The sequence below is a fragment of the Lonchura striata genome, chromosome 1 (assembly GCF_050655825.1).
Source record: "Lonchura striata isolate lonStrDom1 chromosome 1, ASM5065582v1, whole genome shotgun sequence".
In the NCBI taxonomy this organism is placed as follows: domain Eukaryota; kingdom Metazoa; phylum Chordata; class Aves; order Passeriformes; family Estrildidae; genus Lonchura; species Lonchura striata.
The window spans coordinates 18,777,077-18,849,165 of NC_140703.1; the positions used below are offsets into that span (position 1 = coordinate 18,777,077).

The following is a 72,089-nucleotide window of genomic DNA, read 5'->3' on the forward strand; positions in this document are numbered from 1 at the left end:
CCCAGTCAGGCTCACCTCGGCTTCCACCAGAGTCAATTGTTGTGATCCCCCTGTCACACCAGCAATGGAAACAGGCTCTGCCCCCACATGTCCCGATGGTATCAGAGTACACTGTGCACCAGTATCAACTAAAGCATCATATTTTTGTGGCTCTGATGTGCCAGGCCATCGGATCCACACTGTCCAGAAGATCCGGTTTTCCCGTGCCTCTCCCTGGCTAGAGACAGGGCCCCTCTAACATTGGTTATTATTCCTTTCCTGGGCATATATACTGGAGGTCCCTTCAAGGGGGTCTGACAGATCGTACCCACAAGCTTGGTCACGGGAGGTTGAGGCTACCTTCACTTTGGTGGAACTCCCCCGGTTAGAGTTTCCCTCCTTGAGTTGACGGACCCGTGCTGCCAGGACAGAAGTGGGTTTCCCATCCCACCTCCCCATGTCTTCCCCATGGTCACGCAGGAAGAACCACAGATTAGCCCTTGGGGTGTACCCTCTCTCTCTAGCTGGGGATTGTTGGGTGCTGATTCTGGGGCCTGTGACTCTCACGGGTGCTGTATTAACCTTCCTTATCTCCTCCCTCATCTCCTCTTTAAACTCCTTAATCACAGCTGAGATATGAGCTTGCATTGGGCCATTAATCATACTCTCATAATTCCTAAGTTTGTTGGCAACAGAACCTATTGTCTCCCGGTGGGTGTCAGCATTGATCGTTGCAATGAAGGTGGCGTATTGAGATGGCCCAAGATTTGCCAGACTCCACAGCATTTGTCCCGTACACCTGACCTTGTCAGGGTCATTATTGTGTCGTCCATCCCTCCCAAAGAGTACCTCCAATACTGCCACTTCTCTCAGCTGTTGGATCCCTTCCTCGAGGGTCTTCCAGCGCATTCTATGATGGTGCTCTTGCATTCTCTCTCTGTGGATAAACCTCTCCCTGACACTCATTAAGAGCCGCTCCCAGAGAGAAAGGGACCCTGGTTCCCTTACAAAAACCTGATTTATACCCGAGTCCTGGGTCAAGGGTCCCAAGTTCCTTGCCTCACCACCGTCCAGCTGCACGCCTGTACCCATAAGATCCCAAACCCGGAGTAGCCAGGTAGCATAAGCCTCACGCCCTCGTCGCACAATGTCTTTATGCAGATTGCGAAGACTTTCGTACGTCAGGGACTCGGTGATGATAGCAATCTCTGGCTCCCCTGTGGGTTGTGAGGTTCCTCCATTCCTGTCCCTATCTGCAGGGTGCTCTGCTTTCACCTTAGACTTCCTTGTTTCTACCGGGGCCACTGCTGCTGACCGTGACTGCCCTTGTGGTTCAGCTGGAACCTGGACAGTTGTAACATTAGTGGGTTCCACAGCTGTACTATTAGACTGTCCCTCCTCAAGGCAAAGGGCCGGTTTCTCACCAGCTGGGGAAATGCACTCCTTCAGCATCTCTCGTATCTCCTTAACCAGAACCCTCACCCAATCTGGGTGGTTCATTTCTGAGGTGGGCTGTGGGGCAGGGTCAGGCTCTGGAGCAGCAGCATCTCGAGTCTGTGGTGTAGGTGTGAGGGTAGTTATCCAGGTTAACCTTCCCTTATCTCTGAATGCTAAATATAACAGGACTATCAGCAACACCACCCATTGTATGGTATCATTAGCACTTATAAAGGATCTTAACCCTTTGAGAACTGGTGGAGCAGACCCAAAAAGATGGTTAAAAGGTTGAGAGAAAGTTTGCCCAGGTGCTATTTCCTCGCAGTAGGTACCGTTATTAAAGTAACCCCAAAAACATACAGTTAACGTGTGATAGCTATGAATCCATGTACCTGCCTTCCAGAGGAAATTAAAGATCCATGAATTCCTCACCCAATTAACCCAGAAGCCAAACTTGATAACAGACACCGTAGCCTTAGTTATAGGACCCATTTTTAGATAAGGGTCTGCAAATGGGAAAAGTATAGCTACGATCACATGCCACCCAAACCAAGGTAAACTAGACCACATGGTGATGCTGAAGATGTTTTTACACACAACAAAACCAAATTACTTAAGAACTGTTAATCCTTTTTCCCTCTCAATGCCCTCGTGCCGCACGTTGGGCGCCAAATTCTGTCTTGGTTAGACAAGACAGGAGTCTGTGAAAGAGGGCAAAGCCTCCTGTACAATGGAGAACGGCAAACCCCCTCCCTCTGAATTACCAGGATCTTTAAATTAAAAGGCTCTCAGGCAAAGATATGGGAGTGGGAGTAACAATTCTTTACTAGGAGAAAACTGGACAACAATTTAAAAAAGGCAAATGCAATCGGTACAAACAAAACCAGTGAAAGAAAAAGTCTAGAACCTGAGGAATGCCAGTATCAGTTTTGCTGGGACAATTGCTTTCCCTTGCAATAGTTGATGAGTTGCAGCTGAAGTGGTGATCTTTAGAATGGTATAGTTTTCCTCTGAAGATCTGGTGGCAGTGGGGCCGGTCTTCCTCTGCGCCGGGGTTGCCTCCGAGCTCCGCCGCCGTCGGCTCAGCGCGCCGGCTGCTTCGCTGCGAGTGCCGCCGAAGAGAGAGCGAGAGAGAGAGCTGCTTTCCCCGGGAATCCCGCGCAGAGAGAGCGAGAGCTGCTTCTCTCGGAGTCCCGCGAAGAAGAGCGAGAGCTGCTTCCCCCCTCTGGGTGGGACCCCTCACGGTGTTACATTTTTTCAGCCCTTCATTGAATCAGTCAATGGTGTATAAACAAACCATTGCCTCTACAGGACAAACCATTGTCTCTGAGAGAGATAACAAAAACCTGTCCAACCGGTTCGCCTTCGACAGATGGCAAATGGAATACAAGCTTATCTTACAACCCAGGACAGGGATTAAATACAGGAGAGTCCTGAGGGATGGGACACCAAAACCACTCCTTTGCATTAAGGCAGCTTTATCCAGGCAATTCCTGGCATAGCTGGAAATCTTTAAATTCAGGTGAAACAATATAAGATTTCTCCAAAACTGCTGCCCCAGGTAATTTAAATCTTGTGCCCTGTTTCTTCCCAGTCTCTGCCTCTTTAGAAAAAATAGGCCAATTTCTACCATTTGCCTCTTGAAGGGCAGATTCTGTCAGTCTGGGCAGATTCTGGCCCATCAACTCCAAACCCATCTCTGCTTTCCAACCTGAACATTTCAGTGCTAAGCAGAGAAATCCTGGGGAGGGACCTGAGCACTTCTAATTCTGGGCTGAAATGTGAGGGGAAAAGAGTAAGGACCTCTTAGTTCTGGGAGAAGACGTGTATAATTCCATGTAATATGATAAAAATAACTTCAAAATGCTAAATGTGCTGATTTTTTATTCTTCCCCAAACCATTGATTCTTTCACAGCATAATTCCTAGGGGCAGAGTCCCATGTTTCTTAGAAAAGTGACAATTGTCCTTGTGTGCTTTCCACATCCATTACCTTTATTTTGTTTTCTTCAAAGTTCACTTAAAACACAGGCTGGAAAAATTCTCAAGCTGTTGTCTAGAGGGAGCTCTTGCCTTTGATTGGAAGCTGTTACATCATAAAAAGTATATAAAGTTGTTTGAAAACTGCATTATTCCTGGGTTTAGATGTTTAAATAGACTTGTGATTTAGAGGAAGGTTATAATAACTAGGTGTAATCAGATCTGATATTTCATGCATATATATGGATACAATGTATCCCTAATATACATACATACATACATATAGATATAAATATAAAACAGCTGAATTTATTTTGGAGTGTTGAAGGATTTTACATGTCTTGCAGTGAGCTCTCAGTTTCATGAAATCATAAAATTCTTCACTAAAGAACTGAGACATTTTGTCTAGGTTATCGTGAATTGAAATCAGTATTTTTCATATATATATATATATATATATATATATATATATATATATATATATATGTAAATGTTCTCAATTTTTGAAAGAAGTAGATGAACTGACAGATTTTTTGTTTTAGTTGAACTGAAGAAAACCTCAGTTGCCAAACTGAAATCTACCCATCAGCCTGGTCTGAATAAGATGATGTTTTTCAGATTCTAATAATGGCAATTACCAATTATCATTTGAAAACCTTCAGCTTACAAGTGGGTTTGAAGGAGAGTGGTCCTCTGCTGCCTCTGCTGCTGCTTCTGTGTCTGGACACACTGGGTCAAACTAGATTTCAAAATAATTGTGAGAATTTTCTATTTAGTTCTCATTATTTTTCCAAGTTTTGCTCACTTGTGTAAACCAGAAAAGTTCATCTTATCAACCTGAATTTAAGGAGGGCTTTCTTTAGTTTTCTTTCTTTCAAAAAAATGAAAAGCACCTGAGCTACAATATCATCCTTATCACATTCTCAGTATAATTTTCACCCTCATGTTTTAAAAATCAATTTTTTTTCCCACATTCCTGTTAAAACTTAGTAACAGTAAATGAAGAGCACAGCTCAGGCTGTACTGACAGCTGGTTGTGATGGATGTGAAAGTGTGGGGTAATGTGATGCTTGGCATATAAACCAAAGCTATCTTACAGCACCCGAGAATTTGGGGCTGCTTTGATAGAAAATATTTATGGTATTTTAGAAAAGCACACCATGAGGGACAACAGCACCTGATTTTGTGTGGGGATTAACTACTGGGAAGTGTGATCAAGTATAGGAAATCAGAATATATGAGATATATAGAAATATCAGAATATATATATCAGAATATAGGAGAATATAGAAAAGCAGAATATAGGCTCAAAGAGGAAACATGTGATATCTGTGAGACATTTCCCTCCAGGGCTCAGGGATCAGGGTGTACAGGCCCAGGTGGAACTGGGAGGGAACAACCTGGGCAGACATTTCTTTACTACTTTAATTTACTACTTTCGCAGCAGGTCTGGGCTGTGAAAGTCCCTGGAGAAGAGTGGGATACTGTGCATTCCCTAAATTCACTTTATGATGGTCACTTTGGAGCTGATGCTCTTTATGAGGATGTTCTTCCTCAGTTTGAAGTCAGCTCAAATGAGCATCCTCTCCCTCTCTTTGCTTGCTGTAGAATCATAGAATCATCCTAGGGATCATCCATGGCTCTAAAAAAATACATCAATGGAAAAACAGCTGGGAAAAGAAAGAGAACTGGTGTCCAGCAGTGCAATTCTGCACAACACAAGCCCACAGCTCCAGGCCCACAATGAGATTTTGAAGCCCAACAGAGAACTGTCATTGTCTCAACTCTTTTTTCCTCATTCAAGGATGTGATATTCAATGTCCTGTGAAAAAGATCAGTGCAGGATGCACTGGTAAAAAAAGTATGGGTCTAGTTTGTATTTTCTGCACTGTGTGTGATTGGTTCCCTAAATAGTTCTGTCATTCTCACTCTGTGTTACATACTGTGGCTTAATATTAATATTAATTTCTGACAGGTTGGTTGCTAAGTTTCACCCTCAAACACTGCTCATATTGCAGATAGTTGAATCTAGATATCAAAGTCTAGATCTGTTTTGGTGACTAAATCCTGAATTTTCATTTCTTTCCCAAGTAAAACACTTTTATATGAGGAATTTGTCATAAGATTCAGTTCCATCGAGTAGAGAAAATGTGGTAACAGTCATAAAACCTTGTTAAGTGCATAGCACTGACAGGCTTTTCCTAACTACACTTTTCCAGATCCCTACTCCTTCTATTTTTTTTCAAGATACAGCAAACATGTGCCAAGTTTATTAGACCCATATCTCCCAGATGCATTCATTAGCCAAGATCCTTCCTGTCTGGAAGGGTGTTCCCAGCAAGTGTAGTTTGGCTTGCAGTTGCTGTGACCTGATTCAGAACAGGAAACTTCCAACCATTATTCCCTTCTCTGACAGCAGCTGAACTGTTCTGGAACAGAGATGGTCATGAAGAAATTATTAATAACCTTTAATTATTTGCTTGTTTTAGGGTACTGAATTATTACTGTGGTTTCCCTAAGTCCAATTATTATTAAGAAGTTGAATAATTGTTGCAAGAGTCCATATTAGTATTTGATTTTAAATTTTGAAAGAAAGTATGCTTAGCTGTGAGTTAATGGCAATAGACATCTCTCACATGATTCATAAAATCAATACATGAGGCAAGGATGAGACAAACTTTCAATCACCACACTTTTATTTAGCAGTCAGAAGTATATGTCTCTTAAAAAAAAAATTAATACTTCAAACCTCTACTAGAAAATACTGTACAGAAAGAGTTCAGAAAAAGAGCCTTTGACAGTGGACTTGTAAATCTGACTATGATTTGATGGAAGAGAGAAATAAAATCTGTGTTTATGAACTCTGATAACATCACTTGCTCAGGATTAGGGCCAGTGATTCCAGCTGCACAAGTGGGCAGAGCCAACCTCCAAATTCCCAAACCTGCAGCACACAGAGGAACACAACAGGAGTTGTTTTGTAACTTTAGAATAAAAAAAAAAAAACAAAAAAAACCACCAAAAAAACCACACACACCACAAAAAAAAAAAAAACCTGAAGATGTAGGCCAAGTGAAATGCTCTTCATGATCTTTATAGTCTTGCTGGTAGATGCTGCAGTGCACAGGAAAATAGCACCTGACTGAAAGTTCTCACAGAACAGCCCCAGTACCCTACATCTTCCTTGTGAGAGGAAGAGAGGCAGGCACTGATCTCTGCTCTCTGGGACTGTGACAGGACCCAGGGAAGGGCTGGAGCTGTGCCAGGGCAGGTTTAGGTTGGAGATCAGGGAAAGGTTCTTCTTCCAGGGGTGCTGGGCACTGCCCAGGCTCCCCAGGGAATGGGCACAGCCCCAAGGCTGCCAGAGCTCCAGGAGCTCCCAGAGAGGGATTGTTGGGGTGTCTGTGCAGGCCCAGGGGTTGGATTCAACCATCCTGTAAGTTCTTCCAGCTCAGGATATTCTGTGTTTCTGTGGTCCCACTCATCCCAGAAACCTGGATGGTTTTACCGCAGGGAGCAGAGACCAGTTGTCACCTGAGCTGTGTTAGGTGCTGATCTCATCTCAGCCGCAGCTGTGAGGAGTTTTACATTCTTGTTAAAATTATTAAAGCCCATTTGTCAAGTGAGCAGAGTTCTGCACATGGCCATGCAGCAGTGCTGCTCATAATGCTGGGCCATTTTGGTGGTAATGTGTCCAAAGAAGAGCAATTCATCTTGATAAATTTTCAACATCACTTACCAAAACATTGCAGCAGCATGACACAACCCAAAGACCTCAGTGTGCTCAAATGGACACAGGTGCTAAAACTGGAATAACCCAAGCAGCAATTCAGACCCTGCAAATCCTGACAAATGTTCCTAGGTCAGGGATTTTCAATTAAAATTAAAGATTTTAAGCAGATCATTAAGTTTAGTTTCCAGGCCAGCACAGGATCTGAACTACTATGGGCCACGTATCAAAAAAAATAATTTACTCTTTTAAGGGATAATTGAAAAGTCAACATTGCACCAAGATATGTTGTAGCTCAGTCAACAGATATGTTGTTTTATTTTGGGTTTTTTTGCTATGCAGGAATATTTAGAGGTAATTAACACCACATTTGTTTTGGTGATTGCCCTGAAGGAAAATAAACACATCCCATTTCCTACTATAACTCACTTAATTTGCTGCTTTCCTCATCTACAAGGAACGTAAATAGAATAAGGAGTCCCTCTCTAGTTTTGGAGGCTGTGATGGGACATCCCAAGTGGGTTTACAGAGCTGACAGATCTCAGAGGAGCAGTTCTGTGAGCATAAAAAGCTCATCTTCACCAGCAGGAAGAGCTGTGAGATGGAATTCCAGCACCTTGATCATGTCTGTCATGTTTGGACTAGAGGAAAGACATAATTAAGGTTTGGTCTTCAGCTCTGTTCTTGTATCTAATCATCTTCTATGATGTTAAAACATATACATAAAAGTATAAACCTTCACTGGATTTTACACACACACTCATATGCAGAAAGAAATATATTAATTATATATGATAATCAATACAGAATTTAAAGACACAGAACACATCATTTCATTCTGCATTGGCCCTGTGTCCTTGTGTTTATTCTTTTGTTGCCTGGAGACAGCCAAGGCTGAATTAAATCTCCTTCCTCCCCCTCCAATGCTCACTTGAGTGAGGAGGTGGCCAGCAGGAATACTGGTTTTGCTATTTATGTCTCTAACTCAGAAGTTGTCCCAGTAAAAATAAAGATTCTTGGCATGGGACAAGAAAACACTGCACTCACAGAACTGGACAGTGCCACCCCTTCCCTCATTCCCATCAGGGGTCAATGAAATTCAAATAAATATTGTGACTCACTCCTTGCTCCGAGCTCCTTTATTCAGTAAATCATGGATTGATTTAGTGGGTGGTGTGGCAGAGAGGGCTGGAACACAGTGAAATGCATGTGCAGGTGCACAATGGGGCTGAGTTGACCCAAAGCTGATTTACTAACATCTTACCATTTAATGGCTTCACATTTTTCCCCCACAAGTGTGTGTTCTTATGTAAGCACATGTTTTTGACACTAGAAGGACCCTAGCCACTAAATTTTTATACATCCTCTGTGTATCCTTTTCACTTTAAAATCAGGATTTATGAGCTGAAAATGAATTGCATACTTCACCTGCACCATGCTTTTTATTTTAATTCATTCCCTACAACACCATTGCAGGGTCCTTTGCTTCATCTGGGTTTTTTGAGCATCATTATCATCAAATAGGAGTAGAAGAAAACTGTGTTTTGTGTTTCTATGAGTCTATTTCATTTCACTGGATAAGGAGAGTCTAAAAGATGAAGGAGTACATGCAATTCCATGCAGGAAACCCAGCATCCTGACAGGACACATCTCTGCAGGCTTGTCTGGTTTGTCTTCAGGCCCCTGCTCTGCTGATCCACTCTGAACTGACCAGAATTCAACCTTAGAAATATAGATGTCATTTGACAAAATGCAGCTGAAACCAACACATTCCAAAGCAGAAAGTCTAGTAGAAAATGTTGGTTCTCTAGGGCTGCTGAAGATTTAGGGTTCAGGTCTATGAAAATTTGAGTACAGATCCCTTAATAGATGTGACTCTGGTAGCCAAGGAATATTTCCTTTCCTTAATGAGTGTTTCAGTCTTCATCTTTTCACCTCATTGAGAAGTGGATTTAAGGATTGGGATGAGGACAGGATGATTTCTTTTTGGTTTATAACCATGTTATAAACTTCAATGACAAAAAAAACCAAAACATGCGATCAGTCAACATTGGGGCTGGAAAAGCTGAAAAACCCAAAAAACAGAGCAACCAAAGATTAACTCAGGTGAAACCCTCTATGAGCACTACCTGATGTTCTTCTAAAATGAAATTGTATTATTTTTCCTTTCTGCCCCCCTTCCACTGGGGTGCTGAGTGGGTTAAACCACACTATCACATCCTTGAGAAAATCAAACTCTGTGATACCAGCCTGGGGTTCTGAAGTGTGGGATGAAATCTCCACTGGCAAAGCAGCAGGCAGCTTTTAACTGGGCAAGTGAATCCCTTGTGGGAAGTCACAGGGATGTTTGGGGATCCATCCTATTTCCTCATGCCCAGTTTCTGGAGAGTGAGGTCTTGGCCCAGGCTGCTCCTCTGAGCTGCTGCAGTTGGGTGAGGACCAGCTGTACAAACAGCAGGAATGATGTCAGCTCCTGGCACACAGCAGCAAACACAGGCAAGAATCCTGGGTATGTAGGTACGCTCTGAGGCTTGACATTTTTATAAGGAAAGCCAATGCATGGGACATCCTAGAACCCTTCCTATTAAAAGGAACTCAGTAAGAAACGAAGCACAGTGATAGAAATGTTGGACTGGGCTTTAAAATGAGATTACCATAACACTTGATTAATGCTGCTTGAGTCATACTGCAATTGCAGTGCATATACAAACTGTTTTTAGATTTATTGTGCAGTAAAAAAGTCTCATTAGAGAGATGTGTGGATATTCAGTGCCGTGGCAAGTCTCCTTTTAGCTCCAGGCCAGCTTTAAAATACTGTTCTGTACTTTTTTGAAAAGTTGCAAATCCAAACACTTGCATCTGACAGGATTTAAGACAATTAGACATTAATAGTCAATTTAATATCCTTTTTTTCGGATTAAGGAAATAGCATTATAATCCTTTTAAAATTGGGAAAAGGGGAAAAAAGACTTTTACATTCCTGATTTTTATACCCATTCCTGTTCAAGTATGTTTGGGAAGTAGGGCTTTTTTTGTGTGTGGTTTTTTTTTTTTTGTGTTAATATATTTCAGTGCAAATTTGCTTTCGGATTTTTTTTTTTATTGGAAAGATGATGGGATATATATTCCTTCATCTTTGCTGGGAATAAAAAGGAGATGTTCTGTGTCAATATAGGCTCACGTTTGAATGTTTTACCCCAAACTTTGCCACAGGTCTGAGGCCAAACACAGGTCACATGCTAAACAAATTAATTGGAATTAACTGCTTGTAGTAAAACTGGTTCTTCCATGACCTGTCTTTTATAGACGTGTGCAGGTTTCTACATCTTTGAAGAAAATTTTGGTGGCAATTTATAATTTTTATACATTAGGGGAGAGGTCAGGCCATGTTTTTATTCCCACAGCATCTCTGCCATCCTCTCCAGTGTCAGGTCAATCCTCATCTTCATGAAATTCATGTGAGCTACACCGCCCCATGGTCCCTTTTGTAACAGAGACCTGTGATCACCATTTCCTATAAAGTTCTAAAGTCCCCTAATAACTCTTGAAATAGGCTTCTATGGAGGAAAAATAAATAAAACATTGTAAAAACAAAAATTGCTTTCAGTGACAGTGAGTTGTCTCTGCTGTGCTCATCTGCTGCCAGGAGCACTTTCCACTTAGTTTGTTTATGTTCTCCCTCTGGTTTTGTCTGTGGGGTTGATACACATGAAATATTTCCTGGCAAAAAAAAAAAACAAACAAACAAACAAACAAAAAAACCAAAGGAAAAAAAAAAAAAAAAAAAAAAAAAAAACACTTTAAAGCTTTTGTAGTAATAATATTTTTTTTTTCTTAGCAATAGGTTTAGAGGCTATTCTGCATTTAAATGCTAAATAAAACACTTTTCTATAAATGATATAAACTAAACCCTGAAGAGAATTTCTTTTCAAAGCAAAAAGTAAAATTAAATAAGAAACAAAATTACTTAAGAGAAAAAAAAATCTATCTTCCTTTTGTGCATCTTTCTTTCTGCTACACGTCACACTCCCCTCACTTACCATAAAATCTTTTACTTTGCTGTCTGTATGGATCATATTTCAATTTCCTCTGAAATCTCTGCTTTAGAGTTATATGACAAAATATATACCTACTAATGGCAAGGTTGTAACCCCAGTGTTCTTTTAGATTATTTTTATCAGAGCAACACTCTAGAACAAATAATCCATAAAATTTATTTGTACAGAAAATGTAATCCCTTATATCACTCCACCCTTAAACTCTATATTAAAATTATCTCTAATATAAAGTTCCAAAAGTAGTTGATTTCTAGAAAACAAAGTTTATGGGATACTTTGTTGAATACTTCCAGTAGCATTAAAGCCTGAATAAATTACATGTCTCAAAGATGCTCTGTATTTTGCTTAACTGACGTAGAATGCTTTAAAATGAGAGTAAAAAATTGGCAAAAGAACTGTGATTTTCTTTTTGATAGAAGAAATTACGACCACTATTATGAGAAACTGAAAGTGAAAACTTTACTTAATTTCATGTTTTTGAAAAGTAAATTATTCAGGAGTGCTAGAGGGCTGGTACAGATATTTAAATTTGGTGTTTAGTGTATAAAAGCAGGATTGCACAATATACAGCACTGTTCTACATGAGGGTTTTTTACCTTTAGTAAAGGAGATTTTTATTTCACTATTTAAATATTTCTGTGGTCGAATTTCTTAATAAGGATATTGAAGTGCTTCTTAAAAAGGAATAGAAAATAGTATTGTATAAATGGCAGTTTTAACCAAAATGAACAGTGAATTCCTGGCTGAGGTTTGTGAATTTTAGTGAACTTCCTGCCTACAATGAAGGCTCTAAATAGAGTTTCTTGTCTCTCCCAGTTTTGTGGAGGGAATTGGGAAAATTCTAGGCCAGGTGAAGTGATTGAAAATTCCTGGATATCCCACAGACTTTGTGACAGGTATCAGGTGTCACTTGCCATTCCTAAGCCCTTTAATGCCAAAAAAAAAAAAAAAAAAAAAAGGCACCAAGCATTCCTAATGCTGACAGACCCCTTGCTATCAAATCTGAGGAATGAGCTCCAGTGGCCTTTGCAATAAATCTGGGAATTTTCTCTCTCCATTCCAGTCCTCAGTGGCCTTGCCTTGGAATGGCCAGTGTAGGGTTTAATAGGAGCATCATGTGGTAGCATTTTCCAAGGAATTTCCCAGCCTGCCCTTTCCCATCCTGCCATGGAGCGGGGCACGGAGCAAAGAGCACTCTACAATTTCCTCTCAGCACATTTACAGCTGTTTTTTCAAGCTCAGCATGTGTGTTTTAGAGGCAGGAGAAGGCCAGGGCACTCCAGGATTGTTGTCTTAAATGAAATTCCAGTCAGTCCAAGGGCTGGCTCTCCAGGCAGCCGTTAACTTGCAGGTGTACTGGATAAAATGTGCAGCGTGGTTACACAAATGAAAATGCCCATGCAGCTCTGAAATGCTGCTTCATGTAAGGGGAGAAAAGAAGGATAGCTATGCACACTTATATGTATGTACACACATCAAATTAGAAGAGAAATGATGAGATTTTGGGCTGGTTTCAAACCTATTGTGCTTAAAATATGGGGTGTCAGGACACCTTTTTTAGGCAGCAGAATCTGACACTCATGGGAACTTTGCCTATAAAATCCCTGCAAAGTACCAGTTTTCTCTGCCCATTCATAACATCCACTGGAGGGCCATTAATTTAGTCCTGATTCATCTCCTGACTGTTTGTTTGCTATCCCTGGATTTTAATTCCTCTGAAATTAGGTTTGTTTCTGAGAGCAGAGTGAGAGCTCTTCAATCTATTTTGTGCAGCACATGAAGTGAGCCTGAGTGGCTGACAATGCCTACAAAACATCAGCTTTCAAAAGAATGAAGGGATCTGTGAAGAGCACAGAAGCTCTCACTTATTAGCAGTGTATTTCCCATTCCAGGCCAACATCAATAATCCCTGAGCTGGAGCTCAGCCCTGAGATCTCCTGCAGTTATATGCAACACAGCTGGCTCTCTGCTGAAGATAAGGGTGGTTTTGCTGAGGTAATACTCATTACAGGATGTCTTTCTCCTGTTTTTCTTTGCCATCTGGTTACAAATGGGTCTCTTTCCTCGATGCAGGCTTATTTCAGATATTTGCCAGAGGAATTCTCATTCTTTAGCTTATATCCATATGTTGTTGCTGCCTGCTGTCTGATTAAAAGCCATAAAACAAACAGTTTGCTTCAGTTTCCATAAAAGATGGGATGTCCATAATCAGCACAAGACTTGCAGGAATTTGAGAACAATTCCTTAAAAACTGAACATAAACATTGCTGATAGTAAGCACATTCCCCCATGATCTCATTCCACATGGTGATGAGACCTGGGATATTGTTTTTCATCCAGATGTATGTGATACCTTTAACTATAAGTGAAGCTGTCCTGACAAACTCACCATGAAATTAAAACTATCCCTATTTTTCAGTTCAAGGACCTGAGATAAATTCTGTGACCTGTGCAGTTCCAAGCAAGAGCCAAAATCTGAACCAGAAATTGAGTTTCAGTCAAGTGCCTTAGTCACAAGCACACCCCTAATCAGAACAGGCTGTTTTAAAGGGTATTTGTGTTTGTTTCTCTCCTTCCCATCAGTCTGCTTGTCATCAGAAATGAAGCAAAGGAAGAACTGAATGCAAAAAGGAAATATTGAGGTGGATTTCTTACAGCACATTCAGAGGTAAAATAGATGTAATTTACCTTATTAGAGGAATAAAATGGTTACATCAAAATGAACTTTTTTTTTTGTATACTCTTGCCAGTTTTCACATATTTTGGATGGAAAATGAGGTCCATACAAGGTGTTCTTCATTTCAGTTTTTAGTACCCACTTGCCTTTTCCAAACATAAGGAAAAATTTTACTTTCCCATCAGACTGTTAAGTTATCATACATGAGATCCATATTTACTTTACCAGCTACTATGGAACAAATGAAAATTCTCACTTTCTGTGGTAACTGACAGCAAAAGGTTTTGTGATGCTCTCTTTCTGTTTCCTACCCACACCAAATTTTGGGAGGACATATTTATCCACATTGTATTTTTCAAAACCTGCACAAAAGTCTAAATTTATAATTACCAACAAGCTGCTGGACTTAAAACTTTGAAGTAGGATGTTTACAATCCCTTGATAATATTTGTCAAGTTTAGCCAAATGGATTTTTTTCCTTTGGTTCAAGCTCTGAACTGATGAAACACTTTCATGGAACAGCATCTGAGATCAAGAGAGTTTCTGACCATTTCTTTAGATTTGAGTAGTTTAGATCCTTTCTCTGGGGCTTCAAACCATTCAAGGAATCCATCATGGGGAATCTTTGCAATGCCAACTCCTGGAGGTGAGGTCCTGAGTCCTTTTTTCCCCTTTACCACTCTCAGCTGTATTGTGCAGAAGTGCAGCCTGCTCCCTGCCCCACCAAATCCTCGGGCTGGGGAATGGTGACCCAGCTCAAACCCTGCATCTTGCTGTTCCTGCCTTTGTGACCTTGGGAAAGTGCTTCCCTTCTGCCCAAACTTCCCTTTTCCTCATGGAGGGATTTTGTTTTCAGCTTCTGGTGTGAGATTTATGACCTAAATACTAGGTCTGCATTTCTGCTGATTTATTTATGTTTTAACAGGAAATAGGGCCATCAATATTAGGATTCCCCTTTTACAGATCACTTGGCAAAATCCCAGAGTTTATATTTACTTATCAAAAGCATACCAGAGGTTGCCTGATGAGGCATAAACTTAATAAAGATCCCCCTGACCCAGCATCATTCCTGAGTGAAAAATCTTTGAAAAATATTGCTAGGTTTTGTCTCTTAGCTCTTCATCTTCTCTCCTCTGACTTCTGCTGCTCCTTTCTACCTGGTTGTGTCTAAACAATCACTGTAAGTAAATAGGCACAAGTTCAAATCTACCAGACAAAAGGAGTAGGTCAAAAGTTTCACATTTTTTTTTACACAGTGACAATGAGGAAGGGGAAAAAAAGAGACCTGGGATGCAAAAGAGATGGTAACCTTCCAACATCAGGATACAGAATTCTGATGCCGAAGCAATGATTTAGGAAGCAGACTATTGAAAATTCTTCTGGTGGTTGACATCTTGTGCACCTGGAGCTGTTAATATGAGACATTTTCCCACTGTGTTTTCCTTCCAGAACTAAATGGCTCAGCTGGTAACAAACATTTCTCACTGTATTGAGGGTAATTTCTAATGAAGAGCTTCCTGTTAGTCAGAGCAATTTTGGTTTCTGAATGTGTTTCTAGAACATGCTGGTCAGCTGTTTTGAAAACTTTAGTTATCTGGGTTACTGATCCTCCTATGTAGGTTTCTTTTCAAGAAACAGTGGAAAATATGTTTGTGCTTTTTATTTTCCCACAGTAAAACAGGTAATTTTGTAATTGGCAGATCCCATAGCCCTCTGCTTGTCAAGCATATTATTTGATCCATATTTTTGCATTCAAGTCTTCTGAGGCATTCAGAGAATCACAGAATTATCACAGAATGGATTTGTTTGGGAGGGACCTTAAAGCTCATCCAGTGCCACCCCTGCTACAGACAGGGACCCCTTCCACTAGCCCAGGTTGCTCCAAACCCCATCCAGGCTGTCCTTGGACACTTCCAGGAATCCAGGGGCAGCCACAGCTTCTCTGGGCAATTGATTTCAGCTTGAACTCAGCTCCTTTGAGACTGCCTTGCAAAATTATGCTGGACATTTGGTTCAGGGATAAAGGATGCTCCATCTTTGTCCTCTGCAATTCTGCACCATTTGCTTGTTCTAATCTTCTACCTGCTGGTGATCTCTAGTGTGAACGTATGGAATTTCAATGATCCAGATAGAAGGGTTGGAATGATTCAATCCTGCCAAGTGTGCACCTTGTTTTGCGAGTGATTTTCTTCTGACATTTTTGGAGTTGTTAAAAAATGCTCTGAAGCACCTGGAATGGATAAAAGGAGGTATTTAGAGCTCTTGTGTGAAGTAAATCAGCTCAGGCTGCTGAAGGTAGGACTATAAACTAGATAGATCAGGAAATCGATAAGAGCTAAGCAGCTTTGATGCAGATGATGCTTTGGTGCAGAGCCTGCCAAAGACTAGACTTTTCCTTAATATATTGTGTTTGAAATGTTATATCTGAATACACAGAATTGCAGAACATCCTGAGTTGGAAGGGACCCACAAGGATCATCCAGCTCCTGGCCCTGAACAGAAGAACATCCCAGCAATCCCACCCTGTGCCTGAGGGTGCTGTCCAAACAATAGTATGTTCAGTGATTTAGAAAAACACTAAAACTAAGGGAAATTGTGGGTTGAGAGTCTTGCCTTTGCTGTTTCTTAGAGAATTGCAATATTACAAGTTTTGGGTCACTGAGGGATGCAGATTTTTACCCTTTACTGTTCTTACCTTTCTGTTACATTTCACTTCCAAGGGATCTTTTTTTTGAACATGATGCAAAATGTATCAGGTGAGAGACAGAGAGTCATCTCCAATATTTCCACACAATGGGAAAATAATTTTCTATTTGTATCCAGGTATAATGTGGATTTCTCTCAGATGCCTTCATTGCATGCACTAAGAGGAAGACAGCAGACCAGCAGTGAAGGTGGTGTTTGTCCTATTTCCTCCACCTGTGCTGAGCAGCCACACTCTGTAGCACTGAACAAACCAGGAAGAAGATTGCTGTGAAAGTGGTGTAATCTTATATACACATCATTATGGGGTGAGTTAAGATACTGGACTTCAAATCACTTGACAGCCTAGGGGGAGAATAAACTCTCTTCTGGGCTAGCAGTTGCATGAAGGGCAGCCTTTTCCTGCAGGCTTTTGCCCCTGGAAGATTTATTCTCCATTTCCTTTTCATAAATCTCAGATGAACTTTCAAATCCAGGATAGTTTGAAGCCACTGAACTTTCCTAAGCCTTGCTCAAGCAACTGATTTGCATGGAACACAGAAGTCTGAGGCAAGAATGACTGCAGACTAGAGTGTACCACAGATCTATGCCAGAAGCTTTGAACTCAGGTACAAGTGAATCATTTCCAAGTACTCTGGCCCACACAATGGAATATTTCCTGTCTGGATGAATTAAACACTGCCTGGGTGGGCTTGTGAATGGTGAGAAAAAAAAAAAAAAAACCAAAAAAAAAACCACCAAAGATTAAAAAATCCCTGCTGCACTTAAGTGAGGGAAGCAACCCAAAGAAACCCTGAAATGCCAGGGCTGCTGCAAATGTTTTGGGTTTGTCCTGCCACAAGCTGACCAAAGTGTGCGTGAAAGGCAGCGTGGTTTGCTGTACAAAACACCCTCATTACACCCTTTGTTTGCAACAAATATATAAAAGCAATCATTTAAACTTATCCTCTCAGTGTCTAGATTGAAAAGAGGACAAATAAGTATGCAACTTTACAGCTTTTATTATTGAAGTACATAATCTGAACTTCTGCTATCCTTAGGTGAAGGCTGAGGAGGGGAACCAAAAAATTATGTCAGCTTCAAATCTTCCCATTTCTGAGCAGAGGGGGATTTCCACCTGGGGAGAGTTAGAAAGAAGTTTCCCTGGACTGGGTTCTTTGGGTTCCATCCCCTGTTTGGTTTGAGATGTTAGACCTCAAGCAGCCAGTGTTGATCAGGGCTGTAGAGCATCTTCAAGTTGTTTTGTCATACAGCCTGGGGAGAACTGTCTAAGAAGTGATTGGTGAATTTCTGGGAGTGTGGCTGCAGGAGGAAAAGTTTTATTTTCTATAAAGTGCAATGTGCCTTCTTTAGAGCTAAAAGTGAATTATTTCTCATGGCCCACTTTCAAAGTGTTTGCTGTGGTGAAAAGCTGAAGTTTCTCGTCTGTTGCCATCAGAGCAAAGATTTGTTTCCATTTAACACTGTGTAAGCAGCTGATGGGCACCCAGCACAGCCCAGAGCACTCAGAAATCTGCATGTCCTGCTCCACCACTTCCTGCAATAATTGTGCTGCCTTCCCAAAAGAACCAGGTTTATTTTGGATCACCTCCCCACAGTGGGGACCAGTCCCTCCAGTTGTTCATCCCTGAGAAAACAGGAACTAACAGAGGAGAGTCCCACTGCAGCCCCATTTCCAAGGGAGGAGGTGGAAGCCAATTTGTTGAATATCTGTGAACCAACCTTGGAGATGAGCTCATGGTGTCTGTGAGCAATGAGGCCTGTGGGCCCCAAGGCTCCAAGCCCTCATGTGATCCTTCTCCATTTGTTATTTTTTGAGCTAAAATTTAATGTAACTGAACAGTTTGATCCAAGATTAACACAAATCAATCCCTCATGTAACTCCATTAAATATACTGGAGTTGCACCAAGCATGACTTTGGCCCATTCAGTGTTTTCTCTGAAGATGTGAATCATCTATAACACAACTTCACTGATTTAACATTTTGGACAACAAACTGATACCAGCAATTCTACAAAACCTCAGACCCCATTTTTTTTCAAAACCATGTGAAAAGTCTTGTAATTGTGCTGAATGAAACATCAGAACTTGTATAGAAAACTCATAAATACCTCATTTTAAGGCATTTCTTTGCACTGGAGTTTCTGGCAGTGTTTTCCCTGTGAAATAAGGGGGCTGTTGTTCCTAAATCTTACTACTGTGATTTTGAATGGGATCTCTCAGGCCCTCTGTCTAAATAATTCTTTCTCTACTGTTTTGGTGCTGAATGGGATCTACCCTATGAGGAGGATGGTCTAGTCTGATTTCTCAGAAGAAAAATGATATCAGCATGTAAATTCTATTTTTTTTTTTTGTAGAAATTTGCAGCATTTTTTGTTCAAACACCTCAGCCATATCTTCTGAGTCTAAACAGATTTCCAGTTGTATTCTTAGAGCTATATCAAAATGGTTTAATTCAGCTTTCATTGACAGTGGCCTCAGGATCAAGTTAGTTTTCTGATTTATTCTGCAGTTTACCTCTTTATCTGGCCAAGATGGTGAATTTCAGTAATTTTCATTGTAGAATTAATATTTCTAAATACATACAACAGTATATTTGTAAAATCATAATTTACCAAAAGAACTTGAACTCTTCAAAAAATATATTAAAGATTTTTAGACTGAGTTCACTGATGCTGAGCATCTTTAGCAGAAAGAAATCTTTTATCTTGGTTATGGCAGTGAGGAGTGAGTGCCATAAAAGAATATGAAAAATGGAACATTTTTGTTTCTTTTAGGGCAAGATTTAATAGAAGCACCGAGAACCTGGGAAACAAATGTTTTAAGCCAAATAGATCTCCATAGCAAAATTATTTGAAGAATTGCATAATTTATTTGGAACAGCACCGGAAGTATTGGAAAATTTTTTATAGGAAGGAGGACAATTTATCCATGGAGCTCATGAAAAATTCCCCGTCCTTGGTGTCTCAAAAAGTGAGTCCTTTCTTTTTGACACAGCAATGAAAATCACAGCAAAGAGCTGGATAAAGTGTATTTTGTCATGATGAAGGGAAATTCATTAAGTCAGAGTTAATTTAAGGATCATTTCCTCCTCTAAGAATAGGCCCTGATCTAGAAGCAGCCTGACTCAATGTATGTCCCAAAATCTTCTTGCTAAAGGGGAAATCTTTGTTTCCTAGTGTTCACATATTTGGAAGTACTCTTGTGTACTTATCTTTGTTCCTGTAATGAAAGAGGAATTCATTCAGCACTTCTTACTCAAGCTTTCAGTGTCTCTTGTGAGTCACAGATAAAAATATTAAAGAGGATATTTAGGGGGAAAGGGGATTATTGAGAGTATTTGAGATATTCACCCTGAATTTAGGATGAATTATGATAAAGAAAGTGTATGTTGGATCCCACTGAGTCACTGGAGGAATTCCATTTAAAGAAAGATGAGTGACTATGTGTGCTGATGTGTTTCAGCAAAACAGAGGGAGGAAAAGCAGTACCTTTATCTCACAGAGTTAATAGGTGAGAATTTATATTTTCAGGTGAAATTTGCCCTTCGTACTGAGAGTATTTTTAATTTAAATACACAAAATAATTTCCATGACATAGTGCATAAGCTCACCACAGTATAATCACCATCATACACTTTAAAACTTACTTTTTTCCTGATTTGCACTAAAAATCTCTCAAAATTGGAAAGAGTAAAACTAATATGAGCCTATATTCTGATCAGTATCCTATGTGTAGGTTGTCTAATATTATACTCTTTAAGAAAATAACCATAAATAAACACAAGCTTTCCCTATGTTTTTGTTTTTTTTTTTTTTGAATATCCATTATGTGATTACATACATCAGGATTGCCATGTCCAAGACTCAGAATTCATTAATCACTAAAACCACAATTAACTGCCCCAGCATGTTTCACATTTCCTTCCTTTTTCTTTTTGAACTTCCAGTCTTGTTTCCCTTTCCTCAAAACCCCCCTTCCAGCAAAGTAAATGCAGGTTATGCATTTTAATAAATGCTGGGCTCCTCTATTTTCTCCTCCTTATTTGCTAAGCTGGCTACAAAGAAACGAGAAAGCTCCTGGAGCAGAAAACCTTGCTGTTCATACCCTGAGTTTTAGATCTGATTCTATAGTGTCTCACACAGCTGGGGAATAATCCAAAATATTCAGCAAAGGAACACTTAGATTAAAAAAAAAAAAGCAAAAAAAAATTAGTTTTTACTTACTTGAGAAGAAATGTTTAAAATGCCCTAACACCTGGGATATGTGAAAACAAGAGAATATGTGGTGGTATCATGACCATTGCCAAGAGCTTCCTCTAAATAGTGGAACAAGTGGAGCTTTTGCACAGTTTGAAAACTGGAGATGGTGAAAAGACTGTTATGGTATGAAGGTAAGGACCATTGATTGTGAAACACTAATGTCTAAAGTAATTTCCATATCTATTCAATTAAGGTAGTTTTTTTCCTAAAATCACAGTCAAAAAATCTCCTCAGTTTTAGCTGAAGGAGAATGAGAATTATTTAAATATTTGCAGTAAGGCAAAGTAGCTAAAATCTTGGGTGTTTCGTTGGGGTTTATTAGCCACAACTTCTTAATTCTGTGTATGACTTTCCCACTATTCCACCATAGGCCCACATCCATTTATTTCTCTAAATATTTGAGACACTGTAGTTTCCACAGTGTAATATCTTGAATTATATTTACTTAGCAAATAGAACAGAACTTCTGCCCCACTTTTTCCTGTTGTGCTGGAAGAACATGACATGGAAGATGTTGTTGGACCTCCTTAAAACAAGATTACAGGCACAGCTTTTGCTTCTAACAGTTTGCAGAAGTCTGGACCCAAACTGTCTGGGATGGAAATGTGATGGGAATTTTTGAACTCCAGTAATGCCTCAAACCCATCAAGATAGGTGGTAATGTACAACTGGGCTCCACTGAGAAATATCTCACAGCTTTCACTTGATTAATTGAAAACAATGGCCTTGAGGGGCTCATTATGATGAAATCCATCAGATGTTAAAGAATTTAGATCAGAAGGGAAGAGGGTGGTGGCTCCAGCCCTCAATGTGTCCCCAGTCCAACTGGTTTCATAACAGCTGCGAGTTAAATGTTATTCACACCGTTCAGGCCTCGAAGCACTCCTCAGATATGTCATCTTTTCCAGCCCTTAAAAACCACTTCTTCTGCCATTTGGTTCCTGATTTACACTGGAGACTATTTGACTCATCACTAAATTATCCTCAGGCTGTAATACTGAGGGGATTACAAAAAACTCTCTTTATAACTATTAATCCTATTGCATATTGTGTTTCTCTTTCTCAAACATATATTTTTTTTGTTAAAAACACACAGATCAGTAGAAAAATGTACATAGATGTCAAACCAGATGTATTCTGTTCCTGTGGACAGTCCATGGATCTTGTAAGTCACCATAAATGTAGTTAAATTATCTGAGTTAGAACTCATTCTTCTTTTACCAGATTTGGATCTGGCAGATCCATCTGGAATCCTAATCTTAAATTCCCCTGACACTGGAATTTGTAACCATTTAATTATAACACAATACCCATGAGTTTTTAATGTTCCTGGTGCACCTGCTTCTTTCTCACAGTTCTGCAACTGTGCTGAAGTTTGATAATTTTGTTTCAGTAAACCATATTGCTAAAGGAAACATGGTCTGGCCCCTCTGTGTAATTTGCTTTGATCATGTAGTGTCATTGATTTTGCCACTGGATTTTGTGTTATTCTGATACAACTGATGTAAAGAGGTAATATGATTAATTTATTTGAATCAGAATTGTTCATCCCTGGGGATGTTTCACTGAAGCCAACCTATTCTATTCTTAATAAAGAAAAACAGATCAGGATAATTGGATACAAAAAGTTCATGACCCTTCTACCTCTTTTTCTGTCTAATTTCAGAAGCTGAGTTCTGTCTTTTCCAATCCGTCCATGCAGCCAGCGTTGTGCTCAAAGCACAAACCAGCCCCTATTTTCTGTTTGCTTCACTAATAAGAGTCTGATTCAGAAAGCCTGGCTTTAATTTTCTGCATTAGACACTGATGAAGTGTCTACCAGCACTGTGTGCTTTTTTTCATGGGTACTTGATGCCCAGATTCTGCCTCTTCCCTGCTGCTCCATAGAGCAGGGATTTGCTGCTTGTCCCACTCTTGGAGCACATCTCCCATGAGGAAAAGCTGAGAGAACTGGGATTGTTCATCCTGGAGAGCAGGAACTTCAGGGTGACCTGATGGTGACCTTCCAGGACCTGAAGGGAACTACAAGAAAGACAGAGAGAGACACTTTACAAGGGCCTGGAGTGAAATGGCTTCCCATTGACAGAGGCTGGGTTTAGATTTTATATTAGGATGAAATTCTTCCCTGTGAGGATGGGGAGACCCTGGCACAGGTGCCCAGAGCAGCTGTGGCTGCCCCTGGATCCATGTGAGTGTCCACGGCCAGGTTGGATGAGGCTTGGAGCAGCCTGGGATAGTGGAAGGTGTGCATGCCATGGCAGGGGTGGAAAAAAATGGGTTTTAAGGTCCCTTCCAACCTAAACCATTCTGTCTATGAATCTGTGATGTGGCAGCCCTGGTTTATCTCAGACAGAGAGAGGATCCCAGAATCCTAGAATGGGTCAGTTGGGAAGAGCCCACAGCGGTTCACCTGATCCAAGCACCGATCAGGCAGGGTCATCCCAGAGTACAGGGCACAGGTTCTGGAATATCTATCTCCAGTGAGGGAGACTCTGCAAGTTGATCCATTTTCTTTAGGAGTTATCTTTTTAGTCTTTAAAAGTGTAAATTTTATAGCTTCAGCTTTGCAATCTGAAATGTTATAAATGACAGATCTTGTCTCAGTATAAATTCAGAATATTTGAAAACTTTTGAGCGTGCACATTCTGCAACAGCCAAAATGATTCACTGCTTCCTTCATCAAATGGATAATTTGTCTTAATACAGAAGATAAAGTTGGGGATGAAGTAATCCTCTATCTCTTGCATACTGATGAGATAGGTTTGGGTTTTTTGGGTACTTTATGGTGTTAGGTTGCAAATCAGAGGAACAATAACCAGCGGAAGTAACGTTGCCCTTTAATTGGGGGGTAAGTCATTCCAGTGATTCAATGGGAATCAGGCACTGGATGAATGACATTATTATCCACTGCTCCAGGGAGCAACTTCCAACGTGGAGACTGCACGGAGCTTTGGGAGGGCTGGGGTACAGCAGGATTCAGTGAGACAAAGCACACACTGTTGGGTCCAGCTGACATAATCTGTTCTCTCCAACAGTCATGGAATGTTCACCTCTTTGACTGGAGAAAAGAGCAATTTGTGATTATTAAGTGAGACATTCTGGAAGTGCTCTGCTCCAAAAGAGCAACAATAACTCATGGATTTATAAGAGCTACAGAATGGCCGTAGATGAGGTTGATTACCAAACAAGAGATTAAATCATGCCTGTCACAAAGCTCAATGTTGCCACATTTGTGCATTGATTAATGACATTTGGCAACTCTCCGAGTGGCCATTTGCCATTCATTCATGGGTGCCCTCTGGAGTACAATATGAGAGTGACCTGTTGGGAAAAGGAATTTTTTTTTGTCATCTGTGCATTGTTTCTACTGTGGTAACAGAGAAAAACTGGGTGTGGGTGAAGCTAAGACCTTCAGTTAGCTGAGTCTTAGTGGGTACAAATTGAGAAACTGAGGGAAAATCAGTTGCAATCAAGGCAGTAAAATTTAAATCATAGGTGACCCACTTGTTTCTTCCACAACACTTCAAAATATCATATGATTAAAAGTAATTTGGGCACTGATGATTTCTTTTGCTACAAATACATGAATTTTATGATGGAAAATTTGTCACAGCATTTTTTCTGGTGTATTTCAGCTTTTAATTTCAGTCTTTCCTTCAGAACCCCAGAAGTTCTCTGGAAGTTCATGAAGTACTCCATTTGTGGGAAAAGCTCATGCTGGAGAAGTTCATGGAGGACTCATAGCTTCTCTTCCTGCAGAAAATCTCACCTGTCATGTAGGTTTGCTGCCAGAGTTAAGTTCTCAAGAATTTAATCCATAAAATGTTGGGCAGGAAATAAAAAAAAGCAGGGAAAGAAAGAAAAAAAATCCCACAGCTTCACAAATGACTCACTCACAGCTGGCATTTCACTTGTTAATAATTTGCTGACAGGCCTATGTGATTGATAAGAGATATAAAGATATCCAGAATATCAATAACAGTTATATCTTACAAAATTTCAAAGCAGTCTTCACTGACTTATTCCGAGAAATGGGCCAAGCTTTATTTAATTCACTCTGATTCCTCTGGGATACGACTACCCACTGGTCTGAATTGTTTTACAAGATGTGGAAACAGAAATTATGGCAGCAGTGAAAATCTGAAATACCTTTTGAGCCAATTAAGCTAAGAAATATGCAGCTGAGATGAACATATTTCAAATTTTGTTAGTGTAAGAGTGTAACTTATATCCCCGCAAAGGGATGTAGTCCTAGGAATTTTTCAGCCATAGGATATCTGAGGGAAATATTGGCATTTAGGATGAGAGGGTTACCTGGACCTAAAGTGTCTTCTAACAGTGGAACCCCATTAATGAGAAGGCACCATTTCATGGCACCCTCTGATTTATCAGCACAACTGAAAAATCAAGTGTTGTGTCAAACATTTAAATCCAAATTAAAAAAAAGAACAGAAAGCATTTTCTTTCAAGTAGCAAGACTGTGCATGTAATCATGGTTGCATTATCAAATAAATATAGGTGTTAAAAACATAGCACTTGGGATAGCTGAGTCACATTTTCAAATTTGAAAAGCATGAAAAATGGCGAAAAATGTTGCTTGGTGTGAAGTACACCCTATCATGTATAAAGAAAATGTTTTCAATATTTTCAGGGAAAAAAAACCTCATTCCTGAAAAATCATGTTCCTCCAGGCTTTCAGAGGAACAGTCCTATGAGCTATTTTTAATTTGTAAAATTCCTCTAAGGTTGGCTGTGTTTTCTCTACAACCTGTTCTTAAGACTCTGCAGGGATTTTATGGCTTCTGCTGTTTGGAAATCTCTTTGGAATGTGCAATCTGAAGATACTCCTAGAACTCAGGAGACATATCCTGAATTACTGCCTTTGTTCTGGGTGTTGTTTAGGCAATCATCTAGAATTTTATCCAGTACCCTCTGCAGTCAACTCACAAACGAAGTAAGGATGAAGATAAACACCTTTTCCTCACAGTCTGTGTATGCAGCCTGCAAACCATGAGCCCAGAATTCCCATTTATCCTCTCATTATTTTAATGCACAAAATATGTTGTAGTGGGACACTGTGGCAGCAGGCTGTAGGAGATGCTACAGCAAAATAGGAAATATTAAAATATAAAAAATAGGAAATATTTTCTCTCATTAAAGTCAGATCCTGTTGCATCTATGGGAGCGTGCAGAGGTATGACATGAATGACATGAATCCTGCAAAATCCAGCTATTTTCATGGGATGTGGACACAGAAAAGAATTCCATCTTTTTGAAAGATAACTCCATTGAAGCATTTAAGATGTGCACCTCTCTGCTGAGTAGATTTTTGTTTTACATTTTCCAGGCCTGGCTGTATCCCAGTTAATTTATTTTCAACTGGTTTCAATTTCCAGGGGGAGGCAACTTCCTATGATACTTTTTGTCCAATAAAGGTGAAAATAATGTTCTCCAACCAGCACTGTTTAAACTGGCACGCACATGTGGCTAAACAGTTTATTTCAAGCAAAAATGCACACTGGCTGGAAATAGCATGAAAACTGATATTCCAAATGGGACAAAATGCTAAGTGTTCAATGAAATGTAAGTTTTACATTGTCTTGATTATCAAGAATCTTTTCCAGCTCAGATTTTTTGCCTAAGGGGGCAAATCTTCAAGCATGAATTAAGAATAGAAATATGAATTCTGAAAGAAGTGAAGGAGAATTTAAATCCATGCTCAAGGAATCAAGCAGGCTCCCTCCTCAAAGCAGGCCCTCACTTGAAATTAAAAACTCAATCTTCCTATCATCATAAGCCTAATAAAAGCGTATTTTTTTAGTTGGAGGACAAATCATATGCACCAAAACTCATTATTCTTACTCTTGTCCTGATTTAAATAATTTAATTCTGGCACTCTGGCAGTTTGCTTACATAGTGGTAGGTAAGAGAAGGGGGGAAAAAAGCTTTTCAGATATTGTACATGGTAGTTTAAACATAAAACACTCTTTAACTTTTCTCATGTTCTAGGGACAGCAAGGGCTGTTTGGCACAGCTGTGAGGAGATGGGCTGCACTTGTGGCAAATCACTGCAAATTTGCTCCTGCTGTGGAGTCTTTAAAAAGCACCTGAAGCATCTCGGGGCTGTTACAGGATGTCTTTGGTTTGGTCATCTGGAGGAGTCTCTTATCAGGTAGGAGAATGTCTCTTTGGAGACCTAAAATTCTTTTAAAGATTATTTCATCTTTTTTTTTTTTTTTTTTTTTTTTTTTTTTTTTTGTGTTAATGGTGGTTCTAGACTGCCTTTGTACTGAATAATTGTGTGAAATTTGGCCATTTTGTAGGATTTCAAGGTCTGGGGACCAGCACCCCTCAATGTTCAGTTATTGTGGCTTCAGAGGATCTGCAGGTTCTCTGGTCAGATGGATTCCCATGGCTTCTTCTAAATGGTGCATGAAAATACAGGGTATGTTCTTCCATTTAATCCTAATGTTTTTAAAGTAACATTTCAGCATTGCAATTTCTTCTCTGTGGTAGCAAATCTGTGTTTTGTTTTCAAAAAGAGGGAAGAGATCTACCCTCTGTTTTAAAACAGGGAAAGTCTAGAGATTTTCTTATCCCTCGTTGTTCCTCTCTGTCTCTTGGTTAGTTTTCTGACACAGTCCACAGGTTCTAGATCTCAGCAATGGCATTAAAATACAGCAATTTAAAATTTGGCTACAAAAAGGAAAAAAAAAAAAAAATCTGGTTTAATTGTAGTGAAATCTTGACCAGCTCTTTCCTTGTGCTTGTAATCAGTGTTGCATCGCTGTGCAAGATACCGATCCTTTTGACCTTTCTTCTTCTGAAGCAGAAAATATTAAGACCTTCCTTGCTTTTCCTGTTCCCATAATAGCTATGTTATTTAGTTGTATTATTTGGTTAGACTACACTATTCTGCACATTTGTATATTTCGTGTGGCGTCCCTGAATCGTCCATGACCAAGAAGTGTGAGGTCAGTTGTAAAAATATTTGGCTTGAACTGGGCTGGCAGTCACAGAAAACTTTGCCTGTGTTTTATTTACTCTTAAAGTAGTTTCTGTTTATTTCCTGTGCTTAATGGATACTGTACTTGATCTCCTTTTGATAACAACAAGCAACAGCCCTCTTTGCAATGATCTCATTTTCATTCAGCCATAGATTTAATTTTTTTTTTTCATTTTAAACAAAAACAGTGTTCTTAAGGTCAAATTGTACAGAGGTTTTCAAAATTCTACTCTGAAGGCTCCTTCTGTGTAGGTGAGAATCTACTTGTCAAGTGTGGAGCAGTGTTAGAATGCCCCACCCTGTCTATATTCTTATAAAAATTCATATTTACTGAGTGAGGGTATTGTACACACAGAACACTCAAATAATTTTTCCTGTAAAGGCAAAAATTGACATTATTTATTTAAGAAGAAAGGAAAAGTAGCATTGCACAGTTCTCGTTTTCACTAGTTCTGATGTGAGAAGTAACCCAGCATACAGCAGCGGCAGGATGTATTTGTTAATCTATTTAGCAAACTCTAGTATTGGGTGATTGAATTGAGTCTACCCAATTTTTACTGATATAGCCATGTTTCCCTGAGACAGTTCGAGCTTTAGGTGTTTCCAAGCATTTTCAGAGAGCTTGGGGCTGAAATAACTTCATATTTCACAGAAAAAGCAACAATTGGTAGTAGGGAAATCAATGAAAAAAATCCTGTAAGCTTCTCTGGAGACAGCATTTCAAACAGAAGAACTGTCTACAGTTACTTGTCCTTCCAGTTACTGACTGTATTCAGAGTTCCTGTCACTTTTGTTTGCAGAAATAACTCACAGAATCAATCTAGTTCCACAAAATTAATTTATGAGTTCATTCATTACATGGTTACTGTGTGGTGCAGGTGCTGTAGGCAGAAAAGCACTGTAGAAATTACAGTTCCATTGAACACTGTTAGCCTAGAAATATCAGGAAATCCCCCCTGTAAGAGTTCTGGAGTTTTGGCAGGGCCTGTCACCAGCCTCTGGGTACTGTTCCAGCTGTCTCTGAGAGGAATTTCTTTAAGAACTGCACAGAAAATGATATTTTCTGCTGTGAGCTTAGGAATGGGTGAGAAATGCAAGCAGAGAATGAGGAACTTTGACCCTCCTGTCTTTATTTCCATGGGATGGAGTTGAAGATTGGAAAGTGATTTGTGCAGAGAGGATACAGAGCACTAATTCTGTGGGCAATATTGGAGCTGTTCCATCCAGAAATTTTTTTTATCTGGAACCATTTACTCAAGTTAAAATCAAAATCAAGCGGAGTTTCTCAATGTTGATGGGGTTTTTTGCTCCTTTTGATCTGTCAGTGACATGCAAAACACCCTGTAAGGCTGATGTAATTCTTATGTAACTCACATGTGCAGCAGCATCTCCCACCCATTTTTAAATGAGCATCCTGTTGCTGTGGAATGCTCTAACACAGCATAAGGAGCTGTCATTAGAGCATATTTTCACACTTGGATGTGCAGAAACCCCTTCAGCAGAGAACGTGATCTTCTCAAAATGTTATCTTGCAAACAAAATTGAATCAAGGACAGATTTAGAAATCACGTCAAGAAACATTGGAGTCTCTCACCCAGTCCTTGGCAGCTAAATTAGGATGTTGTTAAAAACTGTGCAGAATATTGTGTATAAATCTGCTGATTGAGAAGCATGCCAGCTCCTCCGAAGTTAAGAATCACTGGAGAAGAATGTTCAGCATCCTTTACTGACGTGTGTGTATTTGTCTCTCATTGCCTCCTCAGATATCTGAATTGTGAACAGTTCTGGTTTCCAACCCCTGTTTAGGAACCAGTTTTCTGCCATTTCTCTGGCAGAGAATTTTGTAGCTAAACTGAGATCACTGGCAAAGTAGAAAGGAATGAATTATTTAAAAACTTGGCCTCTACCTTTAACTAAACACAGCCTCATAAATGTGTGATCGGGTGTCCTTCTGGTAGGACATAGAGGGGCGTTTTTAATACATCCTCCTGCAAGCTATTTCTATATAACTGCAGATCCTTTCCTGTGGAGGCTGTAGCATCAGTTGTTCTATCAGAAGCTTCTTGTGGCAGCTGCAACAAAATATGGAAAGTCTTGCAGGAACATCTGCTGCTTTTGTCTTTTTTTTTTTTTTTTCCAAGATGAATGTATACTTCAGCAAAATATAAGTATAGCATGCAGGAACTGGAATGGGATTTAGGGAAATATTTAAGAATGCTCATATCTGGTGTTGTGTTTCAGGCCTAGCACAAATTTTCTTTTAAAATGTTTATGGGATTGCTGTTGATATCAGATGACCTGGTAAATATAACTTGTAGTCTTAATATTTAGGAAGGCACTGAAAGAAATAATTAAAGGAAACAGGACTGTAAATATGTCAGCCCAAAGCTGAAAGACTTTAAAGTCTCACCCACAAGAAGATGAATTGATGCTAAATCTCAAAATGACATTGTTCTGTCTTGTGGCAAAAAAGTACAGAATGTAAAATGTTCAAAGCATCCTGGAAATGTGTGCTGTAAGAATTGCAGTACATGCTTAAAGACAAGCAGCTGGTGGCACTTTCCCTGATTCACACTGAGGTTATCATTACTTTTAGAACACCTTGGTCAATTACTGGTGTTCTGCAACAAGCAATGCTTCCAGTACCATTTTTACCATATTTTAAAGAGAGGGTCTCAAGAAGAACTGAGATCCAGAATGGTTGGAGGATGGAGTAGAACTTGGAGTAGAACTTAGGTTGAGTTAAAATTTTTTGGGTGAAGCTAACAGGAGAATTTTAAAATATGGAGGTTTTATTTCCCTATTTGTTCATTGACTAGTGCAGTGAAAATGAACAAAAATGAGTGTGTACTATTGGTGCTCAGGAGCATGATCCAAGCCTTTCTGAGCAGTTGTTGAAGGAGAAGAGAGGGCACAAATGGCTGAATTTGGAAACAATGATCCATTCTCTATTTTTCCCAAGGAGACAAGCATCCTCTCCAATGCAGTGGGAGTGCACTGTGCCTATGCTCTCACCCAGACTAAGGAGTGAAGTTGTAGGCTTCCTTTTCCTTAAACAGATGTGAAGGCAAGTGGAGGAAGTGCTGAGAAAAATAGTTATGAGCAAGATAATGGCTTAGCCTGTCCTGTAGGCTTTGCTCCACCTCTAGTCCTTGTGATGAATTTGTTGAGGAGTTGCAATGTCCAGTCAAATTTAGACTCTGAGCCACAGCATGGGATCATGTGGACAGACATCCCAGAACTGATGGGTAGCACAGGAATTTGTTGTCTTCCCATATTTTTCCTACTTTTTTGTGGGTAACAAGAAGCTCATGTATGCTTTTATGTACTCTGAGAACACTCCTGTGTCACAGGCTGTGTTTATTTATTCATTCTTCATTTACCATCTTTGCTCAAATGGAAATAAATCCAGCATGTGCTAGTATGTGAGGAGAATATTTCTTTTATATAGAAGTATTTGGAACAGTTTGTAGGCACTCATTCTGGGCCCTGTGAGCTGATCCATTTGTACACAATTCCTCTGTATTTAGCTTGGACGCAGCATGGGTGTGAAACATCCTGCAGGCTGCACACAGCCCTGACATCAACCAATATTTAATTTTGGGGCAGATGCAGCATTGCTGGGTCTCCTCTGGAGCCAGGGCAGGTTGCCTGCAATTCATTGTAGGACTGGACATGATTTAGGCTCATCTCAGGGCAGCACTAGTGAGGATCTGAATGTTCCATCCCCTCCCCTGATCTGGCAGGAACAGCTCTGCAGCCGTTATCTAATCTAATAATAATTTTATCTAATCCCAGCCATGACATGTGCTGTGCTAGGCAATAGTGAATCCCTCTTCATTCCTGCATTATTGTCAGCACAGGGGATACGAAATGGGAAGGAATCACTTCTGGTACCAGCTGTGAAAATATGGCAGGACTGAAACTAAAGGAGCAGATTTTTTGGATGCACGTCTTAGTGTATGTGAGGTATTGCTGTGGCAATCAACCTCCAGGTTGGTGGATTTTTTTTTTAATATATGAGCAGATTGTGCAATGTCCAGTAAAAGTCAGACTGAATCACAGCATGGGACCAAGTGGAAAGACATCCTAGAACTGATGGCAAGCAGTGTAATTTCTGTAGGAAGCAATATAACTTGTAAGGACTCTAGTAACTGCATAGAGCTGTCCTGGACAAGTTGTATCAATATTACCTTAAACTCTCACTTTTTGTCCTGAGCACCTTCACCACATTCCTTTGCCTCTGATATCCTGCACAGAGGCTCTGGGTTTGCCAGTGTGGAAAGATAAAAGATAAGTTGGTTTGGTTTAAATTTCTAAGGGCAGAATAATTGATGTAAATGGTAAAAATCTCTGAGAAGATGCTTCAGAAGTCTACAGCCATATCACATCTGATGGAGGAAGCACTGAAGAGAACATGCAGCTCTGAGAAGATAAGTCAGTTTGTTGTGAAATGCATTTCTAATTAGCTAGCTAAAACAGCAAGAAATAAATTAGTTTAAGCAGTTCTGATTATATTGGGGTTTGTTTAGACCAAACAAATCCTGGAAGAGTTAGATTTAATTCTGTGTATATATGTAAGTTAGCAATCGGTGATGATTCATTTGCTGCATGTGAGGAGTGTTTCCTCTGACAGATATTTCTTTGGAAAAATAGCATTAATGTGATGGCAGCAAGCTGTAGGATGGAATAAAGTTGACTCCATCTGTATCATTACATGTTGAGGAGAGTATTCCAACACCACAGTGTTAAACGGTATCGTTCTCAGGCATTCATTAACTGCATAATATCTGTGGCTGAAGATGCTATCAAAGCCAAGATAAATTTAAAATGTGTGGCTCTTAATGCTGTGGTTAAGATCTTAAACAAGTTTTGCTCCAGTTGTTTGTGATGTATTTCACTGTACTCTGGGGTCAATAACTGCACATGACATATTTTTAGCATATTCCTTTTGCATCCACCTTGCTTTGCTTCATCTGGAGAAAGATTTAAAAAAACCAAAGGGTTAAAAGTGTGTTCACAACCTGTGATCTGCAGGAGAGGATTCCTAGGATGTGAGGATGCAAAGAAGGCCTGGTGTAAACCTTGGCTCAAGATTTTTTCATAATGTTCTAACACAACAGCAAAAAAGGGAGAAAAGTGAAGAAATCACTGCCTCAGCTTAGCTACCAAAAAAAAAAAAAAAAAAAAATCAAACCCTGTTTGTCCACATCTGCATCTCATGGTTCGCACCCAGAATGAAAGGAAAAGTGTTGAAATATCATTTGAGTGGCTGTCAGTCAGGAGGAGGGTTTGTTTCCAGTACATCTGGGTCCTTGAGCCAAACCCAAAATGTTCTGTTCCTCTCTGCCTGCTCTGGCTCAGGGATTCCCACCTGCCATTCCTGCTGCCACCACAGTCAGCAACACTTGGAGAAATTCAAAATTCAAATTCAAAGTGACATCAGTAGGGAAATCAACTTCTGGACTCCAGCCAATTCCATCCTGGTGTCATTTATTATGTTCTGCTGTGGCAGGCAAAGCAGCAGAGAGTTCTTTGGGCTTTTTTTTTAGTGAAAGGATAGGTGTGACAAAAGGTAGCACACCCTTCAGCATGGGGGGTGGGCATACACTTAATTTCCTCCTCACTCTGCAGCTCAGCAAACCTGGCAGCTGCTGCTCTGGAGAGGTTTGAGATGCAGTGCTTGAGTCTGGCCTCACAAAATGAACCAACACACAGAAATCAAGCACTCTGAGCCTATCTAAATGTTCAGGTAGAAACCTGAGTCTGAAAGCAGCAAAATTACCTTTTCCAGATCAGCTTCTGACCTTCATGACACAGCTGGCAGCTCTAAGTGAACTGGCAGTGTTGGTCCATTTTAGATCCTAAGTGCAGCAGGGGAATTGTGAAATTGAGTTAAATGAAGCAGATACTGCAGTAGAGAGAAAAATAATCAAATTCAGGAAAATAATCACCCTATGTGCAAAATATGGAAAACTTTTCCAAGTTTTCTATAGCCAAATGCATCCTGCCATGAATATGGTGAAATCTAGAGAAAGAAATGTCATGAGTGCCAAAATCCTGCCTTGTGAACAGGTTTATCAATTTGATGGAAGAACAATGAAAATCCAGACTATTTGCATTATTCACTGTTTCATTTTGTACGCATCTCATCATAGTAATTCTTCATAGCCTGCCTCAGGTTTGAGATTTTAATCTCTTACTGGTTTAGTTTTTAATGCTCAAAGGACACATTTTTAAAATCTAAATTAACTGCTTTCTTTAAATACTAGAAATGCAGTGTTCTTATTTTTTTAATATATATGGGGATACCTGAATTCAAGTTTACCAAAGGATTCTGTTTCCCAGAAAACAAAATCACCAATTTTGTTTTGTTTTGTTAAATCACATTTATTAAAAAAAAAAATCTTAAAAGACATCAAAGCCCCAAACCAAATCACTTCCTTTACTTGTAGTAGTGATGGTGGTCATGAATTAAAAACACACTTCGTTTTACTGCAGCTGAGGGGAGTTCACTTGGAAAAGTTTCTAAGCCTTGCTGAGTTCTGAGGTAACATTTTCAATTCTTAATATAATTCTGTTTTGGCATTTATGAGAAATACTGCCAGCATTAATTACTGGACAGTGTCTTTCAGCAAGGAAATTTTAGAAACCTTGAAATTTCCCAGTACTTTCTTGAAATATTATGTAATATTTTGCTTTGTTTTGTTTCTTATTCTTCTAAAAAGATGAAAGTCATACTGAGTTTCGGATCCAAATATAACAAATCTGCTCAGAGAGCAGCAAACAAAATACAGCTATTTCATCTAGGAAGTTAGAATTTTTCCCCACCAGGGGTGTGTATCTTGAATTATTTGTGTATTAATTTGCTTTCAGTGATGAGTAGTTCACATTATGATTTGACCATGTAGGTTTAATGTAGATTTAAACTTCATTATTTTGGAGTTTGTTTTTTTTTTTTAGCCTCAGTAAGAGCTTTGTGCCAGTCATCTTTCTTGTGTAATACACTTCAGAATTTCAGGGTTTGGGTATCCATGTGGGTGGTGCAAGTAGAAAAACATTTGTGGTTTCAGTTTGGTATTTGATGTGAACTTCTGTATCATCCAGTTCATCAGTCTTTATCAATTCTGATATGTGATTATTACATTTAAATCAAGTCAAACTTCACTGATCCCACAGAATCACAGAACTGTTGGGGTTGGAAGCGGCCTTTGGAGATCATCTGAGCCAACCTCCCTGTCAAGGCAGGATCCCTAATAATAAAAAATTCTCACCATTATTACTATTTTAAGACCCTTAGATTAAAATGGTGGCCCCACTGAATTTAGTAGTAAATCTGTGAGGGAAACCAGGAGTTGAAAGAAAGAAAAAAAACCACCAACTCCCTAACTGGAAACATTTAAAATTTGGTTCCAGCTCCAGGAAAATCCCACAGTGCTGCCTGTGGTGTCTTGTGCTTAACCAAGTGTCTGGAAATGCTGGGATCATCAGCCTCCTTTCCAAGAGCTGTGTCAGAGCTCCATGGCAGGGACAGCTGGCACTGCCAGGGCTTTGTGGGGCTGGGGATGGGCACCCTGGAGCTACTGAGGCTTTGGGAAACCCAGGCAATGGCTGCAGCACTGGGAATCCCACAAGTGCTGAGACAGAAAAACTCAGCAACGTTCCCCAGATGAGTAAAAACTTGAATTTTATCAAGTAAAAAACCTAAATTTTATCCCTTAAAAGCATAATGGGCATGCTTTCCAGATGTTTGAACTTAAAAAGGAAGCCAGGATTATTAAATGTATTCCTGTTTGATTCAATAAAAGGTTACATTTTCAGGTTGGGCATCAGGAGGAATTTCTTCATGGAGAGGGTTGTTAACCATGGGAATGGGCTCTCCAGGGAGGTGCTGGAGTCCCCAGCCCAGAAATGACTGGATGTGGCACTCAGAGCTTTGGTAGGGATTGTTCAGGGGTTGGAATCCATGCTCTTGGAGGTCTTTTGCAGCCTAAATAATCCTGAGGAAAAGCCAACAAAAATAACAGGCAAAAACCCCTGATGCTCTTGTAGTGGTTAAAACAGAGTGTATTAAACACCAGTATCTTCCACAGGCTAAAAAAGGCAGTTCTGATATGTTCATCCTCTAGATTTCAAAATATTACATATTTTTTTCTATTTTGAGACAATTTAGTTCTGAAGATCCAGTGATTGGTGTTCAGATATGGAGTCTAGTTTTGAGGAGGGCTATGAGTGTGGCTGGATTACTCTCAGCACTTTATCACATATTTAAAACCCAGGACACTGCCTGCAAACTGGTTAGAGAAAGTGTTTTGTATTTTCTTTTGTATAGGACCATCACTGTTGGGTGATGTTTCTCTTGGTATTTCTAAGGATGATTACAAGAAGTAATGATTATAGAAGTAATATATTTAATACAGCTCAAAATCTTTGTTTGTATTGCTTCTTGCAGATTAATACCCCAAGCAGCCTTGACTTTTGCAACTTTTAAAGGCTTTCTCCCATAAATAGAACAAAAATGTTCATGTTACAATTTCCAGTGAAGAGCAAAGGCACATTGTAAATATTTAATAATTCATTATACAATTAGTACATCATGGAAAGTGATGCCTTCCTTAAAAGTTCAGTTGAACTTTATTTCTTTCCTCCTTTTCTTATCCCTTTCTTTTTTTGAGAACTGCATAATTCATCCAAATTCAGTTGCTAAAAGGAAGCACTCTAGATTTTGTTCAAGTCTGCTCTGGTGAGCTGTGACATTGCACAGGAAAAAAGAAGACAGTTATTACTATAAAAGAATTTTTATCCTTACACTCATTTAAACAAAAATGAGGCTGTTGTCCTCAGCAAGGTGAAAAAGTTCATTTCTTACTCAAATAAGATTTCTCACTCATAATGGGTGACAATAATGAAAGAAGCCAACAAAATGAAAACTCTTGAACACTGAATTAGGAAGGCAACTTGGGACTGGGGTCAGGGCTGCAAACATTTCTGAGAAATGCAGATAGTGAATACTTTTTGTATTGACTTAAAGAGAGCTCCTGGATTTTTAACAAGGCATTAAAATATGCAAAATCATGCAATGCCTGGGCTAATAAAATATTAAGTGCATGAAAAATGTCCACACTCTCTCCAGGTGCTTTGGGGCATTGCTCTGATACTCTTCTTAGGGTACCTGTGTATGCCTCTGCATCCCTTATTTTTCATCTTGAATTTAAAAAAAAAGCAGTCCATAAATTGTTTTAAAGGGAATCCAGAGTATTTTGTAGCAATCTCAAAAAAACACTTCCTTACTGTTTAAGGCAGAAGAAATGCATGCCATTCATTTATTGAGCATTTGGGGAAAAAAAAAGGCTGAAACCTTTTTTCCTTGGTTTCTTTAATTCTGGCAGGTTTTGCTGCAGGTTTTGAGAGTTTTCTAGAAAAGCACTTCGCCAAAGATAGTGACTATACTAATAATTAACTCAGCCTCATCAAAACAGAGCTTTAGTAGTCTCAAATATTCACCTTTCATCTAGGTGAATAAAATGGGCAAGCTGGAAACTGCAGTATATTATTAGAATTTAGTGTATCTCTTTTCTTATTTTCTCCTCATAAAAATGTATTTTTTAACACATATGATTTTTTTTTGAATGGATTATGGGCCTACTTCACAAAAGCAGAGAAACATAATAAAAAAGAAATGTGATTCATTTAAAAATGGAAAAGTTCATAGTGTTCAGGACACTTTTGAAAGTTTTTAAATGTCACAGTATTTACTAAAGCCACTGGCTAGTTTGAAATTTAGATTCATTGAGCAGCCTGAGCTGAAAGGGACCCAAAAGGATCATTAGGTTTGAAATGCTATTTTTATGTTTTCTAATGTATATTATATAATTGATCCTTAAGTTTCCCTCAAGTGCATAATTTTAATTACTATTTTTAGAAGTAAAAAATTGCTGAGCCTTAATAAAGAGCCTTGTGTGGAGAAAAAGGAGAGATCTTAAATCCCAGTGAAGACAGAAAACAAGAGAACAGTTGGTAGTAGAATGAAAACTTGGAAAAATCTTAACGTTTTTGTGGAGGTTGGTAAATATTAGTAGACAAACTGTCCTCATCTAAGTTCTTGAATGTGCTTTCATCTGGAGAAAAGCATCTGGCTGCTTGTGACAGGATTATTTATAGAATTCTGTTTTCTGGGCAGGCTGGAAGTTGCACCAGAAGTGTCTTTAAGGTTGTGACTCACTAGGGCTTTGTGAGTCACAGGTAACAAACAGGATGCTGCTAGAATTGGACAATATTTAACCTCAACGTGCTTGTTTGGGTGTTTGTGTTTTCTAAAGCCACAGTTTTCTTCTTTTATTTTATTCAAAGAGAGATCGACATGTTAAAAAAAAAGGAGGTAATGATTCCCCTAAAATCAGGGATTTTTTTCCTGCTATTCTGAGAGTAATTTGAAAAACTCCATGTTTTTCCAAAACTCCAAACTTTCAAACCTCAAACTGAGTGAAAATCAGACAGCTTTGGGAGACTGGGCCACAGGTTAATCTAAGCAATTAGTATCATTGCTACCTAACAGCTCTATGAGATCTTGAGATTATTTTGGAATTCTTAATTTCACTGGCAACAAAAACGCTCACTCCTAAAGCTGTTCAGAGCCATTCCATTAAGAAGGCTTCACCTGGCATTGGTAATGAACAGAAAGGGGATTGGAGTTCTTTGAAGTTGAGATAAAAAGTGGCAGAGTTGACAAATTAGCTGTTACCACTTAAAAATGTATATTAAACTCAAACACTAGAACTTTATACCTCCATAAATAATTAAATTTTGCAGGTAGAACTAATTCTGAGTGAATTTAAACCAAGGGGGAAAGTTTCTTTCCTCCCATGGTAGAACAATTAAAACCCAGTTGTTAAAATCCCTTTGTCTGCTCTGTAAGTGCTCTAATGACAGTATTTTATTCCTCCAAAATGCCTGTGCCAAGATTGGTGAATTTTGAGATATACAGTAATGGTTTGATGCCTATTTTAACAACTTTGTGCACTAAATGTCTTTTTTTTTTTTTTTGCCTTTTGAGAGTTTTCTTTAAGAAGCAGACAATGAGAAATGCTTTGATTTTTTTTCAGAAAAGTGGTTTCAAGATTTAATTAGAATTTAAAAATAAAGCAAATGCCATGACAAAAGTTTTTACTGTAGTTTGAACCATAAAATCCTACCTTTCTCCGACTTTGTACTTCAAAGTGACTGATGATTGTTAGTGTTGCATATTTCTGAACATTTTAGAGGTAAGGGGAGAAGCTGTGTTTAGAAGTCTTTAAAGTGTGTGTTCAGACCTTTCCTCCCTTTCAGATGATGAACTGGATCTTGCACGACACCTTTTTTGGTTTATTTTCCTTAGAGAACATCAAGCCTATGATGAAATAAACACAGACAATTAAGACCACACTCTTGGGAGGAACTGGTGTTCAGTAGAGTTTATTTTTGATGAGCTTGGTTTAGACCCAAAATATTCCACAAAGAAAATGACAGTAAAAAACATTTGAACATTTGTAGATGTACAGGGGACATCTCAACTTTACGTTCTGGATCAAAGAAAGGCTATACCTAAAGCAGCTGAGCTTATGAACTGTTTTGAAGAGAACTGGAAAACTTTAAATTTGTGTTCTTATGTTTCTGAGGCTCCAGTGATAACAATATCATGTAAGATTTTTGTGTTCTTTTGAGCCAAAAGTAAACTTGTCAAGTTTGTTTATTCAAGTTTGGATCACTATGCCTCAGGGAAGAGTTAAAAAAATCTGTTGGGTTTTTTTAGTATTAATAAACTCTATATCAAAGTTGGTAACTATTCTGACAATAGAAAATGTCTGTCAACATTAAAATACTCTTCCTTAGAATTAAGCTCTTACATGTTTGGAAGGCTAAACATTGTTCCTTACTTATTCTGTAGCAATACTAACTCTAGGAAAAACTGGTATTTTGAGATAACCTGAATTGATTGTCAATACTATATTTTCTATTGTCTTCACAGGTCTTTGGTCTTCCTAGGACTAGGGAGCATCCAAAGCTTATTAAACATATTTAAAATACGTAATATTTAAATTATTATGTAGAAAATGAGTAAGACTACTCATAAAATAATGTTTTCATAATATTTGACAACAGAGACAAAATTTCATGAAGCTTTCAAGTTGTTTACTCAGCTGACAATAATGGCATGTGCACCATTGTCCAGCTTCTCCACAGATAAACTCTGCTCAGGCTACATATAAACTTTCTCCCAAATTCCTTGGGGATTTTAACTAAACTACTTCTTGCATTCACATTTTCTCTGAAACTCATCTCTTGAACTTCACTACTTTGAAATCCTAAGTGGCATCTCTTTTAACCTAAGCAGAAGCAGGGCAGTTGAGTCTCTTAAAGGTTATATTTTGTATTTGTAGATGTGGAAGGAACAAACGTCCCAAGTCTTGCCAAACTGCACTTGAAATAACAAGCAGTTCTGTTCTGCAGTGTGAAAATTATTTGTTGATTCTACACAGCCTTTTCTTTTCCAGTAGTTGAGGGTAGGTGCAGCATAAATTCAGAAATGCAATATAAAACCAGGACTCCTTGCTGTATCCCACAGCCCCTTTCCCATTTCAGAATTTGGCGAAGAGAGTTAAAACAGTGTTGTGATCGCATTTGGGGTGGTATGCTCTGTAATAAGTCTGATCTCAAAAATCTTGTCCAGAATATCCTCAGGGTCTTTGAATTCATGAACAAGCCTGGAGTGCACAGCACATGTCCTTACAGTGGTTTCTGTAAGGCAAATAACTCCTTCTTTTAATATTATATAAAATTATATAAAATCAGTCTCCAATCCGATTTCATTTCTATAAGCATAACTAGATTCTGGAAAAGAGATCAGGTTCTGACCCAAAATCCAATAGATTGTAAGCATTCTCTCAGAGCATACAGCCCTAACCTATAAGCACAGAAATACAGATCTCAGCTGCCTTTGGGATGCTCCTATTTGTATGGATGTTTCAGCCTTTGACAGAAAGGGAAGCAAATAATTTATCTGGACTTGGAGGTCACATGTAGGACACAATTTCCTTCTGCTGGAGTGGATCAGTGTACAAATCAGAAAAATGTGAACGGGGGGAGAAGATTCTGGGCTGTTTCTGCACTGGGGTGTGTGAGTGCACCACTGTTAAACTTCAGGAAATTGTCGGATGAGGAGGAGGAGGGAGCAAGAGTGGCTTCATCTGGTTTTCAGTGGTAAACTGCAGAAATGCTTTCCAGAGGTCAAGGACTGAAAAAATTTTGCTCACAGACTAATGCTTAAAACCAGTGAAAGATTTTACTAAGGGCAAAAACTGTGCGTTTTAGCTTTAATTTTAAATGGTAATTTGGTAACAAAAGTATCCAGCATTCATAGATGCCTTAAATCACAACCTTTTAGAATGGAATGTAGTCTTTCAACTACTTTATAACCTAAAGTTACCATGATTTGGGGGTTTTAGACCTTGGCAAACCTTTATCTTGAAATAGGACAACCTGTTAAATATTTCAGTATGGCCTGGTGTGAGGTTTTGCTTGTAGCAGTAAATGTGCATGAGTTGGCTACAAAATTTACAGCTAACCTTAGATCCTGAAACCTACACCTTGCCTAAAAATACTTGGCTTTGAATTTTTTTCATTTCTTCTTTAGTTCCTATTCCTACATTAATATATATGGTTTTGGGATGGTGATTGAAAGGTGTTTTAACTTAATCCAATGACATGCCCAAAAAGCTTAAAGGACTGTAGTATTAATAAGTATTCTCATTAAAAAACTGTTTCCTTATGTGGGTACATTAAAAAAAATTATAGTTATATTTTAATTTAGTTTTCATTTTGCATATCCAAAGATTCACCCTGTGTGTACTTTTATAATATGTGACAGAAATTTGCCTCTGAATTCAGAATAAATGTATGAAGGAGATGCATGTCCATGTCAGCATAGGATTTGGGACCTCACAGAGTCTGAGGGGAAACTGATTGGCAACAACCACTGGCAGATGTTTAATTATTGAAAAAAATTAAAGTGGGATATGAAGCGATGTGAAGAGTGATTTTTTTTTTTTCATTTTTAAAATGGGAAGTATCAACAAGTGTTCTGAAAATCACTAAATTGCAGCACAAGAAGGGATATCAAAATGTCTTTTGGGCCATCCCATTGCCTTGAGCACAGGTGGAGTTAAGAGGTGTTTAGTTTCTATTTAAAGATATTCTTTAAAACAAACAGACTTTACACCCTGTCCCGAGAATCTGTTGAATTGCTTCATAATAATCACTGTGAAAACTGGCATTTTTACATTTCCTTCCCTTGGGTCTATATTGAATATATCTTGCTACAATTTGTTTGTCACCCCAAATCCTAATTCTTCTAGGCATGAAGGGTACCTTATTCTCCTTCTCCTTTACCCATTTGAAAATCAGTTCCTACAACCCTTCTCATCACTGTAGTCTTTTCTCATGTTCCTTGTTCTTGCTCTTCTCATGCCAATGTATTTTTTATTCTGTTCTTGGTTTTGCACAGAAATACAGACTTTCCCATCACTAATGATAAGAAACAGAATTTATAGTCCATTTCTTCTTGTAACTTCTTTACAGGCCACTCTGTGCATAGTTTTTTTGCATATTTGGTAGCCAGGAAAGCAGTAAAACAACCGTGTTCCCAATCTCGCCCTGTTTTCTGGGTTCATTGTTCTCTTCAGTTTTAATTGCAAATAAATAATTGAAAATGTGTTTAGAAGAGTCTGCCCTTTTAGAACACAAAGAACAAGGAGTTCACACCATTTTGAAAGCAAACACAGGGAAAGGCCTGTGTTGGGTCAGCTCCATCTCTGATCCAAAGGCCGGATAGGAAGGGCCATGGGTGGGTTGGGAAAGTGCACAGGAACTCCAGTGTGCTCATTCATTGAAAAGTGTGAGTTCCCAAACCTCCATCCCATTTCCAGAGACAGAGCCAGAACTCTTAAAATTCAGGAACAAAGCTCTGTGAAAGCACTGTGTACACAGACAGGTCTTTCCTCCTACTCATTTTTCCTCCCTATGGCAAAGCCACTCCTCATGTGGCCTGGCCTCTGCCACAGTTTCTCCCACTTTGGTTTTTCCAGCACTTCTTTAGCCTTGGGTTGGTCCTTTCATTTCCACATTTGTTTAATAGTCCCAACTGCCTTCCTGCCCTCTCTGCAGTTTTCTTTTGTACTTAATTTTGCTTTAAAAGAACTTTTCTTGGTTTACTATCAGTCCAAAGTATAACCAAACCCAAGAGGGCCACCTACATAGTTTATAGGATATGAATATATGTGTGGAGAGTGTACAGAATTTAACTTCTGGCACTGAATTGTGTGGATTTAATCTGAAGTGGGATTCACTTCAAGGAAATCAGGGGGAAGAGGAAGCTGGGAGGGCTGTGGTTTCTACTGACTCACTGCAACAACAGTGACACAGGTTTTATGTCACTTATTTCCTGCAATGAGGAACTTTTCTTGATTAGAAACCTGCCAATTCTAGGGAAGAGGAGGATGTAAAGTTATTCACCTCTAGACCTTGCCTCAAAACTTGCACGTGGGGCAGATGAAGAATTTAACTAGCACTGAGCCTGCTATGGTTATACACAAGCATCTTCTGTGTCACCTGGGCTTTGTGCTGTGCTCTTTGGATGCTGAGCTTCCCTTTCAGGGCCTTCTGCACAATAACAAAACTGCATATGAGCTTCTACCAACCATCTGTCTGTGGCCCAGTGGTCATAGAAAAATGTATCTGGAGCTCCTTCCTTTCCCTCTGGGCCAGTTTCTCCAGAAATTTCCACATAGTTCCCTTTGGCAGCCCTCTGCTGCATGGGATTTGGGCCTGTCTGCCAAACTGACTCCACTTCTGGAGCTTTTCGCATGCAGTTGCTCTTGGGAAACTCCTATCAGACAATTGGCATTTAATTTTCTTGGCAGTTGTGGGTTCTATAATCTTAGATGCGCTTCTTTATGTCAAGTGATGTGTGCTCTTCTTTCTTTTTCCCCAACATGTCATTTATTTACTAGATAAAGGAAAAGCACCACAAACTCTTCCTTCTGTTAGATTTGGATTCATTCTGGCTTCTAATGTGCCCAACCAAAGTCATGAAGGTGCAACACAACATTTTATGCTCTCTGTGGTTATCTGGAGTCCAGCATTTCTATCTGTGCAAAATGATTTCCTCCCTTCCAACCTATTCCCTCAAAACCACTTAATGGGCTAGCCCATAATTATATGTGCTTCCTTTTCCAGTAAAGAGGAAGGAAGCCTCCAAATCAGACGGACGTCACTTGGGCTGCAATTTCTGCAGAATAAATGTGTATTTAGATCAGGAAAATATCTCATCCTGCCAAAACCTAGATAGGAACTTATCTTCCTCTTTTTAATGGGCAATCTAAAGGTCAAGAGCTGGATGGAGACAAATGGTGACTTTGTGCCTGATGATTGCTTTGTTGATTTGAGATGTAATCCAGGAAGTCACTGAAAGCTGCCTGCAAGCTGATTCTTGCCATTTCATTGCCCCCCATCAATAAAAATCAATGATATGCAGATCTATTCACCTGGAAAATAATGGTTATAGTGGAAAAGTTCTCAAAAACAATTTTCCTACCCCATTCATCAGTTAAAATAGTTTCCTTTCCATACAGCATATATATCTATGTGTGTGTATATGTATAAAGGCTTACAGTAGATATTAAAAAAATATTTAAAGCCATTGTATTTGGATAATACTCATGCAAATCTGAGAGAAATAGTAAATAAAGTGATTAGACTGGTTAAAATATTTTTAAATGAATATTCTAAAGTATTTCCTGATGTGAATATACTTGTAAAAGATAATAATTTATTCAGTGTTTAAATATATTTTACTTTAATATAAAGAAAAAGATAATTTGGTATCAAGTTCTTTATAGACTTCATCTTTCTTTATTCAGTCTCGAGGCCATATTAAGCTTTTGTGGGATTTGGACCCATCATTTTCATTGCTGCTGCACAGAGCAACACCACAAATTCTTGTAGACTTTTTATTTCTGCATTTTTCACATCAGCACCACTTCTGTGTCTACTTGTGCCTGGCTGGCACTGGATTTTGAAAATAAGCAACAAAATTCCAACAGTAAATTTTCCTCCAGCTGGATGTGCCATGGTTTAGTTGAGGTGTTAGGGCATGTATTGGACTCAATGGTCTTGAAGGTCTTTTCCTCCCTCGTGATTCTGTGATTTGTGCTTGGGATTATGACAGAGCACATGAACAAGATGTACATGGAATTCATCGGCATCCCTGGTCTTTCCATCCAAATTAAAAGCAGGTGTTCAATTATTTTGTGATTCATGTGATAATTCCACAATATCACTTCTTTTGTATGGCCAAAGAAAAAGGGGTTTTGGTTTTTTTGGGAAAAGCTGTCATGGGTACATCAACCACTGCTCATTCTTCCTCACTTTCTCCCCCCCCCCGCCCCCCCCCAAAATAGCTCTGTTTATCAAGTGCCAATTCAGCACAGATTATTTTTTATATTTAAAATAGTAATTCCACTCTTAGCAAAAAAGCTAATAAACTTCCCCATTTTGCATCTGTATGGTTATCTCATACTAGGTTTTATAAATTTTCCGATGTGTGGGTTAGGTGTGTTTATAAAGTCTCCTCAATTTGTTTTTGAGGCAATTAAAAAAACTTAGGTCATACAGATTTGAGACCTCCCACCTTCACTTTGAGATTACAGAGTTCTTCAGTTAAATCTGATATTGAGCCTAGGTGATAAACAACATGATAAACAAGTGATAAAGCTTGGCTCAGTGGGACATGTACAATACTCCAAGAAGTAGAGTTTCTTTCTGCAGGGAAGAGAGCAAAAGAGAAAATTCTGCAGTTGTGAACTCAAGGTAGCTGTGTCCTTTCTGCACTTGGTTTCAATTCTGCTGCTGTGTTATTTGATGGGCAATAGGAATTTTGAACAGGGAGAAGCAAGTCCTAAACAATATTCTTCTCCCTAGAAACTCAGGAGGATGGAATGCTGTAAGCTCTTGCTCTCTGTAGAACAAATGCCAGCATGCTCCAAGTTCCCCTGTAGTGGAGCTCTCAGGGTTCATATTTTGGCTGATCATGAAAGGCCAGCAGCTCTCAGCAAGAAAAGCGAGTTAATAAATCCACAGCCCACATTTATCTTCCTGAGCATTTCACAGCCTCTCCAATTGCTTGTCTCCCTCCCTGCATGGATGAAACACTGGGAACCAGCACGGGCCAAAGCGCTGGGGCTGGCACAGTGCCCTGGCTGGGCTCTGAAAGGCAGCTCTGTCTGGAGGGCAGAGGGCAATGCAGCACCACCAGAGGAGTGCTTTTAGCAACTGGGCAATGTTTTCCTGCTCTTTCTTTCTGCAGCCAGCACTCACCATCTGGGGGGAGGGTGTGAGACACACATTACAATTATAGCTGGATGCTGTTTCCCACGATTTGGAGCTGCAGGAGCATCCATCATTTTGCATGCTTGTTTGACACTGATGAGCTGGTAATTAAAGGTGAGCTTTTAGTGCTGCTGCTTTCAGGCAATCCTGCCATTGGAAACATCTGCTGGTGCTTTAGCACCTGTGCACTCACAATAAGGCAGAGCCTGCTGCTGTCCACACAGGCAGATTTATGGGGTGGGTACAACATTCTCATGGCCTCCTGGGCCTCTGACTGGTGGCCATGTGAGCTTCAGGGTACTGGAAGTACCTTGTCTGCACTTGGACACTGCAGCTGGAGGTCCCAAAGTGACTTCTCTCCTCTCTTTGCCATCCCTCTGGTGCTGTGGAGTACCCCTATACTTATATATTTGATTCTTTTTTTTTTCCAAAAATCTTGTCTTGCATCTGTAACTAGCACATCCAGAATTGTCATGTCCTTTGAGATTATTTTTTTCTAATCAAGAATTTATTTTAGTTGGCACTAATACTCATTTAATGATAGTAAGAACTGGCAGCTCTTCCAATTTCAACACCCATCAATTATTAATTACTTGCTTTTGTGTCTATAACTTCTAAGGAATTATAAGATTGTGTTCTGTTATACAAATGGCTATTAATCCTGCTTATTCCTGCAAAGTGTTTTTAGAGCTTATATTTAATGTATTATTTAATCGCAATCTGCCACTAAGGAAACAATGCTTGAGAGAGGGATGAATATGTAACCAAACTGTGCAATTACAAACTCCTCAGAACAGCTGTGAGAAATCCACCTGCTGCTGGGATTTTCTTGAGGATTATTGTTTTCTTAGCTTTTCCTGTGAAGTTTGTGTGACTCACTCCTTCTAAGCAAGTAACCTGATCTAGAATCAGAAACCCAACCTGTCTCTTCCTAGCAAAATTACAAAACCCAGAGGAGGAAATCATGTCAAGACTTGTAAAACTCTCTAAATAAATGTTCAATTAGATGTCACTAGAGACACTAGGACTCACCTAACACAATTCAGGCATCCCAAGTGAGGATAAATTCCTCTCTGAAAAAAATTATTGTACTTCATTACTCTACAGTTTCCCAGCTGAGATAAACTCTTCTTTTTTACAGCCTAGCTTTAATATTTCAGAGCATTTTCACCCAATGGCTGAAGGGCCAGGGAAACAGGGAATTATCAATCACCATTAGTCTGGGCAAAAATGTGCAATTTGTTGTCCCTAGAAGGGGAGAGGACTGCCAGGAGCTGCTGGGACCCTGCCTCCAGGTAAATCATGTCCTTAGGAAGCACTGCCTGCCTTCCCTGCTCTGTCTGGGTAGAGATCCTGTCCCTGGGAGAAGGTTTTTCAGGATTCCCTGCTGCACAAGCAGCAGAGTAGGTTTGAAGGTACCATTCATCGGCTGAGGCAAAAACCACAGAGAGCTCAGCTTGGATAAAAACAAGCCAAGTTTATCCCAATGAAGTGCTCTTACCTAAAGAGAGGGAATGGTCCATCCAGTGGTCTTTGTCACCTTCTAAATATCCAGCTCTGCAACCCTGCTCCAGTTCCCAGGCAGGTCACAGACACTCCCAAATTTGCTGGCCATTATGAGTAGTGGGAAGAGAGCCTGTGGGGGAAGGGGTCATGAATCTGTAAGATTTAGGAATGTAGGGCTGCTTTAGGACATTAGTGCAAACAGAAAAACCCCATTCTTCACACTTCAGTGTAGTCTGGTGAGTATTTATACACTGGAAATCCATCCAGAAAGGCTTCCTAGATGCTTTTTTTTTCTGACTGTGTCAGAGAACAGCTTTCCATCCATGGGACAGCTGTCTGCTGTGGGGAGCAGCAAGGTTAGACCTGGAGAAATCTTTTCCCCAACTTTAACAAACTTGAAGGGAAACAGATCAGCTTCTTTCCTGAGATAAGAAGTTCACTGCTCGAGAATATTTAATAGTGAAGATATTTGAAATCTCTGTATGCCAGTGCTTCCATTCTGAAGATTCTGAAGCTGAGAAAACCCAGTCCTGCATCTCCTACCTTTAGTCTTTTGCGGGTTTCAGGTTACAAATACAAGAAGTGTATTTTATATCTAGATGTAATATTCTATTTAGAAAGCATATCTAGAAAGTATGTATAAATTTAATGAGTATTTGAATGACCTTCTCCAGTCATGTGATTTAGTTTTGGGCAGTTTTAGAGGAGCAGAGAATTGGACTCAGTGATTGTTATTGTTGTCTTCCAACTTGAGATATTCTGTAATTCAAACTGATTAGCATCAGCCTCCTTCTCCCACTATATTAAAATAGTGTGAATGTGTTCTAAATATGAGAGAGGACTAAATAAAAAACAATTAATGTATTAATTAATATGACTAAGTGTCTGGTGAATTGTATTTCACCCTCAAAATCCCCTCATTGGTTAGGAATTCTATTCTTTCCTATTAGGACAGATTTTCATCACACTGGGGATCAGAGAGAATAATTGCCCTGTTTCCCAGAATTACATCTGCTCTTTTTTTTAACAATAATGGGCTTTTTTTTCAGTTCAAGGCCCTGCAAAAGAGGTTTGAGTCCTGTGGGGAGCTGATAGAGCAGCTCAGCTGCTGTCACTGGGTCAGGAAACAGTGCACAGGTGCTGGGAGTGGTTTTCAGCTGCCAATCTGGGAGCAAACACAGCCACTCCCAAGAGCAATAAAGACCATTTGGTGTTGTTTTCTTTTTGGTTGGTTGGCTTTTTGTGGTTTTTTTGGTTGGGTTTTTGGTTGGGTTTTTTTCGTTCTTATTTCTCTTGCTTCCAGCAGTGATGGTCCAGAAAAAGGCTGCCCATAAAGAGAACTTTAGTGAGGTATTTTAGATTTTCTCCCCTTTCCACTCTGTGTTTGAGAGCACTTGCTGGCTTCTTTAAGCACCTATTAAATATTGAAAAAATGAAGGCAGGGGGCAACTCTGAGATAAAGTGTGACTGGTACTTAATTACATTTCCTTGAAATGAAATCACTAGGATTAAAGAAAACATCAGCCCAGCCAACATTAACATCCTGAATAAGATCTGCTCATGTGGGTTTCTGACTAAACATAAACCCCAAACTCCCTCAAATTAGGGAAGAAGCTTTATCTTTATCTCCTTCACTATTCCCCTTCTCTCCTGTTCCAGTACAGAGACACTAATATTTCAGCATCTCAGAAGTCAATCAATAATTTCAATTTCAGATCCTGTATGAAATCTTATCGCTGGCTTACTATTTCCATGTTGCTTTCACCTTGGAAAGTAGGAGATTGAAGCCAAGATTTTGTGTGGCTTTTCTTTTTTCCATTAGTCATTATGCAGAAATTTCATCATTTCTCTTTTGATCCTCTGTGTATAATTTTTCTCTTCCCCATGTAAAATAATGCAGAATAAAATCACTTTTAATTAGTTAAGCATACCTGGAGAGCTGTTGAAGTCAATAAGTGATCATGTAAATTCAGGCAAACACTTTCAGTTTTTAGATTATCTTTTTGGAACATTTTTGGGGGTTTTAGTGAAGTTATCAAGAACATCCCTAGAGTGAAGGAAAGGTGAAACAGGGCCTGGGGTTATGAGGAGAAAGGAATAGAACTGGAGTCAGAATTTCCAGCCGTGAAAATAAAGGAAATTCTAGAATGAGGTTTCGTTTGTAGAAGTTATAAGTTAATTATATTTATTGCCAATTTAAAAAAATAGCATCTTCCTGTTCTGCATAGTGGCTTCTTCTGGTTTTGTTGGGTTTTTTTTAGTATTTCAATTCTTTAGAGGTGTCAGTAAAAAAAATTGGTTTACTCTTACATCAATGTATGTATTTATAACTTAATATCATTTTTGACCTAAGCATAATTTAATGGATGAGACAAGAAGTAAACTGGTCCAAACAAGTTCTGCCATATTTGCATGCCCTTTATCTAAGAAATAAACCTTCTTCCCTCAGTTTTGTTACTTGTGGAATAACTATTACTTCTTAAATTTCTGCAAAGAGTAGATTGAACTGTAGTAAAAGGTATCTTTTCTGTATTAGTGAAGAGGGGCTGTAGCTGCTAGTAATTACACCTACACCTAAAGGAGATTTTTCAGTTGGATTTTAGAAAACTAATTTTTTACTGTGTTCTATAATAGCTTTCTACCCAGGGGTAGAACCAGGATTTTGCAGTTGGGGGAAACAATTTTTCAACTCTGAGTCAGAAAGTGTAAGTACTTCAGGTAATTTCTGAGTTGGAAAGAGCTTGTTTGGGGCTTTAAAACCACCACAATATGTAGAACATAAGTATGTCTTTGAATATTAAAAATACCTTCTGTTACTCTTCATATTCATAAATACCATCTAAACCTACATATTAAACAGGCACAGCTTGATAAGGAAATCGCTCATTTTGCACAGTAATATTTACATGTTTGTACCTTTCTTCTCTAAACAGATATTTCTTGGTATTTCCACAGCACCTTCTTCCTGCTTATCATGGAAAGGTGTGGAAATGCACCCAAATGAAACATTAAACCCCTCCTGGTGCTCTTGCATCTCGCTAAATTGAATAAGAAAACTATTTTCCTAAGAGATTTTTGTTTGTTTAGCCCTAATCTAAGTTTATAGATGGTGGTATTAGATATTTTCTCCCCATACCCTTCCAGTCTCAACTGCTTGATTGTTCAGACATGCCCAGTGGAGAGAGCTCAGCATCATCTCTGTTCTGTAAAGCTGTGGGAGGAATTATTGGTGTGGTTTTTCAGACAATTCGTTTGTGACTCCCATCATAAGGTACTGAATTAATCCAGTGCTTTGGGGGAGAATAAAAAGGAGTGTGAGACAAGAAGCATAGAAGAATCTGAGAGGTATTAAAATATAATCCCACACACATGATGTGACAGAATTCTGTGTAGATGAGGCTTTACTCCAGAGAGATTAAATCTTCTGGCTCTTTGTCAATACATCCTTCCCCCACTGTGTGATGGAAGGGGAATCTGCTCCCATGGGCCTTGGAAGGTGAACAGGAAGCAAAACTGTTGTCTATCCCATATTCACAAAGCATTTTATTGAAGATCAACTTGAAATATTTGGCAATCTGTGAGTCATTACCAAAACAAGAGAAGGTTAATCATAACCAAGTTTTTATAGCAGTAAATAAGAAATTCAGTGTGGGAGCTTGCTTTGAAAATAACCAGGAGTAAAACTGAATTTGGAGCACTGGGTGGGGATGTTGGGGGCATAGCGTATCTTACTTATGCTCAAACAAAACAACATCTGTTTAGCAAGATGTCTGAGTGCTTATTGACTGATTAATTTGGGAATAATAAAACCTTTTAACAAATACAAGAGCTGCCAAAAGGACAAGTAGGAGAATTTTTATGGTAACACAAGCTGGTGTATTTAATATTTACAATGCTTTAAAGGAATGTATTTCTATTTTTCTCTCTTTCCCTCTTTTCACTTGCTGCTACCTGGTCTTTTTTTTTTTTTCAAAAGCTGCTATTTTATAACCTGCTGAAAAATGGAGGGTGAATATTTTGTTAATATTGAAGCAATGTTCCAACCAGATCCTGTGTATAGAAATACCTTTGCAAAGTAATAAGAAAAATCTTCATTTAAGAGGTATCAAGTAGAAAACTGTATGGGAAGGTTTAAGAACAGAGGGGAAGCTTATTTTCCCTTGGATGATGGAATACAGTAGAACAAACCTTAGAATCAACCTGAAAATTTAACTTATTGCCATTAAGTGATTTGTCTCTATACAGACTATTTACTTAGAGAGGGTAGATAGCAAGATAAACATTGGTGGTGAAAAAAAGTCACTTGGGATTGTCACAACTCACATTCCCAAATCAAAGCTACAGTGCTTCAGTCTGAAAGAGAAGAAACAGGCTTGGAATCCTGTGTGCCAAAGTAATCTTGTTACTTCCTCTTTGAACTTCCAGCCTCATTTTTATATAGGAAAAAACTGCAATTCCCTGACTAAAAACTGACAGGCTCATTTCCAGCACCTATCCAAATCTTAACCAAGTTTTTGTTGGGTTTTATGCCCCAAAGAATGCTTTGCTCTGAACTCAAAAGTCCTTGAGGGGATGAAATACCAAGAAATATCTCTATCTGTCTAAAGCTGCTGATGGCAGATATGATAGAAATTATATTCTGCATTCTTTTTATGTGACTGATTGCAGTAATTAAATTAAACTAGTGCCAAGTCTTTAAGCACACACTCTGGCAAAATTTTATCTCCTGTTGCAGTTTGCATGAACCTTTGCGATGATGCAAGGCCTCATTGGCAGCACAACGGTGTCCAGCTTTTTATTTGCATTATCTTGCTGTGTCACATGTGCCTTGATTGGATGTAATTGATCAAGGGCTGTTCTTTTGCCTTTATTGGATTTTTACATTAATCAAATTGTTCAGCCTGGAAAAGAGAAGCTCCAGGGTGACCTATTTGAGGCTTTCCTGTACCTAAAGGATTTTTTTACCGTTTTACTCAAAAATTTGCTCTTAACGAGTAGCAAATTCTGATTTCTTTAAACACTTCTCAATTCAGACAAAACCAAAATCCTTCCCATTTCATCCAGAGTCAGTGGAATCTTTACAAAATTTTACTTGCGGAAAAGCTTAAAACTCATAATTCCTAATATTAAAGTGAACTTGCATTCTTTCATAATCAGTAATGCACAAGAACAGCTGGCCATACATGCTCCTCCTTCTCCAGCTAAACTAAAGGTAGCAGCATGTTACAGGGTAAGCCCTGGGGCTTCTCAGGTGTAGAATGAGTAAATTTCATGCTGGTAAAATCTAATTTTACCTCCCATCACCTCACCCACAGAGAGGGGAAAAAAACCAAACAAGATGCAGCGTTTTTTTAAATCCAGTGAAAGATAAAAATCCATAGATTGCAGAGCTTAGAGAAATCATGTCAGTAGAAGAATTCTGTAATCCTTCCTCTAAAACAGCTAGATGAATGCTACAGGTAAGAAACTGAAAGCTTATTCTTTAAGATGGGGTTTTTGGTACTTGTGTGTGTACACACACACTTTCCCAGGCATTGTGTAGAAGAGTGGCAGGGATTTGCTCAGGTGAAAAAATGATGTTTTTGAGATAAACGGCTGATAAAGTCAGGAGCAGAGTCATTCAATCTGAGATCAGTGTGTCATTCTGTCAGCAGCCCCCAGCTACAAATCCTGGGAGTTTATTAATAGAACTGTTGGAAAAATGCTGAGTCAAAATCATCAAAACACTCTCTGGGAAAAAGTTGTTTTTTTCTTAGCTGGCAGAAATTAGGTTTCCATGGAAACTTGCCCAACTCACCCACATTTTTCCCTGTGTGAAACCAGAATTCCAGCCATGGGATGAGCACAAACTGCTTGGCAGCTGTGGCTGAGGGCTCAGGGAGCTGCTGGAACAGCACCTCGAGGTTGTTTTGAAAAGCTGAGCAGAAATATTGCATCACGCTGTAAACAAGGTTTGAGGATTCTTGTCCTCAGAAATCTTGGAGTCTTTTCCCAGCAGGCAACACATTTCACTCAGAAAAGGAAGTCTTTTGCCCTGACTAGTCGATTAAAAAGCTGCCATGGCTCATACTTCAGCTCTGGACTTACAAAACATTCCCAGTGCTTTTACAGAAGCCCCAGGCTGGCAGGAGCAGGTTCTGATCCTTGTCTGAGATGAACTTTTCATCATTGGTGTGGAATGGTTTCAAAGGTGTCAGTGAGGAGACCTCTGGCTTGTGGTAAGAAAGGTGTGAAGGCAGTGGTTGCTCAATAAACCTGTTGTTTTTTGAGGTTTTTTTTTTTAAGTCCAAGTATTTGTGTGCTGTGAAAGAAAAATTAGTCCTCAACTGGCTTTTAAAATCTGTATGAAGACTATTGTTTCCGAAAATTTGAAATTGTAAAGTTTTTTCAAGAAACTAGGTGACATTTGATGTTATTCCAAGTTTAGACTTATTAAAATATTAAAAAATAAATTTAAAGTGTCTTTTCTAAACATAGCAGGTACTCAGCTAACACTCCATGTGTTAAAAGATGTAGACAAAATCACTTTAACCCCTCCTTGAAATCAAAGCACCGAAACAAAAAAGAAAATCACACTTGATAGCTAAAATCTCTCATCTTGGTTGTGTTCAACTTCATGGGTTTTGTGTATGAGCAATGTTTTCATCCTGTCCTTCCAGGTGCAGACTTTGCTGTACTTCTCCTTGCTGAGGGCTGCTGTCACCATTTTAGTCACGCTCCTGTTTTGTAAGCTGGGTGTTTACAGTGTGGTGAGAAAATTCAGACCTTTGCCTGGGAGGCAGAAAACAAATGGAAAAAATCATCCTTGCAGCTGTGGAGGAAGCAAAATTAGGTCTGAACTTACATATTTTCAACCCTGAGTAACAGCAAAATGTTGCACATCCTTGTGATGAACTCAGCATCAGCTGGGCGAGGCAACAATTGTGCATGAGCAGTGAGGAGGTGTTGAACAGCCAAACAAGGACAATTTATATTCATTTTTTCAGCACACAGACACGTATGACTGCACCCCACACGTGATCTGTCACATCCTGTGGGCTCATGTAAAGCTCTGAGTTGCTGCTGTCACAAATTACTTCTACATAAATTTATTTAACTAAGAGTGATACTTGTTTTATTGCTTCCAGGCTTCTCTTTCCTCCCCTTTCCTCCCTTTTCTGAGTTGCAACAGGGACATCTTGGCACTAGAAAATTAGAATTTCTGAACTTTCTGAGTACCTTTCTTAGCAGGCCTTTTCCAGGATTGCCATGCCAATATCCCACCCCAGTATTTACCTTTACAACCAGAACTAAATAACCAGCATTTGCTGAAGTACTGAGGACTGTCAGCTTCATGTTCAGGCTGTGGCTATTGCTGTTTCTCACCTATGTAGCTGTAATATTTTCCTTAGTTTTATTCTTAAACACGTGATGTGATCACACTCCTTTTCTTCTACTCTCATCGTATGATTTCTTTCAGAGTCCCAACCTTTTCCTCCAATTAAATAGAATTTTGTCATTAGCTCCTCTTCCTTCAGCCATTTTACCTGAAGGGGGTCTCGGCTTTCTGGTCAGTCTCCTGAAGATCTCACTGTTTGCTTTTATATTGTTTATTTTTGCTTCTATATTTATTTTTTAAAATTTGCCTTTGAGGAGAAACTGTGTGATGTCCTTCACTATCATTGCTTATTTTTAACAATAAAGATATATCCTTTTATTAGGTGGTGGCCTGTGTCTTTTCCAAATTTTCACATTTGTTTCCTTACTCTCATAATCCCTCTCCTGTTCTGTTTGTCTCCTCTCCTTACTGGGTAATGAGAGTGATTTTCTCAGGGGCCAGGTATTATTTTCTGTTTCTTTAACCACATCTAACTCAAAATGTCTTTTCCCAAACCTTTTAACATCTAATATGATCTGACACGTGAATTAAGAGTCCAAAGTCTTGTGTTTTATCTCAGCTTTTAGTTTGTTCCTTTGGGAGAGCTTACCTGCATGGGAAGATAAAATAGGAAGACTTCTTTTCTAGGATTTATGTGTGTGGAAAAGGTTAGACATTCAAAATCCTGGTTGCAAAATGGGACTACTTTTGACAAATGAAGTGCCAATGCCCTCAGGGAAACACAATCTGGGATAATATGTCAGTTATTAGCTGGCAGAAAATCTTAGGTACATTTCTGTACCCTCTGTTATTTAACTGTGAGTGTGGAGTGGCCCAGATTTTTTAGTGTTCTTGCCTGTTTGAAACCCTCTGGGTTGGTATCAGGAAGCCAGATCTCTCCAGCAGATTATTCCCAGGATACCTGACATGTTCACACACTCTGCTTTAGCCTGGGTTGGTAAAAATTGGGCTGTTTTTATAACTGTATGAACCCCTTACCTGCAGGTGGCTGCTCCTTTTCTGGCAGTTGCTGCTAGGGACAGGTCAGAAATGTTCAGGCTCCTTCCTCCACACTGTGGGGCAGGTTTTTGGTGATAAACCTTTATCTTTGAATGATCCTCTGAACATTCCTGCCTGTTGCACAGGTACAAGGGCTTTGCTTGTAGTTTTTTATCAACTTGTTCTACAGGTGTGAAATATTGCAAAAAGCAAATCAGGAAAGGCAGCGCATCAGCTCCTGACAGAATATTAGATGCCGAGTGATGTGAGAGTATCTGCATCAGAGAGAAAATAATTCTTCCATGAAAACCTGTCAAAAGTTACCATCACAGCATTCACAGTAATGCAACTTCCAGCAATTAAAAATCAAACTGTGATACCAATTCTTCTTTTTCTCCTGGTAGCCTTTGTTGCCCTGATCTTAAATGAAATCATGCTGTCTAAAGGCTGCAATGACATCTCTTGTTTTGGTTTAGAAGAAGAAAACGGGTTTTTTTATCAGCATTTGACAGGCAGTTTGTCAGAGCTGCAGTTTTAACTGCACTCCTTCTGCCTGGAATAGCATCAGAGATGAATATTTTTTCCCATGTCAAGTTTATTGTTTGAGATCCACTTCTCACCTCAGAAAAAGAGAAAACCTCTTCCCTCTTCTCCCCCTGGTGAAAGGAGAAGTTCCCACATCCAGCTTTGTCCTGGCACATCCTCTGGCATAATAAGAGGAAGTCCCAGGTCTGGAGCACTGCTTTTGTCACAGCAGAAAGGGCTACAGTAGTCTGGGAAAATAAAAGTGAGCAAGAGCAGCATGTGCTAAAGGTCAAAGGGTGGGTTTCACTTGCTTTTTGCATGTTTGCTCTCCAAAATGTTGCTGGTTGATCAAGCCAGTTGAGTTCATCTTCCACAATTTCAGTGAATGTTAAGGATGGAGTAATGGGGAAAATGGTAACAGAATGGAAAGAAACAGATCCCTTGTAATTTTTAAATGGGGACTTGAGGGGATGGTAAACTCTCATGTGGGAGAACTTTGCATAACACAACTAAAAATCGTATTTCCAAATATTAGAGTTTGCCCAGCATAAATCAGTAGCTGTTTTTCCTAAACAAAGTCTGTGGTTTACAACAACAGCAAAACTCTTATGATTGAATAAGATCATACTTAGTTTGTGCTGATTTTGGGGCCTCTCACTCTGTTTCATTGTCTAATTATTGTTTTCCCCTTTGCTGCTTGGGTTTTGTTCTATCACAGACTATATGTAACAGCAGTTTTGGTAGCTGTGTATCCAAAATAATCCCAGTGAAATTAGGAGATGTAAGAAGGAAATCTTACAGGCTTGGTGTCCGTTCTCAGTCATTCACACTGAGGGGTTGGAGTGTGTCCAGGGAAGGGAATATGGTGGGGATCAAACACAGCTTGGACTTGATCTCGGAGGTCTCTTCCATCCCCTGTGATTCTGTAATCCTCTGGTTTAATGTTTGAGTGTTTAGGATGCTCATTCTCTGCAATTTGCTCAATTCCTGATAACAACTTGCCATCAGTTCTCTGGGGTTTTATCACACTTTCAACTTTTAAATCCAAGTACTTTCATACAGCAAAGTATTTACTCTTGAGTTTTTGTAAAAACTAAGTGTATTGAATTTCTCATAGAAGATTTCTGTCTGTCTTGAATCAAATATATTTTACAGGAAAATATTGGTGAGCTGTACAGACTAAAGGCTAAAATTTAAGGAACTAAATGCAAACTACAAAATGCCTGTCTAGAATTTACTTAAATTTCTATCAATATAATATTCATGATCTTTAAAATGTAGAATTTGCTGTATTTTCAATGATATAAATTCTAGCTTTGGGTAATATTCTCATTGCGCCTGTGCTATAGCTCAAATATTGTAGAAAGATATTTGCCCTGGAACTGAGGACAAATATCCACTTTAAAAATGTATGCTTCTAATAAACTCGTCGGAGTTTTTTTGTTTGTTTTTTTGGGGTTTTTTTTGGTTTGGGTTTTTTTGTTTGTTTGGTTTGGGGTTTTTTTTGTTTGGTTTTTTGTTTTTTTTTTTTCACTCTCAGAGGTGAAATTCAGAGAAAGCCATATTCATTTCATACTTTCCCTTCCTGAACAGGTATGCACTGGTTTCTCTGATAGAAATTGTGAGGGGAACAAAAAATCTTTTTAAGCAGTTTCCATTCCCTCCCTATCCTGTAGGTATTACATCAACAGAGAGAAGAAAAAGAAGGGAGAATGGTTTCATCAATATTGTTTTCTTTACCCTCTGTACACCCTCCACCTTCTGTTAAAACTATTACAGCTAGAGGAAGTAATTTTTAGAAGAAAAATCCTGTTCAAATGGAGGAAAGGCTGGGGCTTGCTTCCTAGAAAAAGGAAGACTACAATATGAAACTTGCCCAGAGCACGTGTCTACTGTACAGCTCAAATCACCACTACTTTCACTCTCAAAATTGGATTATAATATTGTAAAAATATTAACTTTACACAGATGAATATTGCATTGACATTCCCCCCCCAGTTTGTTTGTGACAACTCCATGATCTGCAGACAGAACATCAAACCATTTTAACAGCAGCTCCTGTGGAGTTTCATATGACCCAATTTTTTTCCATCTTTGCAATGAGTGTGAGATGCTGGTGATAAATCCCAAATGGAAGTAAGTGGAGTCCCCCCCTGTCCCCATGAAAATGTACAATGTACCCTCCTATTTTTGTGGTGGGTGGCTCATTTGGCAGTTTCATGGAATGAGTTCTGTGTTCAGTTTTCATTCAATCTGCCTGAGCTGAGTCCCTCCTAATTAAGGAGATGAATGTGCAAAGTTTTAATTGAAATCATGAAGAGGCAATTGGAAGGTTTCACACTGAGGGGCAAAAGTTGTGCTTTTTATATCTATTGTACATAACATGCCTGACTATTTCCCACAGGAATCAGAGATTTACGGTCAGATATCCAGGGTGGGGTTTATCCATGTGCCTGGAAAATGGAGCTTTTGGTAGAGGTCATGATTTTAAGTCCTTTTTTTTTTTCACTTGTCCTGTGTTGAAAAGGCTGATATTGAGAAGCAGGGGTTGCTTTCTATAATTCAGAAGGGTGTGAGGAACAATAACAAGCAGCACTCCTTGGGATGGGAAAACTCCTCTCTTCCCTAGTGAGCAAGGAAGTCTCTCCACACCCAGCATTTTCCAGAGCCCATTCACCAGAGAGGGGAGCAAAAGAGGAAACTGAACCCAGGATAGTGTGGGGATAAGATAAAGTGGGATAAAACACATGAAGTCATGTTTCTAGAGGTGTGCTCCTCAGGGTTGGGAACTTCTTGAATGTATATTCACTGGTGATGCTTCATCAAGGCACAGAGTTAAATGAGCAAGAATTCTAAATTAAATTTCCTGTATGTATATTTTTATGTAATGATTGAAAATGAGGAAGCAGAAAAAAGGTGTAAATAAAAGGGGATGGGGGAACTTGGCAGGAGTGTGTTTCTGCAAATTACAGTAATTTTTGTGTTTTAGAAGGTGCTCATAGTTTCAAATCTTGCCCAAAACCAGGAAAACCCCAACTCCTCAACTCCCAAACATAAATTACACCAATGAGATGTCCAAGATACAGAATTCTTACTCCAGGGTTCTGAACAACACCACTGATATTTTGGTGCCTTAAGAGTATTTGTTCCCAAGCTGCTGAAACTAATTTTGAACTCATTAGCTCAGCTGCTTTTCAAGTGGCTGTGATGAATCAGATTCCCTACACAAAAACAACACCTGACTGACTCTTGAGATCTTGGCATTACCAATATTTTATTGTTTCCCTTCACTGAGGATGCAAAACAAAGCCAGGCTGGTTGCAAAGCCCAAATTATCTTGACACATGAAGTTATAAGAGACAGACCAGGCTGCTCGGTCTACCAGGGATGGATCCAATACAATGGAAAACAGTCTAAAAGAAAGCTTTTAGACCTGGTAACAAGGAAGAAATTCTGGAAAAAACATAACTTTTCCCTAAGAATCCCAGATAGATTACCCAAGCAACTCTTCAACAAAAAGTGGTGGATTTTGACCTAAAATTCACTCCTGAGGCAATAACTGCACATTGGTATAAATGCACCAAGAACCTCTAACCAGAAACTGGGGGATTGTTAATTGTGGACATCTGTTTGGAGTGTCTGCCACTGCCTGGTGATCACACATGGGATAGAGAGAAAAGAAAATATTTTCCTGCAGACAGGAGCCTTGTGAAATCTCTCTGGATGGTCTCTCACAAGTTGCGAATGGCTCAGATTTGGGTTTGTTTCAGTTGGCACAGTGAAAATGAAAAACATTTTTAACCTTCTCTTTTCAAAGATCGGTTCAGAAGGGTGAAAAGCATGAATCTGACTGAAATGTGATTTGAAAGAAATGCCATGTTTGATTTGTACTTCTTGTACAAGCCAAAATAAAGCACTTCAGATATCAACATTTAAAGATCTTATTCCAGCTGTGGTCAAAATAAACAAACCAGAAGTTTAGCCAGCACACAAACATTACTCCAATAATCATTCTTGATTTCTGTAAAACCTTTGGGGATCCACAAATTGTAATCCCATTTATTTACCTGTAATTCACCTTACAGGGTTTCCAGGGTGAGCTTTAGAGGTCTGCTTGTACAAAATTCCATTCAGATAAAATATTAAAAGCTCTTTTCCAATTGGAATATTTTAAAGGAAGAGGTACCTACAAGTGTCTGATCACCCAGAGAATATTTCCCTTGAAAAATGATGTGGTTTTGAGCAACATGAATGCAGTAAATCTTAAGGTAAAGTTAAACACAATTTTTCTTCTGAGCACCTGTAAATTGAAGTGACCAGGTTAAAATAAAACCCACAACAGCCTCCACACCAAAATAAACAAAGAACACCCCCACCCCCCAAAAAAGCCACAAACTCTTGTTTTTTTTTTCTTTTTAACGAACAGAAATGCAGCTGTAATGCAGACTGGGTAAGGATTTTACAAATAGGATCCTTAATTGCACAGAGGGTTTTTTTCTTGTCAAATAGGACTTGATGTGAAATGGAGGAGTGATGTAAAAATTAATTTTCAGCAAATAGTCAAAACAAAGCAAAATATAAATGTAAAAAAATAGTGATATTTTAAATTTCAATTCATCTTTATGAAAACATTCTTTATTGGTGATCATACAGTTCATATAAGTTGCAGCTAAGAAAAAAACGAGTAAACAATTCCTTGTCTCATAAAATCATAAAAACAGAACGCCACGTTACAATTAAAATATTAACTAATATTTCAGCTTCCCCCCGCTTTTCTCCTCAAGAAAATGCAAAACAAGTTTTGATGAGGAAAACTTCCTTTGAAATTATTGTTGTAGCCTTTTAATACAGCCCAGTGTGTGGTGTTGGCCTTCCTCAGCAGACAAGCATATTCCTGAATTTTCTCACTTTCAGGGCACCCCACTTCCCTTCTGCAAAGCTGATTTTAGTCTTAACCTCTCAGTCAGAGGCTTCTTCTGTAAATGAAGAGGAGCAGCAATGTTATTTGGGGGTTTTTAGTTTTTTTTATGGGCTTTTTAAAAATATGATCAGAAGCAAACAGTGGTTTTTCAGCCTAACCAGGCCTGGGTTCTGCAGCTCCCCAATTTGAAGCTTTACCAATGAATGCCATAAAAACCATAATTTCAGAGCTCTCTGCCAGCTGGTGAAATTCATTGACTATTTCCAGAACAAGAAGAAAAAAAAAAGGGCTACATTAACAGTAATCCAGGCTTTGGAGGAGGTACTCCTGGTATCAAAGGCAGATTTTTTAAAGTAAAACTTACTGGTCCATAGCTCAGACTGCTTTTGACAGGTAAATTGTAGCCAAACTGATTCAAATTAGTTTGGAATTCTTATTCCTACTTCAGAATTAATAAAAATTTTAATAGATGCAAATCATCAAGTTGCATGATTTTTAAATTGAAATTTTTGAGGGTTTTTTGATTTTGTTGAAGTGGGCTGGAAGAAGCCAGCAGTCTTTCTACATTACCACTGTCCCTGGCAGCTGAACAAATCCTGAAAGTTTGCAGCAGTCTCAGCTCCTGCTTCACATTTCAAGAAAATCTCTTGGAGTACAAAAAATCACCAGCTGGATATTCCGTCCACACCCTTGTTTGATTGAGAAGATGTAATTTGTTTTCTTTTACATAAGACTTATTTATTGATGGGTGATTGAGCATTGAATTCCACTTGGCAAGAATCAGTTTCCAAAACCGAGTTGCTTTGTAGGTTTTAAGCTATTTTTCTGCACATAAGTGGACTCTTCAGCTCATAATGACTTGATAATCTATGACAAGTCCTTTACAAGAAATATTTTCTTAGTTCCACAAGGTGAAGGAATGATTTTATTTCTTTTCCCATGGCTCCTGTTGAAGCTACTGACTCAGAATTATGCAGTCATTTCATAGGTTTGAAAGTAGCGTTTTTTATTTCATTGCCTTTTTCCTGCTCTACTGGCCAAAAAGTGGCATAAAACAAATTAATAGATCTTTGAAATAGTCTGTGCTCAAAGAAAAGGGTGACACCTACAAAGCACAAAAGTATTGTAAGGTTCTCCTCCATTTCAAAACCTAAACATGGACAAACAACTTCAATGTTATTTTAATGTTCTTGGATAACGTGATTATTTATCAATTTGTGCAAGCAGAAGTCCAAAGGAGAAAATTCCCTGCAGATGTTTTCCAGTGTCTTTAAATGGTGCTTATTAAATTTGGTCACTCACTGGTTTTCTTCAAAATCAAGAACGTTTTGTGTGATTTCATTTTCCCATCTGAGATAACATCATGCATAACAATGTAGTGACATTTGATTGCCACTCTCATTATGAAACATACTTTACGTACATGGCAAGCAAAAATGTCTCCAGCTTCCCTTGCTATGTGTATTTATTCCTGCCATTTAAAACATCTTTGGAATCCTGTGAAATTATTCTGGTTTTAGCTTAACTGTAAAAAAAATGAAAACAGAAACTAAGAATGAATCATGAAATATCCAAACAAAGTTGTTCCCCTCCCTCTGCCATGCACAACAGCCTCAATATTTTCTCATACTGTTTTTTTTCATCATTAATTTCTTTCTGCAGCTCCAAACAAAATTGTTTGGATTACAGTGTTATAATAAAATCCAAGCACTCCAACATCTTTAATTCTGTAGCAAAATTCTTCTGATTTCCCTGTTTTCCCTTTTTATCTCTCTGGAAATCTCAGTGAAAGAAAAAAGTTCTCATATCCAAATATTGTTGGCTTTTCAAGTACAGTTATTTCTTGCCTGAATAAACAAACAAGTTTACACTATCCAGCAATGTGGATGTGTGATCAAAACATTGAAATAATCTGGCATTCTAGTAAATAATTAGTTTCATCCAGGATTCTGTGAAGCATACAAATGTGTCTTCCTGCTGCAGACACATACCAGATAATGCAGAGACTTGCTGGGTTTAAGAAAATAGGAATTTTAGGCCTTTTCTTGCCTGTCTCAGGCCCAGACAATCCTGTTCCATGGTTTCCAGGCAGAGAAATGCTTGTTTTAGGTTGAGAATACAGGGAAGGGTTTCACTGATATTTGGTTTCTGTTAAACCCCTCTTTTTTAAACCCCTGACTATTGGGAGATCTTCCCTGAAACCACAATGAAGTGGCCAGGCCAGGCTAAGCAGCTGCTCAGGAAGGTGATGGTTGATTTTGATATAATTTGAGATATCCCATGTCTAGATTTGAGAATGAGATTATTGAGGAATGTATGTGAAACACGATCTGACTGAATTTGGTCAAATTTTGGCAAAAGGTGACAATCATCCCTTTAAAAAAAAAACCTGTATGAGATTGCAAGTGTGGGAGCTCTCAGATGGTTCTTTAGATTAACAAGTGGATATTTTAATAAGTTTTGAGTAGTACAGAAGTGCTGCACATCCACATTGAATATATGGAGCTATGAAACTTACATTGTTTATGTTGCTAAGGCAGTAATTTGTTTTTCTGTCAGAATATAAGTTATCAGTAATTAAATTGAATACCATTTTCATAGATGTTGCTTTAATCCATCAATACCTTTTCAAGGACTCCTTACCTGTTATTTCAGACAGTTTTATGACGTGATGCTTTCTGGCAGATTACAGGTCCAAAAAGCTGCGTAGGTAGGGCTGGTTTTTCATCAAGGTGGACAGCTACAAATAAAATAAAGCAGCATTGTTTCTGTTGAAGGGATAGAAAGTAGTGGATCTCTGAATTCTGTCAGAGTAACTGGAGAAAAAGCTGGAGGAGCTGCTAATGCTGTTGTTGAGCCATTGGTTGTAGATAACACACACTAAAGGAAGAGGGAATTCTGAAGAGACGTGAGTGGCAACTGTGACAAACATATAAATACATATATAATCTTATATTTAAGAAATAGTAATAGTGAAATGAGGCTCTGTGTTGGAAACATCCCCTGATTGTGTGATGTTTGGGAAAAGTGAAATGAGAGGAGTCTTTGCCTGAGTTTCTGTGTCATTTTTGACGTTGCCATTCTGGTGAAGTATTTGTCTGGTGGTAAAGTGCAGTGAAACATCAGGGGACAAAACTCTTCCCAAGCATCAGGATAAAGTGCTTAAACTGGAAAATGTGTGGATTTGCATGGGGAGCAAGGGGTGTGTTGCAGCATGATTAATATGAATAAATACATATGCTGTAGTGGTATAAACCATATGAATTTGCTGATTCCCTAATCCTTAACTCTGATTATATTCCTTTTGAACATCAGCCCAGACCACTGGCTCATTGATACTGAGCCACTGCCTCAGCAATTCTGGAGTTTAAAATCTGGCTCCATGGGCCAGATGCAATCCAGAGGTTAAATATAAACTTGAACTCTGCTTAAGACTCCGCTGTCTCTTGTCCCTCAGCCACAGCTGGCATAGAGATTATTCTGGCACGATTCTTTCTAGAACACTTTATCATGTCTTAAAGCAGATTCTTTTTGCCTTTTCAGTAGGGTAACTGAGTTACAGAGAAGCAAAAACCCCCAAACAATTTGGTCTCCTGCCCCACTTTAAAAAAAAACCCTGAAAAATAACATAAGAAAGGGGAGAATTCTTTTGATTTAATGGAATGCTTCAGGTTTACAGCTATGTACATTAGAGCTGACCAAAATCTGTGTGACATGAGCAAGCATCTCAGCTCAGTAATAAGAAAACAATAGTTCTTTCTGTCTGGATTTCTTTTTTTCCACTGAATTCAAATCTTGGTTCAGTTAAGGCATCCTCCAGGGAATGCTCCAAAAGTAAGCTTCAAAATATAAGGGCGAGCACAACTATCACAATTACTGACAAGACAACTAAGCAGCTCGGTGATGACAGTGGATGGGGGAAGGCAGTAAGAAATGCATGATGCCGTGTTCAAATTGCATTTCCAGTGCATGCCAAAATATATCTTTGCTCAGGGTTTAGGCTACAAAAAGATATCAAGCACTACTTTCTCGGGCATTTGTCTGGTTTGGGATTGATTTCAATCCACTAAGACTTGCAAGCGTTTCCTTAAAATGTTAATGTCACTTTGACAATACAAAATTGACTTCCTACAAGCTGCCTGTTCCTGCAAAATTTCAATTGCTGTCGTTATATATATTTGAACTTACAAGAATGCATAATGAATGGAAAATCCTGTGTGAAAGTTGGACTTCATTTCCCATCCCATTGCCTTAAAGCACCTTTCTTCCCAAGCAAAGCAAGTGTGCAGGCAGCTACAGAAACAGCTGGCTAGAATTTCCAGAATTCTGGATTTCTCAGGCTGAATTCTGAGCATTTGATTGAATTCCTGGTGTAGACAGGGAAAATCACAGCCTGTGCTGTGATTTCTTCGAGGCTGAACTTCTTCCACAGGAGCTGTGAGACAGAATTTCCTCTAGCAGGAGGTTTCACTTCCACAAATTTTTATTTCAGAAAGATGGACACTCCTGAAAAAGAAAGATGGAAAACAATCTTCTAGTATGTTGACTGAATTTCAGGGTGATAAAAGAATAAAAATGATTACTCTAGAAAATATTAAGCACAGTTCTCCTTTCCTTTTACCTAACACTTGGATAAAGACAGCTCTGATTTTAGGTAGGTAACAAAAGGTAACTTGGAATGTTTTTCCATGTACAGCAATAGTTAATAAATCAAGGGGAACTGATTTATGTCTTGTATTATGCAAAGTCTGGCACAACATTTAGGAAATTTGGGATCTGTAAATTTATCCAGCCTTGGGTCAGCTTAGCCAGGCTGGGGCTATAGCAGCAGACACTTAGGTATTTCAGAGATAACCATGCAAAACCACAGATCTGATGGTGGGTTTTGTTATATTGCAGAGCTAAAGAGCAAGTATCCTCTCAGAATTCCTATTAACAGGCAGATTTTGGGTTCAGTTTGTCCCAGTTTTGTGCATAAGCAGTAGAAACACAACTTCTAGGCTGCTGCTGTGCTCAGGAGTTCTCCCTGAGCACATTAGAAATGTAACACAGGGCACATTTAGGCCACAAACTCCCAGAACCATAGACAGGGGTAAATATAATTCATTTTTCCTGTAAGAAGAGCAGATATTTGTTCTGTGAGGAACAGCTGTCATAACACTTCCCTGCCTCACCTATTTTTTCTATATCATCATCTGTCTGTTGTGCTTTTGATAGTTTACAAGTACAAAGGTGCTTTGATCCCAGATATTAAATATTCCTCAAGTTAAGTCTTTCTTTGTTGGGAACATCTGCCTTTGTCTTACTTTGTCATCAAAACAGGGATAAAAACAATGTGCTGAACGTTGTACAAATGTACTTTATAATTCATCGAAGAGACTGTCTAAAATTAATGAGGCAAGGTAGGTGGAAGTGGACAAAAAGTGGACCAAAAGTTTCTAGGATACCACTAAGGAAGTTGTGCTGGAAATGGCTAAAACTTTGTCACTCTGAGGATTGATACTTTTTACTTTGTTTACATTTCTCCTCTATTTGCTGCGACTGGAATATCTTTTCTCACTTTTCTTCTTGTCCAGATGAAACCTCTGGAAGTGTCCTGCCAGGGAATAGGTCAAATATATCAGCTGAAACTGAACAATGAGAGATGTGTTTGTTTAAGCAGAGGTCACCCTTGGCTGTGATAGCAGCAGCATGGTACACGTAATTCAGTGTGTTTTGCTTTCTAAACAAACAAGCCCAAATCTGGTGAACCTACCAAGAACTATTTTCATTTCATTTTGCAAGACATATCCATATTTTGAAATGTCTTCCTGTTTTCAGATGGAACAAAATATATATTTGAAAGATTGAATGGTTTATATAAAAAAAAAAGGTTATTTCAAATGCCCAAATTTTTAACCATTGAGACAGACAAAGTTTTGTTTTATATGGTCAAAGATGAGAAGATTAACATATTTGAATTTATATATTTTAATCTTTCCTATTTTTGTTAATGTTCACCTGGAAAGTAAGTAATTATCAAAATATTTTAAGTTTGGTCAGTAGCTTTTTTCTGTTTTCTGCTGGAGACTTAAACTAGTGAGATATATTCATATTCTCAGTTGCTGCAGAATTTCTGATGTGGTTAGAAAGAAAAGCTCTGATCTTGTGTGGACAAGCAAAGATTTTTAAAAGATCTGGATTAAGTATCTTGTCTCTTGATTTTGAGAGAGAGAGTTGGTTTTGAATGTTTGGCCTCAGTTTTTTTAAGACTCACTTCATATTTAAGACACAATTAAGAAATAAAACAGAACTTTATGGACTGGTTGCATTTTAGGGCTTATCATAACTTTAGTTTGCATGAAATAAATTTAAATATACAATGGAAAACGTGAAAAATCAAATTCAAATTTAAGTTGGGTCTTCGGAATACAAGGATGTAAGAAAATTGTTTAAAGATTTTATTTTTGAGTAGTAAAAAAAAAAATATTCTCCAGTACTGCTGTGGGTTTCTATGGCACAGCACTTTCTTGTTCCATCAGAAAAGAAAGTAATGAAAGCACAGGATAATTCTGTCCTATCACTTGGCACAGCACCACTTGTGCTCATTCTTCTATCACAGCTTTGGAAACCAGGGAGACAGCAGCTGTCTGGGTAGGAAACACTAACTCAGCAAGGAAACTTTCCAATCAAATATTTAATATCTGCACTTGAGACAAGCACCATAAAATTCCCTGCTTTGGAAGCCCAATCCTCACTAGAAAGTCTCTTCTCCCTGAGGTGGTGGAGTTTGCTCTTCACTGCTCCTAATTTACATCTGCACTTCTCCTTGTGAAATATGGGGGTGATGAGGACCCTTCCTCTCAGACATTCCACACATACCTATAAGAATAAAAATAAAAATAAAAATAAAAATAAAAATAAAAATAAAAATAAAAATAAAAATAAAAATTACACCATGGAGCTTTATTTGGGTCCTACCAGCACAAATTTTAATTTATGGAGTGTTGCTGTGTAAGTCACCTGAACCTTTGTTGTGTTGCTGCATCCTCTCCACAGCCATAAAAACTGATTCAGCTCTTTTATAACCAAATATCACATATAATTTATGAAGTCTTAGAAGGACTTCTTGGCAAGTGCATTTGGCTTGCAAATTGGGAGATCTGTGGTACAACTGCTTGAACAGTGTTTGGCTTTGTTTGAGCACAGCAGCATCGCTACCTGCATTGCCAGGGTCTCCTTCCAGAGCTTCACACGTGGGGCAGTGGCATCACCTGGGCTGTGTAAAACCTCCACCTCATCTGCTGAATCATACTGCAATCAGAAATGGAGCTTTAATGTAAAACTCTCAATTACACATCATTTCCCTCCCTACGTTACCAGAAAGGAGGTGTCTTCTGGAATGTTTAAAACACCTCAGACTCCAGGAGAACAAACCAATAGCACTTCATCATCATGGTGCTTTATCACCTAAGAGCATTAATGATTATTTAAGAACAGCTCTGTTTGAGGTGAGTTGGAGAGTGATCCAGATATTTAGGCTTCTAAACTTGTGTTTGCCTGTAATTTTCTTAATTCCTATCTGTGAGGAAGGTGAGGCCCTGGCACAGATTGCCCAGAGAAGCTGTGGCTGCCCCTGGATCCCTGGAAGTGTCCAAGGCCAGGCTGGATGGAGTTCTGAGATACCTGGGATAGTGGAAGGTGGACATGTAGTATTAAAAGATGATCAAAACTGGTGAAAATCTTTTCTGTTCTAAGAGGTTTATGACTTTCAGTACCCATACAGAGAAAATTCTAACTGCAAATGTGGTTTGGTCTGTAAAATCCACCGGTCTCACTCTGGTTTTAATTTTCAGGGTGTAACTGAAAGCAATTCTTGGGATTTCAATGGGATTAAGGCCAAGGAAGAAAGTAAATGAGAACAGACTGTAAGACATATTGTTGCAAGTCTGTTGCTTAATGTCTCACCTAGATAATTCCCAGTGAGATTCCTTTTCTTTGGAGAAAAGAATAGGGAAAGTTGAAGGCAGAAGTGATGGGATCAGTATCAAAGGCCTACCAGGGTCAATGAATCCTGTTAATTAATTAATTGGTTACAATCAATTTTTAAAAGAAAAAAAGGTGACTTCACTTCTTTCACCTTAATTTAACACCAGCAGCAGTAATACACATATTTTATGTGAGATATTTTTTAAGTTGTCCTCCCTTCATGTGAATTATTTGTTGTTTCTTTATTTCTGGAGGTGTTTTGTTAAGTAAGGACCTTCAGGCCTTCGGTGCTGCTCTTCCACTGAATTTGTAATCGTAGAAAAAGCAGCAATTCAGGCCTGTCAACAGTTTTGTAGTTCTCCAGCAAAAGCTAATAAATACGATAGCTATTGCTGATTACAGGTCCATAGGCAGATAAGATATCAGACTCTTCTGTTACATCACCCTGTGGTTAGAGTTAGAAACAAAGCACTCCACGTTGTGGTTTGCTTTCATTTATGCAATGAACACTCCATTGTGCATTGTGAACTCTTCATTTTTGCATTAGCTTGGTTACTATGTAACTCTCAACAGATAATAAATGTAATAATAATAAAACCTTAGTCCAGTTGACAAGGTTATGTCCTTTTTTTCACTGATCTAGGTCTAGAGAACTGATTAGCACTAAGACATTTTCCAGTGGACTGTCACAGTCTTCATTTGATCCAGTAGCTTAAGGGTTTGGTGCAGATAAGAATAATGCTTTATATTTGTGAAATACTTGCTGATACAGTTATATCTCTTTGGTTTCTTACCCTTAATTATGCAAGAAAATCGTAACCCCACTCCATTAATTCCTCCTTCCTTTGTTTTTTCTCTGAGCTGCAGAGATAATATTGAGACAAACAAAAGCCAAATATATGTGCAGATAAAGCTAATTGGTGATTGTTTTGTTAACAAACTCATGGTTTCAAGTTTGTCAGCCTGATGAGAACAGAAGTTGGAAGAGTTTCTAAGTGAGAATATTCTACTTTTGCTAATGTTTGTCAGATCAGTGGGACACTTCCATTTCTTTTTCCCATTCTGTAAGGCCCAATAAAACAGTCTTGCCCACTATTTTCTCTTCAGAACTATGGAATATTTAGGATAATATTTAGAAATCCATAAGCTAAATAATAAAATACAAACCTGAACTGAACACAAAGTCCAGTTCTTCTGTCTCTAAACACGATAGTAAATGTGTTTCTAGTGGATTGTTTACTCTCTGAAATAGCCATAGTCACATTCATTCTCTGAATTCAGCTCTGCCAAGGGAATTTGCAGAAATGTACCTCCCACCTAAACTCTTAAACTGGGAATATGGGAGGTCCTCTTTCATACAAAGGCTCTGCATCATGGGTTGAACTGGCAATCCAAATATCAGTTATTATTTTCACACTGGTTCTATGGTAGATGTGAGGAACAAAGTAAATTCAACTACATTCTATTATCATATTGCATCTTGATTTTTAAAATATTTTTACAATAATGTCTGACTTCAGTCAGGGAACATTATTATTGGAATTTTTTTCCCCAGCTAATATATTTATTCATTACCATTGAAAATGAAGGTAAGGAAGCAGCTATTGGAGAAAAATGTCATGATCTATTTTGTAAGTCTGTCTTTATAGAAGAAATACCATGAGGGGAAGCTACAAAGTCAGCTGGGATGAATTGAACTGGGCAAGTTCTAGTGGAACAATCTGGGGGAAAAAAGGCAAAATAGGCAAGAATGTATTTATTTTGGATGTACCCCAGGTTGACATAAGCACACAGAGAACTGCTGGATGTGAGGAAAATTGATGTCACAGTGATACAGAAAACATCCTTGAATTGCTGCATGTTTAGCTGTATTTCCCCCAGTTATCTTGCAGTTGTCTTTTCATGAAACAAATGCAAACCACTGCAAGCAAATGTTGTTCTGCTCACCCCTATCCTCAGCTCAGGGCTTTAGACAACCAAAAACCTTCTCGCACCCTAGCACAAATCTGTTGATGTGATGGGCCAAAGTGTTCTAAAGGTGCATGAATCTCGCATTAAAAAACTGAAAATAGAGTGTTTCCAGAGCTTTTGGAAGCCAAGGAAGTTTTCCTGGATCTATTCAGTTGTGTTCACAGTCCAGGGCTGATGCAGTGAGAGCTTGGTTTGTCCTGGACTCTGGTGCTTTAGTGCTGCTCAGCTCAGAGGAGGACAGAGGGATATTTTCACTGGATAGGGTCTCCCACAGAATGCAAGAGGATTTTTTTCCCCCTCTGGAACGTGCCTCCAAAGGGCTGGTCTAGACTGCAGAGTCTGAGTTTCTCTATCTGCAAACACACAGACCAGACAAGAGGCTGAGAGGCCAAATTCTGCCATCCCCTGGGAGCCCTTCCAGCGAGCACGACCACTGGGATTTATAATTTATAATCCTGGAGACTGCTGAGTTGTAGAGCAGATCTAATCGTGCATCAACGTGACCAAAACACTGCAAATGGTAAATTCCAGAGCTCCCTGTCAGACTGCTAAACCTCTAATCTTGATCTTATCTTTAACCAAGGCCTGTG

At 38.9% G+C, this 72,089-nt stretch overlaps 1 long non-coding RNA gene across 1 annotated transcript; it reads left to right on the forward strand.

The window, feature by feature from the left end:
* Nucleotides 1-25,664: 25,664 nt before the first annotated feature.
* On the forward strand, nucleotides 25,665-55,454 carry LOC146768615 (uncharacterized). Its single transcript, XR_014958239.1, has 3 exons — nucleotides 25,665-26,998; nucleotides 27,150-27,271; nucleotides 54,418-55,454. It is a non-coding gene; the product is annotated as an uncharacterized LOC146768615 (long non-coding RNA).
* The last annotated feature ends 16,635 nt before the right edge of the window (nucleotides 55,455-72,089 follow it).